Below are 72,089 nucleotides of genomic sequence, written 5' to 3'. Positions count from 1 at the left end.
AGAAAACTATGGTTAGAATTTAAAGGAACAAATCCAAATGGAAGTGTATCAAGTAACGTATTTATATAGGAAGTATAGCTTGTGATTTATTATTCGCTCCACTTGGTGGACCATTTTATACTAACTCTTTACAAGGTTGTAATATGCATTCTAATATTGAATTAGGAGGATACTTTACACTTGATTTACCATTTAAAACTAATCTAAAAATTGAATTAAACAATAAAACTGGAAATCCACATACATATTCGTTGCAACCTTTTATTACAATAAGTTCAACACAACAAGCAAATATTTCATTAATACCCCCAATTTATTTCAGATCTTAAACTAGACTCATCCACATTTAGATATTTGAATACACCTTATGGTAATGAATATATATTATTGAACACTGCAAGTAATAGAAATGGTGTTTATTTAAAATATATTAGAATGCATGTTATCGGTAAATCTGGAAACTGGAAGGAATCAAGAGTACGCATGTATGACGGAATAAATTCTCCTAAAAACAATGACTCAGTTATTCAACCTTGGACATTCTATAACTATAGTAATTTAATATTTCCTGGATACGAAAATAATAGCAGATGTATATACTGCTCATCTGGTTTAGTAGATTTTTATTTATCTTCATGGAATGGAATTAAAACTTCATTTGCTAATAGATCATCTGGACTATTGTATCAATCAAAACCAAAATTTGATTTTACAACTACTATCTCTTTTTACAGAAGTTTTGGTAAAAATGACTCCATGCCTAGCGTTACTAATGGTAGAAGATTAGTAGTAACAATAAACTCTGCTGATGAGTAAGTTGAGAAATCTGGAAGTTTTTCTGAGTTAAAAGGAGTAATTTACTATTATGCGTAGCTAAGTTTGAAGAACTACTTCTTATGGGTCTGAAAGACCTAATGCAAAGTAGATTTCATTTACGCTTAGGGTTAGATTTCACCTTATAATTATAATTATATAATTATAATGAATACCATGTCATTCTAGTTGAAGAGATCTCATAATATACATGTTGAAAAATGGTTGAAATGTATCATACTTTCTAGCTCACACAAAAAAATCAAAAAAAAGAGCCAGAACCCGCTTTTTATACTACTAACGTATGTGTGCTAGCTGGGACGTTGATCCAATGTTAATTTTATTGTATTTATGTTAATGAAAACTCTTATAAAAAACATGATTAAAAACAGTTAGCAAAATTACATTAGTCCAACGTATGCGGTATGTGGCATGCGTAATGCGGTAGTGGTGTAGTGGAAAAGCGCTCGCTTTATAAGCGAGAGGTTCCGAGTTCGATCCACACCACGTCCCTGGTAATACCGCGCTCAACTTGCTTCTCCGCGCAGCGGCCTTGTTCGTCAAGGTTCGTGTTTCGAAGTTATAGAGTTGAGAGAGAGAGTTATAACCACTATTAAGTAGCCTCCTCATCTGTAGTGGCCGTCTCGGCCATGAGGAGGTGAATAATAAAAAATGTAAAAACATCGCAAAAATTGAATAATGAATAAAGCCTCTTGAGTCTGATTTGAATATATATAAAATAATAAATATTACTAAGCCCTATCAACAATGTTGATTTATCATAATAGTTGTAATATGTATCTGTATGTACATATATATTATATGTATATATGTAGGTATATATATAATATATATTGTATATATACATAGACAAACTAAATCATAAAATATATAAACTTAATTTTGATAAAAGCTAAATATAACGTAGTGTAAACGTAAAATATAACATTGAATAACGTAAAATGCAACTTTGAATCAAAGTAAATTATTACGCTATGCCGACTTAAATTACAACTTTGGTCTAACGTTACTTTTTGGTTGTTGGCGACGTCGCATTTGTAACCAAAATGATATAAAAACAACGTTGGCGGTCAATGTTGGACCAACGCAACGCACAACATTGTTCGAACGTTTTATCAACGTATGTGTGCTAGCTGGGTATATATATATATATATATATATATATATATATATATATATATATATATATATATATATATATATATATATATATATACATATATATATATATATGTATATATATATATATGTATATATATATATATATATATATATATATATATATATATATATATATATATATATATATATATATATATACATTTGTAAATAAAAGAAAATATGATGTTGAACTATATTGTAATTATAATTTTCTTTTATATTTAAATAAAAATACTGAGAATCACACGGTACTTTCAGATATTGAGGTATCTATCAAACAATTTAACATATGAATATACTAAGCTATCATACTTGCAAGATAGTTATTGGTTTGCGTATCGAAAAAAAACTGTTTAAGACGTACACCTATTTAAGTTGTAGGGCACCGCTTAAATGACTAAGAGTTAACATATTTTCCCTTTTTAGCTTTCAGTGGTGCAAAATCACTGTCAACAATTTTATAAAAGTTAGTTTTGAAAAAGGTTTATTGTTTAAAAGATAAAATGGCCAAATTAGATATGCATTCTTGTATCATTGCTGAGCATAAATAGCTTTTTATCAATTTTAGCTTTAAGTAGCTCCTTTTACTTCTAGCTACTGATACAGCTATTATCTTTTGTATTCCATACACTCTTGTGTCTTATCATATATTGATTTTTGCCATTGCTTATAGTTAATTGAAAGATTTTTGCTACATTTTTTAAGTTCTGTTGTCCACCACAATTTAGAATACTTGCTGATTAAAAAAATCTGACGGCCACAAAAAGATTAGGTACATTTTCTTGCATGTGCCATTTAAGAATCCATGATAAGACTTCTAAAGCACTCCAATTCTTTAACTCTTGCGGATCTATCTTGGTGTTTGTTTGGAACACTGTCATATGACGTCGAAGACGATTTGCTTCTACTAACATTTCCCGATGGATTCAGCTCAATGCAAAATTTGAACATATCCAGCTTGCTCACTTACGTTGGGCCAACGTATGTAAAACCATTGCGAACGTTGGCTGTTTTTTCTAATGCAAAACCAACGTTGGTCCAATGTCATTTTTTTAATGATAAAATTAATAACGACGGAACTAAAAACAGCTGGCACATTTACATTGGTCCAACGTATGTAAAAACATCGCAAAAATTTGATTGTTTTTACGATGTAAACCCAACGTTGATCTGATGTTATTAACCCGACTTTGATTTAATGTGTACAAACCAACGCTGAATTAATGTATGTAAAAACATCGCAAAAAGTCGATTCTTTTTACGATCTAAACCCAAAGTTGATCCATTGTATATAACCCAACGTTCGTTCAATACATATAAATCAACGTTGATCCAATGTGTGTAAAGACATTGCAAAATTTTTATTTTTTAAATGAACTATACCCAACGTTGATCCAATTTTATTAACCCGTCGTTGATTCAATGTGTATAAACCAACGTTGATTTAATGTATATACATGCCTTGGAACAACGTTGGATTTTATACATTGGATCAACGTTGCGTTTGCATCGAGAAAAGGCAGATATACAAACATACATTTGTATAATTCATGAGAATTATTTCTCATTTAAATATTTCAGTTGATTATGGAAATAAATTTTGCTAATATATTTTTCTCTTTTTTATGTAATGAAATATCAAGCCACAATAAAAAAAAAACATGAATAATGTGTTTTTAATCAGATGCATTAATGTAAGTATAATTAAATGTCATAAGCAACGTCAATTCAACGTAAAAATGGCGGAAATATGTATAAATAAAAATACGCAATTAAATATGCGTATTAATATGTAACATTCTATATTTATACGTATATGCTTAACATAAAACAAATTAATTCAATTTCGATAAAAGGTAGACTATAAAGTTGAGCAAACGTAAAACATAACGTTGAATCAACTTAAAATACAATGTTGTGCCAACGTAAAGTATAACGTTGAATCAACGTAAAACATTACGCAATGCCGACTTAAAATACAACGTTGAACCAACGTTGTTTTTTAGTTGTTAGCGACGTCGCATTTGTAACCAAAAAGATATAAAAACAATGTTGGCGGTCAATGTTGGGCCAACGCAACCCACAAAAATGTTTTAACGTTTTATTAACTTATGTGTGCAAGCTGGGTATGCTCAATCTGGCGTTTAATGAATTGATTATTTTCCCCATTCAGCAATATTTCAGTTTTTAAAAAGGAAAACATTTTCTCAAGTTCTTGCAACTTAGATGAGCGGCTCACAACTTCTGACTGCAGCCTATCCACAGCTTTGTACTTTTCTTTGTACTTTGTTCTTTTCTAACTTCATCAACAAGACTTAAGCCTGCATCTTTGGTTTGTTCATCCGGCATTTTATTTCGTCGGCCAACTCTTTTTTTTATTGCGATATTGTATATTTGGCAAATCTTCAAAGCATAAATACTTGCCTCCTTTACAACTGTATCTCGTTCTTCAGCTGGGAACTTCGCTAACATTTCCATTTATATCGTATATTGATCTAACGAAATTCCTTGAATTTGCAGAAACTTTTGTGTATCATTATTTCAGCTAAGTGAGTGCTACAAAAGTAAAGAAAAGCTAAAAGGTTCCAGCATCACCTTTTTTTTAATAGTCTCATGATCACATCTCTGAGCTTTCAAGATCATCTATTATAAAGTTACCGACTGTGTACTACTACTACCTACTGTGTGCACACCCGCAAGATTAAGTGAATGGTTATTGCATGGTATAAAATAAGCTTTAGGATTGATTTCCAATATTCCTTTTTGGACTCTATTTGTATGTCCAGCCATTATAGCTGCATTTCATAACTTTGAGCATAACAGTTTCCTATTTCTAGTTTATCTGCTACTATCTTATTGAAAAGTTGATTCGTAATCGCTTCTGTTGTTTTTATCTTTAACATTTGTTTGTCACTTTGTTAAAGATAAGCATAACATTGTACAAGATACATCTAAGGATTGTTCAAAAGAAGTCGAAATAAGGTGATATTTAACGTTAACTTATTTAACGTTCTTCTGATCCTTTTAAATTAGCTCTTAGATATTGCAAACATCAAAATGAATAAACTCAAATTAATTCATGAGCAAAAAATATGCTTAATACAGATCAAGAAAGTTTTAAATAGTGCGCGTAAGATCAGTAACAATAAAGCAGTGTTGGAGGTGCTACGTAGCACCTCCAACACTGCTTTATTGTATAAGTATTAGCCGTACGGTTAATACTTATATCAATAAAATATAAAAGGAACATTTTCGATAGTTGTATAACTCATTTTATAATAAAATCTGGACTTCTCAAAAGAAATGGAATTTCCACATTAGAATATATTATTGTGAGTTTCATTGACATATCACAGCAATAAAAACTTAAAAACTAGGAAAAGCAGCTGGAACTTATAATATTTGTATGGAGTCTTTTATATACGGTGGGACTAAATTGCATCTAATTGCACTCTAATTATCACTTCTAATTAATTGTGCATCAAGTACAGTTATTTCCCTCTAAGTTTTGAAATAGCTAAATTACTTATTCCACGGTAATTATGTGGACATTTAAAAAATTTTTTTATATGACTTAACTAGTGGAATAAATGTTGAAGTTGATAAATCTTTTCGAACCTTCCCATTCGTTAGAATACTGTTATAAAATTTAGAGTTACAAAAAGAGATTATTATTATGTTTTTAAGGTGTTTAGCACGAATTCCAGAGCTATCTGGAGACTTATTACTATTTAGTAATAATAATAAGGTGCTATTTATAACATCAGCTGTTGTAATAACTAATGAATTAGGCTTGCTATTTAAAGGTGATGTTTGAATAGAGTTTTGGTCGTTATTTATAATAAGCGGCGTATTGAGTAGAGTTTGAAAAAGTTGTCTAAATTCCTTAACAATATCTTTTATGTTTTGCGATTTATTAATTGAAAATAACCGAGTGCTTGCTTTGGTTTTAAATTTCTGAATATTGTCCCAAAACTTCTGAGAACTTGGAGCTCGTAAATTTTCAATATTTAATGTTTTTTCATGGAATTTTTTGTTTTGGGCTACATTAACCGCTTTACGAAAGTTTTAACGTGCTGGGATCTTTTGTACTCCATGCATTCTTGTGCTGGGATCTTTTGTACTCCATGCATTCTTGTGCTGGGATCTTTTGTACTCCATGCATTCTTGTGCTGGGATCTTTTGTACTCTATGCATTCTTGTGTCTTATATTTTGATTTTTGCCATTCTTTATATTTAAATGAAAGATTTTTTCTGCGTTTTTTAAGTTCTGTTGTCCACCATGATTTAGAATACTTACTGATTAAGTTTTGTTTAAAGCACTGCTTAGCTGTTACCTAAGCAGCATTTTTAGTTTTTGCATTAACTCTTGTTCAATTTTTTCTTTAATAAAGATGTTATTATTTAAAGTTATTGATAGATTTTGATTATATATTTTTTTATATTTTAAATTTTTGTTATTCCATGCATATTTTGGAACTATATTTTTATGTTATACTATTTATTACGGTTGATAAGTGTGTAATGGATATACTCGTAGCTATTTGTAAGAGATCACTTGGCTTTTTTTTTTTTTTTTTTTTTTTTTTTTTAGTATTGTATTTGCCGATTGAAATAATTTACACTCGTAATTTATAAAAACAAATATTTACATGACTGGGGCTTGAAGAAGACAAAATTCATCTTATCATTAAGCCCCCCCCCCAAAAAAATGCATATTCATCAAATAAAATGTTTTAACAAAATGCAAAAAATAAAATATATAACGTTTAAAATATTTAGTAATTCAAAGAGTATTTATATTTAAGAACTGATTAGTAAAATAAGATGATATATAAGTATTAATATTACAAAAAGAATTTACAATAACTTTTTTTAATAAAAATTGAAATTATAAAATTTTACAATATTTTTAGTAATTAGTATTTCAAATAATAAAACTTAAAAAAATCGTTTGTAAATTCAAAACTTATAAGATAAGAAATACATTTACAATAGCAGACTATTGTTTAGAATATTAAATATAATATTAAAGAGTAATTAGTAGGTTAATTTTTGTTTTTGTTTGCTAGTTTAAAAAGCTTTTTAGAAGAACTTTAATTCATTTTCATGTATCATCAGTAATTGCTTAAGTTTTGTTTTAAACTGGTTTAAAGAATAATTAGATTTCAGCTCATTATTTAGTATTGTATTCCACAGCTTAGGACCTCAGTTAGCAATTGAGAATTTGGTTGCTGAATAATGTGTTTTGGATTGAATGTAATTGTTTTTTGAAAATCTGGTAGGGTATATGTGGTTTATTTTTTCAAAAAGTGAATTAAATAACATTGGTGATATTTTTTTATCAAGTTTAAACATGAAGATAAGAATATGGTAAAGGTTTAGTTTATATACATTTAGAATATTAAGTTTATTAAATAATGTTTGAGTGTGAGAGAAACGGTCTACGTTTGTAATTATCCTTATAGCCTGTTTTTGTTTACTAAACAGTTTTTTTACTTTTGTTGCGTTTGTGCTGCACCAAGCAACGTTTGCATAATTTAAGTAGCAATGAATTAAAGAAAAATATAAGTTTTTTAAACAAGATAGATTTGAAAACTGCTTGGCTTTATACAAAACACCTATATTTTTTGATATTTTATTTTCAATTAGACCTATGTGATCCCTCCAGGTTAAATTTTCATCCAGAACCACACCTAAAAATTTTATTGATTGCTCTCTTTTTAATAATGCGTTATCAATAAAAAGATCAGGAAGTTTTAATGGAATATCTTGTTTTTTATGAAGACGATGGAACAAAGTGTATTTGGATTTATTGATGTTCAAAGATAGTTTGTTTGATTTGAACCATTGGGTTAATTTTTCAAGTTCTTTGTTTACTGTTTGAAATAATTTACTGATATCTTTACTAGAATAAAACAAGTTTGTATCATCTGCAAACAAAATTAAGTTTAAAATGTTAGAAAATTTATATAAGTCGTTAATATAAACGAGAAATAAAAGTGGTCCTAAAATTGATCCTTGAGGAACACCACAGGTGATTGACTTATATTCCGTTTTTCCGCTATCATATGAAATAAACTGCTTTCTATTAGACAAGTAACTATCAAACCAGGACAAATTAGTATTTATTATACCATAACTTTTCAGTTTGGATAGAAGGATTTGATGATTGACAGTGTCAAAAGCTTTACTTAAATCGATAAATACACCTAGGGTATACTTGTCTTCATCAAACCCTTTAAATATATCATGAACAAGGTGAGTGATTGCATGATCAGTTGAATGACCAGATTTAAATCCAAACTGTTTATGAAAAAGAATATTATTAATATTTAAAAAGGAATATAGTCTAATATACATAACCCGCTCTAATATTTTAGAAAAACAAGAAAGAATTGAGATTGGTCTATAATTCGTAACATCGGAAGGATCACCTGATTTTAACACTGGAATGACTTTTGCAATTTTTAGGTTATCTGGAAAAACGCCTTGTTTTAGAGATAAATTAAAAATATGTAGTAATGGAATTGTAATTTGTTTTATTGATTTGATAATGACATTACTACTTATATCATCAAATCCTAAACTTTTATTGAGTTTTAATAAAGAGACTGCGTCTAGTAATTCTTTTTCTGTAAGTTTATAATTAGACATAACATTAAGGTTGGTTGAGGTTAAGTACGAACTAAAGTGTGATTGAGTAGTTGCTATATTAGATGATAAAGTAAGACCTATATTTACAAAAAACTGGTTAAGTGTTTCAGCGACTAAGGATTTATTTACAATTTGTTTGTTATTAAATTTAAGATTTAGAGGAAGTAAATTTCTGTATAAGCTTTTTTTTCCAATTACCTCCTTAATAATATGCCAAGTTTTTTTAGAATCATTTTTGTGCTTTATTAATTGTTCAGAATAGTAACGTTTCTTTGAGCGTTTTAAAATTGACTCAAATAGCCGTTTATAGTTTTTATAGGTAGTTTCATTTTTAGGAGTTCTTTTTTTAAGAAACTTGTTATATAAGCGTTGTTTTTTTTTTGAAGATTTAAGAATGCCCTTCGTGATCCAAGGGTTTAAAAGTGTTTTTGTTTTGATTACTTAATTAACTTCTGGGAATGCCTTGTTATAAAGATTAAGAAACTCTGTTAGAAAAATATCATACGCTTTATTGGCGTTTAGATTTAGTTTTAGGGTGTCCCAGTTAACACAGGATAGAAGCTTATAAAAATGACTAATAGAAGTGTCGGTTTATAAACGTGTTTTAATTATTTTTTCCCGTTCATTTTGGGCATTATATATGCATTTTTGCGATAGGATAAAAATCGGAAAGTGATCAGACACGTCAGTTGTAAATATTCCTGTTCTTATATTTTCATTTATAAATTCATTTGTTATAATTTGATCTAGGGATGTTGAACTTTCCTTAGTTATTCGCGTTGGTTTATTGATTAGTGGAATATAGCTATTTTGAAAAATGGTGTTAAAAAAGTTTTTAATATATATATTATTTTCATAATCTAATATATTGAGATTGATATCACCAATAAAATATACAGCTTTATTCATAGACGATTTATTTTTAATTATTTTTTTAATGTGGTTTTCAAATACCTTAATGCTTCCTGAAGGCGGTCTGTATAAACCATGAATGACGATATTTTTTGAGGTTTTGTTAATAATTTCAATACATAACGATTCGTAATTGTGAGTAGTTGAACTTAAATTTGGTTTAACTTTGAATAATATTGAGTTTTTTATGTATATACACAAACCCCCACCTTCCTTATTAGATGCTCTAACTTGATGAATTACTTTATAATTAGGTAATTGAAAATTAGAATTGTTTTCAATGTTTTTATCTTTACACCATGTCTCACTTAGACAAATTATTTGAAATTTAATGCCAATTTTATATAAAAGTTGTTTTAATGACTCAAAATTTTTTTGAATACTTCTAATATTAATATGAAGCATTGAAAAATAGTTATCCTCCATTCCATTAGCAATTTTTTTAGAATTTGGGTCATAATATAAAGGGTTAATATTTTTAATTATTTCATCATTATTATAAAAATTAATATCAGGATCCGAATAGTTGTTTAATAGTATTGACTTTTTTGATACAAATGAATTAAAATTTATGTTTGTTAAAACAGTTTTATCAGCCATTTTAAATCAGAAATAACTTAAAGCAATATTAAAATTCAAAAAGTAATATAAAAACGTAAGAAAATCATTTATCATTATTTTTTTTTTTTATAAATTCTCTAACAATAAGCTTATCGTATATAACAACGGAATACTTACCATTTATCCTGTGCAATTTGCTTTCTTCAAGAAGTTTCTTTCTTATTGTGGAAGTTTCCAGCGAAAAATCCTCGTTGGTATAAATTCCGGATCCTTTCAGTTTATTGGCATTTTTTAGGATTTTTACTTTGCCTTTATGGTTAAGTAACTTAATTACAATTGTTCTTGGATTTTTTTTTTCAATAATGCCAGTTCTATGCGCTCTTTCTATGATTACCCCATTTACGTTGAGATTATTTTCAAAAATGTTTATTATTATTTTTTCCGTATCATCCCAACTTTCGTTGTCATTTTCTTTAACTCCTTCAATTCGAAGATTATTTCGCCTTTGTTGATCTTCCAGCTGTCTAAATTTATTTTTTTCATTCTCACCTATATTTGCATTCGATGACTTTTTTTTTTCCAACTCGTTCATTTTTTTGTCATTGCAATCTTGATAAAACGTTAGACTTTCCTCAATGTCTTTTTGTGTTTTTTCAAACTTTATCAACTGCTTGTTAGTTTTATTTAGATCAGCATTTCGGTTTACGTTATCTTTTTTTAACATTTCACAAGTTTCCTTTAATGTACTAATTTCTTTCAGCAATCCATCGATTCGATCATTAGTCAGTTTTAGAAATGCTTAGAGAATTTATTGCGTGTTTTGTTATTACGATACTCAGAATCTTTTTGAGACATGACTGAAAATCTCCAGTAATAATACATTTAATTACTTATTTATGTTCCAGCAGTGTAGAGGTTAAGCTGACAAAATCGTATTGTATTTGTTTATACGATTTTCCTACATCACAGAATTCGCTGAAATTTGGCACAAATGTGTATAGATAGAAGTTAGGAAAAACTGAACTTTTTCAAAAAATTTTTATCTCTTGAAGAATTACATCAACTTAAAGTTTGTTAGATTCCGACTGAAAAATGAGGAGGGAAAAGTGCCGGAAACGTATCCGTTTACTATTTCCCTTACAAGGCTAAAATTTGTTACCAAAGGAATTTGAATCCTGTTTAATCCAAAAATTAACAAAGTATAGTTTATTTTAAGATCTACAAAACACACTAACTAATGATAATAAAAAAGAACATTTAAACTTTTGATTTTAATTTTCTTTAAAATTAGACATATATCTACTTTACGAACCAATTTTGTTTTGGCCTTATGTTTTGCTGAGGAGTTATTGATGTTTTGGTTTTTCAGTTTTTCTGAAGAAATTAAAAAAAAAATAAGTGAGTAAATTCATTTTGATATTGAACTAAATACAATTATATTTGTTTTTAATCTAATTTTGAGTCAGTTAATTAAAAAAAAAAAAAGTATGTGTTTTATGCGATTTAAATTTTTACAAAGTTACTACAAAATATTGTTAAATATTTTGTGAACTTATAAATTTGTTATTTTCATTACATAGCAGTTATGTCATTTGCATTATTTTTTTCATTACATAATAGTTATGTCATTAAATTAAACAACATTATATAATCTTTTTTTTTTATTGATTGTTTTATTGTAAAATAGTGATTCTCTCATCAATAAAATAAGTAATAAAATGATATATAATGATAATAAATAAAATAATAAAGTGTACATAAAAATATCAAATTAATATTATCTTGTTAAATTATATAACTAAATATAATTATATTTAGTTATAATCTACTTTCACCCTAATTTTTGGTTTAAGTGTTTAGATTATAATTTCTCATTATAGTTTTATATGGATAACAAAATCAATTGTTCGTTTGTAAATGATAATGGAGCTTGCTATAAACAATCCTATACCCAAGTAAAAAATTGACAAGAAATGGTCATAAATTACTTGTAAAGCGAACAAACTTGAAAGAAGAACAAATTACTAGTATATGCGCACATCATCGTGATATGTTAATAGTGAGATATAAGAGTAATCAGAAAAGTTGCTGTAATCCATTTATGACTCACAAAAAAGTGTGTAGAGGTTAAGGTTTATATATTCATGTTTTAATGGGTAATACCATTCCTAATAAGTTGTTTATAAGTTTTTTGTTATAGGATTTGTTTATTGTTTTATATTAATAGTATAATTAATGTTATAGTATTTGAGTAATATAGTTACATTTTCTTTTCAGCATCTCTACATGTGATTATAATGCACACTGTATTACAAGCAGAAACCGTAGGTTTAAATCTTATACCTCGAAAAAAGTTGTGTCCAACCTGTCGAAGTAAAGTTATGAAACATTATTATGATATATTATTATGAAACAAAAAGTATGAGTGAAAATAATGATAAAGATTTTGATATTGTTAGTGAAACATCCATTCAAAATAAAAAAGAGGGTGTAAATACACTTTTTACAGCTACTGGATTATCTCCTATTAAGGTCAAAGGATTGCATAAATCAGGTAAAATCAGAGAAAGTAAACGAAAATTGACAGCATTTTTGATTGAATTGAATTTTTGGTTGAATTTTGAAAATTGACAGAAAATTGGAGCCACTTCTTTCAATATATATTAGAAGAAAGTTTTGAAGAACAAGTTTCGGTAATGAGTATATGGAAAAGGTAAACTTGTTTGATAACATGATGGTATTGTTAACTAATAAAATTGCAAAGTCTACAGCAAGATCTAAAAAAAATGTAACAAACTATGTAGCTCGAACTGCACATAAGTTATGATTAGAAAAAGGTGTTTTAGCTTTGCCTAATCCTAAATTAGGAAAAGCTCTTCCTGATGTAACAGTTTAACTGGTCAAATCTTTTTATGAAGATGATGAATAAAGCGGTATAATGCCTGGTAAAAAGGACTATGCTAGCATAAAGAAATATGTTCACATGCAAAAATATTTGCTCTTATGTAATTTAAAGTTATGATTAGAACTGTTTGTTGCTTTCGAAACCATGAATCCAGAAATAAAAATTAGGTTTTCAAGGTTTTGCACATTGCGACCAAAATGGTGTATTACTGCTGGTGGTTCTGAACGCATTCAGCATGCGTCTGTGCTATTCATCAGAATTTAAAACTGCTTTTACATCCTCTTGGTATGTGACATGACTAATAAAGACTGTATGGTGCGTAAATCTGAAAGATGCCTAGCAATTTTGAATGCATTGGTTGAAAAAGTTTATAATTTTATTGGAGAGTTTGAAGATGACAGATAGGTCAAACTTAACACATAAGAGTCAATGTCTGAATACACTGAACTATCATGCAAAAAACTGACAAAACTTACACGACACTCATATTTAACTAAGAGTCAAGCATCATCATAGCTGAGATCATGAAAAGAAGATATAAATGAGTTAACAGCATTATTTTTGGGTGATTTTTTAGAAAACTATAAATTTGTAGTTCAGGATGAAGTACAAAGCTTTCATTGGACAAATTTACAATATGCACTTGGGCATTTCCAAAAATTCACGCACGGAACATAGCATCTGTAACACTAATTATTTTGAAAATAATGCAATTTGTAATCACCGACTTACTTTAATTTAAATGACATCTATCTATATATTAACTATACAATGTATGGTAGCTATGGATTGCTTCGTTATAGAATAAATCAATTTTTTAACAGAGTCACGCACGGAACAGAAAAATGCAAAAAATAAAAATTTTTTAAATGAATCCTATTTTCTCTGAAAATGTATTAGTGACGAGTGTTTTGTTTTTTATAGGTGATTATACAAGCATTTTTAAAGATTATTACAAATTTACAGCATTCTACAATGTATCTTTGCTGCACAATAGTAGTTAAAACCAAAATCACGCACAGACAAAAAAAAGTAACAAACGGAAAATGAAAACATTAGTCATTTTTGAATTGTATTTTTGGAAATAAATCGATTGCAACAATCATAAATAACATATATATCAATACTAATTATTTAAATACACGTTTAATTAAAAATCAATACTTTAATGCATTATATTAAAGATGAATAATGTATTATATAGTTAATATATTATATTAAAGATGAAAAAGATATAATATCACATTTTTAACAATAAGTTTAGTTGTAACACTTTCGCTCGAGAATAATGTGCCCATTGTTATCAATGTTTGGTTGCGGTACTAACGGTTTTAACTCACACAAGTCATGCCAGGAGAGGTCGTCTACAGATGGGCATATAAAAATGAGTTCAAGCTCTACCAACAGAACGTAATTCTACAAAGACAAATACATGGGGATGTAGTATTAAATTTGTACCTTTTTAGATAGAGATGATTTTGAGCAGCCGTGGCGCAGTGGTTACAGTTCTGGTTCAGAACCCAGAAGTCCCGGGTTCGATCCCGGCTCTAGCCCAATAAGCGACATTGGTAAGGAAGGAGGCGTGAACTTCTAGTTAAATGCTCTCCCGCGGTGCTCCGTGATAAGACCGTAAGGACTTCTGGGAGCACCTAAAAAATTAAAAAAAAAAAAAAAAAAAAAAAAAAGATGATACCGCGTTTTTCAATCATGAAGATGATGAGTTATTAACAATTTTTACTAATTCTGATTGGTTACAAATTGCCATAAAAGCACTATCAATATTAAAAAGAAAAGAGTGGTGGCGACGAATACCCTTTACTTTAAACTTATCTTTGAGAAGGGTCTCATCGATCTCATTTTGGTTTGCGGTAATACAATCATTTGTAATCGAGATGATCTGAAAAAATGAAAATTTAATAATCAAAAGTTTCATATCTACAACTTTCATTTTGAGATTTTTTTCTAAATAATGACTGGCAATGCTCACAAAATCATCTAAACTGCGACAAAATCGTTTTCCAGATTTTAATGTTGTCCAAACCATTCTTTTTATTTCTCCACCTATGCCATCAAATGTTCCCTTTCCGTGTGATGTTGCAAAAAATGAGCAACAAATCTCAACAAGATCAGATGATAATTTGTACAAGTTATTCATGGCTGTCACGACATAAGAGTTTTTTAATTGTGATGAAGGACCATCAGTGAAAAAGTGTAATTTACAAATATTATGATAACGACTTAATAATTCTTTAATAATGAACAAAGACGGCATGTTTATCATGAAGTAAACAATCGGATACAATGACATAGGAATGTGTATTGTTCTTACTCCAAATTGCAGCAGTGAATGCTGTTAGTTGCTGATGAACCCAGTAAGCAGATTGAATTTCACTTCGCTCCATTATTGTGTAATTTTCACTGAAATCTGATTTTAGAAGAATTAAAGAAATAGATGAATAGTTAGTTTATAAATATAACAAAAATTTTAATACAAAATTATTAAATTTTGTTATCGTACTACAAATAAAATTATGATTTTACTTACTTGTATAATTAATTCATTTTCTGACATAAACGAAAATATGCACTCTGTTGTCGCTTTATATACACATGACGTATATAATCTGAAAATTGCTGAAGCAGTAATACGCACCCCTCTAACAAAGATGTTAGTGGTTGTTCAATTTTATGCGCATTTTCTGAGGATCATTGGTCAAAATCAAAGAGCGGTTTGTTGGAATCGTCGTCAAGTTAGTCTATTACATTAAAACATATTCATTAAACTTTAACAACCCACAGTTCGCTTTACATTCCATAAACATGCAGGATTGGTTGTTTTGATTACACACAGATTTGTATACTATGTCTGAAATAATATTAAATTTTTTTTGAAGGCCACTCTTTTACAACTTGAAATTTTCATGGTATATGCAAAGGCAAATATCGTGGGGAAGATCGTTTACTAGCTTGACATAGAATGGCCGCAGATCGCAAAACTCAGATTTCCCCACTTTTAAATTAATATGGTCATTTTTAAAAAGTGAATATACTTCTCCTATGGTAATGAACATGTGACGAATTTGTTTCTGAAAGAAAACAAAAACCGTTTACAAAAACTGAAAACCTTATTAAATAAAATGTGATTCCAATATATAAACGATGTTTCATACCTTCTCTTTTTTTTCTTATTAATAGCAACATCTTTACGCCCTGAAGTCTTTCTACTGATATCTTCTCGCAAATAAAAATAAAGAACTTTGCAAATACCATCGTCCAAACCGGCGTAGTCAGGGCCTGATTCTGAAATATCAGAAAGTAGTATGTTTTCACCTTTACAAACTTCTTTTAAAAGGTACATTCCTTTGTTTGAATCGGCAGGTAATGCTTAATTAACTTTTTTAAGTGCCTTTCCAAAACTATGCGGAGATAAAAAAAGTTGTTCAACATCAGATGTAGATTAGTTCATCTCTCGCTTTCGCTTCTTTCTTTCGCAATTTTTTCGGTGCTCTTCCTTCTTTTCCTTTTCGCTCATGTTAGCTCTTTTATTTTTCATTCGATTAGTTTCTGCAATCTGATATTCTGAATTTTTCTTTCTAAAATTTTTCTGAACTATTGAATGCTTAACTTTGTTCAAATTTTTTTAAGCCACTGTTTTCAATGCTTAACTTTGTTAAAATTCTTTTAAGCCACTGTTTTCAATCTAACTAAATTATACTCAAGCTAATTAATTAACAAATATGCAATTTAAACGTTATATGAATATTTTTCTAAATAACTTGATTTTTTAAATCACACGCGGAAATTCAAAAACCGTTCACTTTGGCATAAAATTTAAGATAACTCAAAGATACTTAATTGCAATTTATGATAATAAAATATTAAAATACATCATTATCTTTAAGAATCAAAACAATCTGAGCCATGAAATCTACTTTAAATATTATAATCACATGTAATAACATTTTTTTGTTTTTTGTCTTTAAAAATTTATTTATTTATTGCAAAGTTTGAATAATTAAAACATGAAGAAACACTTGTCTTCTATAATTTTTCTTTTTAGATAATCAAAATATTACCTATCTTTTTTTGAAATCCATCTTCCAAATTAAAAAAATATTCGTTTTGAAATTTTATATTTTTTGACTCACTGGAATGGAAATGCCCACTTCATCCTGTGATTATTTATTTCAAAAAAGAAGATTTTCTCAATCACAAATCTTATTGTATTGTTTCAATTACCTGCACTTTTTTTTAAAAATAGAGGATATTTCAACTATTCTAATTCGAAATAAAGCTAATCTATTTATTAGGGTGATGAAAAATCAAATTTGTTACTCACAGATAATTAATCAATTACAGTCAACACAAAATAAAAAATCATTTACAAATGAAGTGATTTCTATATGTAAAACTCTTGGTTTAAACTTCTTTCAATACATGATAGAAGGCAAAAAAATTAAATTTACACTATCACAGGAAGAACTGCAAGCTGAGATTATTGCAATATTAAAAGAATCGTTCCAGCTATGGACTTTAAAAGAACAGAGAGAAACATTTAAAACTTTGATGGAGGTGAATATTTCTAAAATAGAACTAACCGTCTAGTTATTAGCATTAAAAAGGCTAATGATTGACGTAATTTAACTATAAACTGTAATACTTACTTTACCTGTAATTTTATTACTGGATGTTTTAAAGAAAATATATATATTTGTAAAAAAAAAAAAAAAGATGATATGATGCATGATGTGAACATGGTGTATAAAGTTATCGATGTTATCAGCAATGATATTAAAACAAATCTATAAAAAATATTGAATACTATTCTGATGGGTGTGAAGGTCAATATAAGAATTATAAAAATATTTTGAATCTTTGTTTCCATCTTGAAGATTTTGGTCTTTCTGTTAAATGAAACTTTTTGCAACTAGTTACGGTAAGCAGCCTTATGATGGGATAGGTGGTACAGTCAAACATTTAGCAACACTAGCAAGCTTGCAAAGTGATATAGGTAATCATATTTTATCTCCACAAGCAATGTACAAATATTGTAATGAAAACATTGAAGGTGTATATTTTATTTATATATCTTCAGAAAATTTAACTTTGGTGAGAAACACTCTTAAGGAATGATTGGATACTGCAAATGCCATACCTGGAACACGTAGTTACTTTCAGTTCGTACCACTTGGCCATCAAAAGGTAAAAAAATATATTAATATACCTTTTATTCTTTAAAAAGCATGCATAATTTTTATTGATAAATTCAAATGGATTTTTTATTTGTGTGAAACCATCGTCAAAAGTATTTTTGTTTTATTTTGGGCTTACAATTTTCTTTTAACGCCTTTAACAAAACATGTTTAACAAAATAAGTAAAATAGAATAAATGCATATGTTGCTTTTTTTTTCTAGATAGGCGCAAAGCTATGCAGTGTTGATGAAGATTTTGCTTTTATTCATGACTTTGGAAACATCCATATAACAACTATAAACTTAGTACCAGGTGCTTGTGTTTCCTATGAGTATAAAAAGTAGTGGATAGGAATCGATGAAGACATTTTTCGAGAAGAAAAAGATATGCTTGTCAAAATTTATGTGTCCAAATAGTCCTGCACGGTCGTTTAAATGGTCACCAGTAGATAGCCAATGCTGAATTCCAGATGTCCACATCATTTTCAAAGTTGAAGTACCGACTACAAAAACAGGGCTTTACTACTATTTAACCAAAGACGACTTGAAAAAAATTGTTTTCCTTAAGAAATAGAGATTTTTATATTTAAACTTATTTCAGTCTGATATGTCTTATTCATACATTTTTTTAATCTTTTATTTTTTGAACAATTTATAAATAATGTGAATAAAAAGCATATATAAAATCACTTAAATTTATTTTTCAAAAGTTTTTTTTATACCTTATAATTTTGTTGTAAAAAAATAATAAAAACAATTAAGTTACTAAACTGTTAGTTTCTAATTTGATTAATTTGTAAAAAGTTAGGATAGATTGCCTGATTTTTAAAATATCACAAAATTTTGTGTTCATATCAAACCTCAATAACTCCTCAAGTAAACGTAAGGCCAAAATAAATTGTTTCGTTAAGTTGATATACATCTTATCTTTAAGAAAATAAAAATAAAATATTTTTTATATAAGTCAGATTTATTTTATAGCTATTATTGTCAATGCCCTTTTTTATTTTTATTATCATTTACATTTACGAATGCTAGAATAAACTAAATTGCCTTGCTTCGAGAGATAAAAACCTAAAGTTTTCGGACTTAGCAGGTTTTAAGCTCTTTTGGTACCAAGTTTCAGATTCGCAGCAATACTAAAAGCACCATACAAGGGTAATAATAAACGGAAACATTTTTGGCACTTTTCCCCCTCATTTTTCAGTCAAAATCAAACAAACTTCAAGTAGCTGTAAACCCTAAACGGATAAAAAATTTTTATAAAAAAAAAAATTTACAGTCTTTCCTAAGTTAAGAAATTTGGTACTAATGTCTTTAAACATTTGTACCAAATTTCAGAAAATTTTGTGTTTTTTTGTGTTTTTTGAAAAAATTTTACCCTATAGCGGTTCATAAGAGTTTAGCTCATCGGTTACTTAGTGGACCATTAGTGACTTCCGGTAAAAGTGGACAGCAGATAACTTCCCAGTAACTTCGAAATTTAATTAGTGGTTGCTTGCAGCCCTGTTGGAAGCGAAGATGTTTAAAAAAAAACAAAAAAACAATTCTTCCCATCATGTGATATAGTGACATCGGTTAGCCGTTTTTGACAGCTGTCCATTTAATAACTGATTAGCAAAACTACAGTGGACCACTCAAAATGTCTATTGAAATTCCGCTATAAAATGTTTGCTGGGGAAATTACCGTCTTTTAATATAATTACGCTTAACTACAAATGCTTTTCTTAGCCAATTGATGGCGTACTTGTGAATATTTCAATGTGAATATTTCAATGGAAGAAATAAATCAAATTTTGAAATAAAATAACAGAAAGAAAAAAAAGATTTTACTTGTATCTGCTTATTGGTTGAAATATGATAACAATAATAATAATGATAATAACAACCATAATAATATTTAATTAAAATGTTTTTTTTTCTCTACCCTATTAATGGGGAGCCTTTAACAAAATATTTTACAAGGCTGAAAATTGACTTTGGTTCGGACGTTATTAGTTTTGTTTATTTTCTTAAGTAGTGGTAGACATGTTTGGTTTCACCCGTTTGTGGATTTGGTTTCGAATATTTGGTATATTAATCAAGAGAAGAAGACAAACTTTAAGTTGGTATGTTTTCTTATATTGTAATTTTTTCTTTTGAAAAGGTTCGATTTCTAGATCCATATAAGCAAACTATCTTGAATTTAAAAAAATCTTAGACGCTTATCAAATGATGAAAGTATCTTAAAATATATCAAATGGGGCAAATATCTTAGACACTAATTATCTTAGACGTAAAAAGCATTGTATTGATTAATGAACTTTGTGAAAAGTAAGAAAATGGTAAAAATATCAACTTTAAAAAATGTTAACTCAAGGTGAAATAATTTATTTCAAAGTAATTATTGTTCAAAACTTCAAAGTTAAAACTTCAATGATCAGTTCAGCAAAATTGGCAAATTAATCAATAAAGTGTTGCACTTTATTGATTAACTTGAATCTAATCAAATCAAAGCTAATATTAATAGCTTTTTAAAAATACCTTATTTATTAGTAATAAAGATATTATACACCATACCTTGGCAAAATATACAGCATAATATATAAAGGTAGAAATAAACAGTTTCCCAAATTTTAAATTTATTTTTTTAAAAGTAGAACTTGTTTTCAATAAATTTAAAATTTTTCTAAATAACATTTTTATAAAAATGTCTTTCAATATTTCATCACTACTTCTACTACTACAAATAATTCCTTTTTGGGGTTGATGAAAATTATTTATCATAGATTACTATTTTTACTTTGTCAAAAAGAAATTGTTTTTTTTTTCACTGCACACCATATTCTAAGTGGATTGTATAACAAGGTCTATTAAATGAAATAGTAAATTTAAAGCAGTGGTTGTAAGAATGCACCCAAATGCAAAAAAAGTTGGTAGAAACTATAGCTTAGTGCAAAAGTAATGTTGTAAGTGGACATAAATTATTTTCTAAATCTTTAATCAGATTTAGAGACAATAAATTGTCCATACCATATAATTACCGAACACATAAAAAGTAAGGCCATTGAAAAAAGATCCAGCAGTTGTCTCAAATCAAAAATAATAATGCTGCTTTTAAATAACTTATATAGCTTTCAAGTTATGTACTTGTTTTTGAGTTTCTTTAACCTATCCCTTTCCCTAAAATAAAATAAATGGCTGACCACAATAAATGTTCTTTTACTAATGTTCCATATTATTATTTTTTTACTTTCACAAAGTTAACATGAGCTTAGTTATGAGCTTATATAAAAGATTATAAATTATTATGAAATTCAAAATTTTATTTTAAAATTTTAAAATTTAAAAAGTCTAACTAATTTTTTTTTTTTCAAATAACTGAACAAGTATTACTATGAGTTATCAAAAACCATGGTTTTGTGCAACATTGATATCTTCTAAGATAACATTTCATATTACGAATAAAACTATGCCTACAATTTCTGGTTTGTGTTGCATAGCAATAAAAAAAGGGAAAGTTTTTGATTAGTATTTTAAAATATTTTTTAACTATCTGAAAGCAAGTCATGATCAACAAGAGACATTTCAATATTAACACTATTCAATCACCATGTTCCATCACACTGTTAAACTCTGGTAGATACCAGAGATGTAGGTCTGAAGACCAAAGTCTTGGTCTTAAGATGCCTCAAGACTCATATTTAAGTGTCTTGGTCTTGGTCTTGAAAGCCTAAAGTATTGGTCTTGGACCTCTACTGTCTTTTACATTCTTGATTCTTATGAAAAAAATCTACTCAATGAATGGATTAGTTATTAATAACAAACTGTAGATTGCCGCAACTTCCTGCTCTCAATGAGAATTTTGATCCCGGTCTTATAAAAACTTTGAAAGTCTTGGTCTTGGGTTGATTTTTTGATGTCTTGGTGTTGGTCTTGATCTTTTGAACCATTCAGTTTTGGTCTTGTTCTTAGTCTTGAGCTTAAATGTCATGGTCTTGGCTTTAACTGTCATGGTCTTGGCCTTAACTGTCTTGACTACATCTCTGAAAGATACTAATGATTGTTTGTTCATTATGTTGTAATCTAGACAGAATAAAGGTTATGAAAAACTTTGACTTGACAGCCAAACCCTTTTATTTTTTGTATGTGGCTATATCTTTTTTTAAAAACTCATTTAATTGGTAATCTAAAATAACTACAAAGTTACGATTTTTTGCTATCGAATAGATACAAACTTATCATTATCTTATAGCTGGCTATAATAATATAACAATAATAGTAATATCGCTAGCTAAAACACTGTGGTGTGTACACTGAAGGGAGGGGGCTGGGGCATTTCCCCCACTTTTTTGTAGCGGAATCTGGCAATGAATTTTTCACTACCTTCCAGACAAACTGGATCCCTGAAACGTTCGGCATTTATATAGTCCTAATGAACGTGTGTTAAAAATTGTTTCCAAGACAGACGACCAGTGGGTCCATTGGGCTGGGGCACTGGGGGCCTTATCAGCTTATTATCTCATAAAAAAGTTTTTTTTTTCTTTTTAACAAAGTAAAGATAAATATAAAATAAAAATATTGTCTTCAATTTTTTTAATTCAAATTTTTTGGTTTATACTTACTCCATTAGGTTTTTAATCATTATATATGACCTTACTTGAAATGTCTTAAGAAAGTTCATATGTTTATAAGAAATTTGATTTGTAAGTATATGGATTAAAAGCAGTCATCCATAAAATAATGATTTTAACAGAATTTTAATATATAATATAATTTAAACCTTTTTGAATTAAAAAAAGTTGATATTTTTTAATGCTAAAATGTTTACAGCAAGTTGTTTAGTCAACTAAAATCCAACAGTAAAAAAAACAAAAAACATTCTGTCAAAAAAAAGTTTATCACCTTTTAAAATCATTCTTTTAATTAATATTTGCTAATTCTAAATGTTAATTGAACACCAGTTAACTTGAACTTTTGTTATCTCTAACTGTTTTCTATAGTCCCTTAAAATCAAAAACAGTTGTTTTACTTTGCTTAAATCAAACATTTGTTTAGTTGAACTGTTTTCCTTGGTGTCTTGGAGGTTTGAGTTAACGGGAATTTATTATACTCTCTTAAAACATTTTAAGAAAGATCATTGAATTTAGAATGATCAAAAACCGAATGGAACAAGTATAAACCAAAAAACTTTTTGAAGACAATATTTTCAAAGTTAACTTTACTTTGTTAAAAATGAAAAAAAAATGTTAATGAGAAAATAAGTGGAGCATGGCCCCCAGTGCCCCAGTCCCATGGACCCTGTGGTCATGTTTAAAAGATCAATAAATATAGAATGATGTGCTATATATATATTTTCTATATCATCCAGGCTACATGGTTTCTTAAGCATTGAAAACAGGTACAAATAATTGCCTAAATTTATTTAAATTGATAATTACAGGTACTTAATAATAATTTTTTAAAGTTATGCGACTTGAAATCTCTAAATAAATGTCACGATTCTGCAGGGACAAGAGGGGCCTGGCCAATATTTGCTAAAAGTAAAATGGTCAAGTTTGTTTCAGGTTCTTCTTGGAGCTAGAGGCTAAAATTTTCAAGGAATTCCTATTTTACTATGTAGTCTCAACTGTATAAAAATCTGAGATGTATGGTGACACAGCCTGGGTCAATTGAAATGTTAATTTATAGACATAACAGCTCTTTATAGTGTAATATCGACTATCTATAGATTTGTAGTTATTTTTTAGGAAGCTACAGCAGGCCTTGTTAAGAATCGTTACGCAGCTCGCATTTTGCTTGCGAAAAGGCGATTTGCCTACGCGCTCAGCAGTTTTGCGCTACGCAAAAACTTACATCTTTTAGAATATTTAAATTATCTTTTGATTGTCGTTAACGTGACGTTTATTCTGAAGAAATAAAGTCGTAAGTAAAAACCGCAATTGTAAACTAATAGATTTTTTGTTAAAGAAAGTTTGTTAAATAATTTTTTTGTTTGTAAAAATTAGTTAAAAAAAATTAAGTGTTTTAAGTTTTATCTTAAGAAATTAAATATATAAATTTCTTTTAAATATAAAATTTATTTTTAGTCATAATAGTTTAAAAAATGCACGATTTATTTTGATGAAATACTTTATTAATAAGATATTTTGTTTATTGTTAATTCATTAACGTAAAGTTTTAATGACGTTCGTTTAATTTATGAAAATAAATTATGATCACGAATATGTTATCGGTAACTGATAAACAACAACAAAAAAACTCTTTCTTGTTTAAAAACATTAAAATGAGTTCACATATTAAATAAGCAAAAATTTATTAACAGTTAATAAAATAACCAAAAATCAACTGTAAAATCATAAGAAAATAAACAAACATTATTTTACGTTTCATGAAAAAAATATTTTTTTCAAAATAAAATTTAGTTCATATTTGAAAAAAATAATAAAAATGATTTTTTAAATAAGCTAGATTTTATTTGTAACTTTTGTTATAGTGAGAAAAAAACAAACTGTTTGTATGACTTTTAACGCGTTAATAAAATAACTTTAATTACAAAGCGGTACTTGAAAAGACGCGAGTGACGCAATATAACTTCTAAACGATGCAAAATATATTTGAAGAGTTGAGTTACTTAGAAATGCGTTACGCGTTTTTGCTACGCAGCGAAATCTCGTAACAAGACCTGCTACAGTATAAGTATATTGTTTTAAAATTGCTAACAAAAACCCTTCAATATGTATGTGCATAATTATAGCGGTAAGTGGCTATAGCTACCTTATAGCTATAGAGTTGTTGTTATGTAGTAGCTAGCAACAAAGTTAAGAAGTATAGCTATAGATTTATTGTAACTAAAAAGCTAAGATATGTAGCCATCAAGTAACTTTAAATTAGTTGTTATGTTGGAGCTACTTACCTACGATCTGTAGCTATTGATATACTGTAATAATATCATTAGCTATAAAGCTGCTATGTAGCGATTGACTAGCTTTGATCATTGTGTTGTAGCTAGCTAAATACTATGATATGTAGCTAACGATATTTTGTAGAGATATCAATAGCAGCAAAGTTTGAATAGCTACAAAGTTTCCATATGTAGAAAGCAACATGCCATATTAAAATTGCTGTGTTACAAGTTCAATTATTAACATAAATATTATAGATCTAATACTAAAGATCAAATTTTTTATAATGTAAAAGACAAAATGAAACAATAATATAAGAAAAAGAAATCGCTTCAAAATGGGTCAAGTATATAAACTTGTATCCGTTTCATTTCAAAGTATATAGCTTTTTCTTTATACAAAATTTATAATGTTTGATAAAAGGTTTAGCTAAAGGTTGGCTATAAATTTTCCAATAAATGACTTTTAATAATGAGTTGAGTTTTCATGAATTTTTAAATTTTATAATGTTTGATGGCTGACTTGGTTAACTTTTTATGAATTTTTACATAAAAGTTGTTTTTAAGTTACTTATTTTCTTTCAGAACTAAAAATATGAAATAGCGAAATGAAATTCAAAAGAAAGCTGTGCAATGGTTTAAAAAATAAAGAAAATTTATCACAAATAAATGTATGTAAAAACTAAAGATATCAACTAAGTTTCAAATTCCCATTGATGTAGATAAAGATTTGATATTTAGTCATTCTGGATATGAAAAAGACGAAAACCACAAATATATTTACTTAAAGCATCACTATATAATCCCTAGAACTTGCTGTGACTTATTTAATTCATATATCAGGAAAAAAAGGTATTGTTAATTAAGCATGAAATTTTTATTAACTCTATAGTATTAATAGGTAGAAAGATTCTTTTGCAAAACAATCGCTCATATGTATGAATATGCTTGATGTTTGAAGTTTTGATTATTATTTATATTCTTCCATGAGGGTGTAAAAAGAAATCAATATTCAGTTGTTGAGTTGAAAAATACTTGTACTTCTATTATTTATGAAAAATTTCATGTAAGATTAAATAATGTCATTTTAAGATGATGGGTTAGCTAGCAGCTGAATTTATCAAGGTAAAAATTATAAACTCACTACAAACACTACTTTTTGAAAGAAAACTTCTTGAACATATGTTGCCTATGTGACGTTTTTGCCTATTTAAAATGCATGCTGCGACTATTTTGCTCTTGGTAAACAGCAAAATTTTAAAGATAGATTGTATTCTGTCTAAATATTTATATTTCTTAATCACCCACTGTATATAATACAAGGTAAATTATTATAAAGTTACATTTTTGAAAAGAAATAAGTTTGTCTTGAAATATTTACTTCAAGAATATCTTTAAAGATTTTCCTATGCTCCAATGAGTTCCAGAACTCAATTGCATTGCTTAACCTTTGAAGATTTTTTTTAAGAATTATATTTTTTCACACAATAATTTTTACTTTTTTTATTTTTTGCATTAAGTTCTCTATATTTTGTTCATTTCAATTGCATAAACCTATGACATCATCTAGAAAAGAGTGCTTAGCGGTTTGGTTTTTAAACTGCAAATTTACAATACCAAAGGTTGATTTATTGCTCAATATGCGAATAAATAAGTTTAACTTGTTTTGCTGTACGATTGTTGATACATCTTGGATGTAAAACAAAGAACAAATATAATTTTTGCTGTGTTTGGAAACATTGAAATGTGAGTTAAGTGCATTCCTTCCTATTATATCAAGCTTTTGCATTAATATGTCTTTATAATCGCAAAGTTCAAGACCATACATAAGTACCAGAACCACCAATGTTTTATATAGCTGCACAATAGAGCTTGGAAGAGTATGGCGGATTCCAAATTGAGTAAGAGTTTAAATTATTGCCCTGATTTTTGATATTCTATTATCAATATTTGAACAACTAAGTGAGGCAAAAGAAGAGCTTTTAGTATCCCGTATAAAACCTAGATGATTAAGTTTATCATCTAGTTTTAATTGTTGGTGGTCGACTGTTATCGTGCAGTTTGCAATTTGTTTTTTTCCAGCGAACAAGTACTCAGTCTTATTAATGATGTTGAAATAAATATAGTAAGTATAAATGATGTTATATTAAAATTTAATCATAAAAAAAAGTTGTCAGTAGAAAAAAAGTTATTAAAAAAAATGTTTTAACTACAAATAATTACAAGGGTTGAATTAAGCGATCACAATTTGCTAAATCTGGAAAAATATCTGCTCTTCAAAATTTTAGTTTATGCAAAGCCGCGTTTTCTCAAAGGAGCAAATTATTATAAGTTTGTTAGCGAAGAAGTTATAAAAAATAAAATAAAACAATAAACTTACAACTACTAAAGTAATAACACTCTAGTCACTAACTAGCGAAGAGTTATTTTTGTATGTGCCTAAATGAATTATGATATTAGTTAACAATGCCATCATTTTGTGCTGCTATAAACTGTGGAAATAAGAGTGGAAAAAATGAACGAAAAAGGGCAAGCTAATTCATATATTATTTATAAAAAGTTTTTTTTTCTTAAAAAGTTTATAAAATCATTATTGTAGTATTTTAAAACATATTCTTTTATTGTTTAATTTTTTTAAAGATGTAAACAGTGGGTTATCAGCTGTCGTAGGAAAAATTTAGACAAAAGATTTTGCATTTTTAAACTAAAACTTTTATTTGTGCAGTAATCATTTTGAAAATACAATGTATTATTCTACAAATAATGATGGAAAACGTTTGTTACAATCAGCAATTCCTACTATTTTTTAACATCCCAAATCCTCCACTTGTTGGTTGCAAAAGGAAATCACCAGTTTAATGTCATTCATTTCCAGCAAAAAAGCAAGTTGTTTGTTTACCTGTTAATTCAGATAGTAATTTAGAGAACAAAATGTCTACTAATGAAATAAATTTCAACAAACTTCAAAGGTTACTATTAACATTGCAAGTCAAAACTAGACTACGTAAACAAAAAAAATCCAAACAAAAAACCCAAAAAAACTGTGACGGGTCTATAAAACGTATTTTAAATTTATCGAGGAAATACTTATCTCCTATACAAGTTAATTTTTTTAGAAGTCAATTAGAAATGAGTAAACGAGTCAATAAAGGAAAATGCTGGGCAGTTTTTGACAAAGTTTTGGCTTTGGGAATTCTGTTTCATAGTCCTCAAACTTTTAATGTCTTGCAAAAAATATTCTGTTTACCTAGTCAAACCTGTTTATTATTGTTTTTTTCCAGTGTATTTTCAGATCTTCAAAAAGGTTTTTCTACTCGATTGTTTTCTTTATTAAAGTTATGTGCTGATGCAATGAATCTGTTTGATCGATATGTCAGTCTTGTTATGGATGAAATGTCATTAAAGCAGCATTTAGAGTATGATAGAAATTCTGACAGGTTTTATGGTATGAAAAATGGACAACTTTTAAATCAGGCTCTTGTAATTATGGTTAGAGGTTTGGTAAATAAATGAAAACAAACAATAGCTTATTATTATAATAATTCAACAGTCTCAATAGCTGACTTTTTTTATTTTTTTTTATTTTTTTATTTTGTTATAAAAAAATAAAAAAATCCCCACCACGTCCCTGGTAGTACCGCGCTCAACTTGTTTCTCCGCTGCGCGGAGAAACAAGTTGAGCGCGGTACTACCAGGGACGTGGTGGGGATCAAACTCCAAACCTCTCGCTTTTGAAGCGAGCGCTCTACCACTACACCACTACCACATGACTTGGCTTCTTTACTACATGAAATCATTTCTAAGGTTCAAGAAACTGCTTTACACATTAGATGTGTAGTTTGTGATCAAGGATCTACTAAAATAACTGTCTTTTGTTTTCTTGGGTTTTCCAAAAATTTACCATACTTTCCTAATCCTTCCAATGATAAAAATATTCATGTTATTTTCGATCCTCCACATTTAGTAAAAAGTATCAAAAACAATTTACGAAGGCAAAACATTGACATTAGTAGTGAAATTGTTACTTGGCAACACATCCAGTCTTTGTACAATTTAGACAAAATAAGCTATGTGAGTCTAGCGCCAAAACTAACAGATAGACAATTATACTCTGGTCCCCTTTTATCTATGAAGGTCAAACTTGCGACTCAAGTTTTTAGTTATCAGGTTGCTTCTGCATTATATTGCTGCTCTAATACAAATTTACTTCTTTTAAGTTTATTACCAACAGCAAGAATTGTTTAACCCATGGATACTTTATTCGATATAATGGAAATTTATTTAAATTCATATAAATTATATGCAGATAAACCAACTTGTTGTGCTCTAACTTTAAAAGGAGTCAGTATTTCTCAGTTGGAAGAGTTAAAGCATTGGATTGAGAAATGGAAATTTTGTAATGTTAGAAGTCAAGTAAGTATATCATGTCATTGAGGTTTAAGTGTCACAACTAATAGTGTTCTAACCTTAAGGTGAGAGCTATTTTCTGAAGGTTTTCGGTTTGTTTGTACTTCTCGTTTCAATCAGGACTGCATTGAGAATTTCTTTTCCTTTATTTGAAGCAAAGGTGGTTTGAATGACCGTCCAAATGTTAGACAATTTTGAGCTGCCTATAGAAACGCTTTATTACTTTTATCCTCAGAAAATCCAATAGCAACTGTATAAAAAAATTCAAATTTTGAAACAGCTTTCAATCTCAATGATTTTATGAAGTGTTGTAATCAAACAATCACTAATTGTAGAATTTATGAAACCGAAATTATTCAAAAGGTTAAGTTATGTCATAGGTGTGCAGATGTACTCTTTCTTAATTCAGCTGACAATCCATCAGCTTTTATGTCACTAATTTGTGAAATGAAAACAACTTTTAAGAGAATGGCCATGATTCTCATCAATAAAATTAAAAATTTTATTGATCATGAGAATCATGAGAATCATTTTCAGTTTTTGAACAATCAACATGAAGAACATGCGCTTTATTTGGAAAAAAACATTGTTCTGTTTTTAGTTATTACAAGAATTTTTTGTATCATAAAATTTTAAAACAGAGACAACCCGCGCAATAAGTCAAATCCAAAAAAAACTGCACTTATTCATAATTATGATACTATTTTTCAATTTTTTTTTTTTTTTTTGTAGTAAGATGTGCTAATAACTCTAAAAAAAATTATGTTTTTTGTTATTATAAGAATTTTTTATTTCATAAAATTTTTAAACAGAACATAAACCCATCGAATAAGTCTAATTGCAATTTCAAAAGTTTTTATTTTTTATTTTTATTTTTTTATAATTCACCTACCCAAGGCCGAGAAGGCCACTACAGATGAAGAGGCTACTTGTGGTTATAACCCACTCTCAACTTACTAACTCCGAAACACGAACCTTAACAAAGTTAATGTCTTAATGTTACAGAATTGATATATCTTGAATCAAAATTATTTAAATATTTAGCAACAAAATTTATTAATTAAAAAAAACTATTAGTTTTTTTTTAAATTAATAAACAACTATTGTTAGTTGCGGAAGAGGTCCGGCAGGACATCCCAGAATGCAATTTTGATCAATTAACAGGAGTTTGGCAAAGTGAATAGGCTTTGATTAGTAATTCCAAACTTTAATTAAAGTAGAAAAGGATCTAGAAAAAATAAAGTGGATATTCAAATATTATTAAAAACTTTAGGAACTTTTACAAATCACTTAAACAACTTTATAAAAACGTACTGTATAAAAAGTTTAGCATTACTCTTGAGTCCTTAATAAACGTCCCCACCTGTTTATTAATTTTTGGATATCTTTCCCACCCACCCTTAGCTTATTAAGACCCCCCGTCCCCCCCCCCTTCCTTTAATAATTTTTACTTGTTACCATTAAAAAATTTATATCTCAAAACCCCTCAAAAAACACAACCAAGAAACTTGAAAGATCTCCAGGGGCTAATTACACCTCCAATAGGAGTGAAACGAAAGCAAGATACAAAACTTGTGAAACAGAGCTGTTAGATAAGGGAGATGAATTATTTGATTGTGAAGGTGAAAAATTATGTATAAATCAACACGATGAGAATCATTAGACAGACAAGGAAAACGATTCAAGTGTGGAAACAGGTGCTATAGAAAATCAAGATAAAAACAATTGAGTTAATTTAAATGCCGTTAGCTCATCCAACATTTTAATAGGTGATTTATGTTGAGGCAATAATGATTTAAGAAAAGATGCTGTTTTCATTGATGAATTAGGAAAACTCTTAAGTAATGCAGAAACATCTACCCAATTTATTCCACATCTTACAAGATTTAAATGGAGCTACATAACATCTCGCCATGCCATTAAAAGCCATATTGAAAACAACAACCTTGAAGCCGTTGACAACTAACAGTTGGATAATGAAGTGGAACACCGCAATAAAAATAATTCAATCAGGAACGCTTTTGAAGATCTGTTTAAATAAAAAGATTATTTTTATATTTTATAGCAGCACAAACATTTTTTCCACCATAGGTGTATGCACAGTTTTTTAGTGTTTGAGACTTTATATGTATATATCATTTTATATAAACATATTTATAAAGATTAATTTTTATATCCTCCTACTATTAATTCAAACCCCCTCCCCCTCCCCCCATTACGTTTTTATAAATTTGTTTAAGTTCCTTAAGTTTTAAATATTATTTGAATATCCACTCTATTTTTCTAGATGCTTTTCAACTTCAATTAAAATTTGTGATTACTTATGTTGTTTAAACAAAGAATGAATTATAAAAGTTATAAGTGCGTTATAAAAGTAATAACACTATTATAGTGTTATAATGCAGTTAGTTACTAGAGTGTTATTACTTTTGCAGTCGTAAGTTTATTGTTTTATTTTTTATAACTTTTTCGCTGACAAATTTAAGTTGATTCGTCCCTTAAAAACAAAGAACACGGTTTTGCATAAACTAAAATTTTGAAGATTAGATATTTTTCCAGATTTTGCATTTTGCAATCGCTTAATTTAACTATTGAATTAAAATATTCATTTATACTATATATATTCATTTTTTAATGTGTTTTTGTAAGGCTTGTATGTATTATTACAAATTTTTGTGCTATATATTTTTTAAGAACTATTTTTTTAAATTATTATTTTTTTTGACTAAACACTTGTTTTAGTGTTCAGTTTAAAAAAAAATAATTTATATGCTATTCTATGGCAAAATAGCATAAAAATAATGTCAGGAGGTAAATAAAAATAATCAGGAGGTATATAATAAAATGTTTATGTATGCATATTTTTGTGTGTGGAAGTGTTTAAAATATGTTGCATGTTTCTAAATTATATCAATTAAGAAATATTTAAAATTATAAACATCAGTTTTTTAACATTTGAGAAATGCTACTAATAAATATTTTTATTATCAAAAATTGAAATTCATAAAGGGCGATTTAGATTAATAATTACTGTGGTATTAAGGTGTATTACAGTAATTAAGATTATTAATTACAGTCGTATTATGGTAAATTAGATTATTAATTACAGGGGAATTGCTGTGATTTAGATTAATAATTACAGTGTATTACGGTGATTAAAATAATTACCGTGGTATTAACTAATTGAATGATGCATAAAATTAATACATTTGTATTGCTTTCTAATGAGTGATGATTTTTTATTATGTATAAAATATATCTTACAAAAACTTAGTGTTTATTCTTCATCACAAAAAAATTTTCTTCTTTCTCACTTTTTTCATTATTTTTTTAAGCCCTGTATAGCAGATCTGCTACAAAGTTTTTACTAGCCTTGCATTTAAGTATTGTTTTTTTTTTTTTTTAATTTATTTTGTCATTTTCATAATAAGTTATTTACAAAATATTTTGAGTTAAGATATGACCGGAGCAGGCAGAAGACAAAAGTCTTTATTTCAACTTACTTACATTATGTATGTAATTTGAATATTATTTGCGGTAGTGGCGTAGTGGTAGAGCGTTCGCTTCATAAGTGAGAGGTTCCGATTTGCGATTCCCACCATAGCGGCCTTGTTCATCAAGGTTCGTGTTTCAGAGTTATAGAGTTGAGAGATGGTTATAACCACCAGTAGCCTCCTCATCTGTAGTGGCCTTCTCAGCCTTGGGGAGGTGAATTATACATATTAAAAAAAAAATTTAATTTATGTTATCAAGGCAAACAACAACACTCCATCCTTACTTTTAACAAATTGCGGCATTGTCTGTAATGTGCTCCAAATTAATTTTATATAAAAAAGTTATTTGTATAATAGTTAAGATATGAAATGAATTTTGTTAATATAAAAAAGGTTAAAGAGGTTTTTGGAAGTGTTTGTTTTGGTTTTTTAAGTTTTAGATATATAAAATAGGTTGCTTTGGCTGTATGTAGCAGATACGCTACAATCAGTTATTTTATGCCAATTAACCTTTTTTTGAACTTATAATTATTTTCAGATGTATGATAACAAAAATTAGGACATATAAGTCTCTTGCTTAAATTCTTGATGGGCAGAGTGACTTTAAAGACTTTAATGACTCTGATTCAAATTATGAGCCTAAAAATCAATAAGGCTGTAGATAATGTTGATTTTTGTGATGCAGGACCTGTCCAGCAACATTATGTTAATTGTGAAGGGGAGAATATTGTTTATGATAATGATAGTAGTGATGATGACCAACCTTTGTCTAATATTGTAAATAAGAACAAAACAGTAAAATGACTTCAGAAAAAAGTTGACATGTTGGTTATACTACTCTTTACCAGTACTTCAAAATGTTTGTCACGGATTAGCCTCTTAAAATAGTTACAGAGCAAAGCAACTTATACAGTACTCAATCTACTGGTTCAAGTACTAATCTAACACCAAAAGAGAATAAAAGTTCATTGGTATTTATTTAAGGATGGAGCTTGTTAAGATGCCATCAATTAGATCATATTGAAAACATGCATAAGCTATGGTGGCTTTTAAAAAAAGGTCTTAATTTAAACAATATATACCAAAAAATCAAGTGGGGATTCACACATAGAGGTAGAAGTGGATCTAGTGGATTTCTTTATGATTTTAATGTTTACTAGTATAAAGAAACTGAATTGAGTAGGCATCAACATATGGAGTCAGTGCATCTGTAATCCTCAAAATGTCATCCAGCTTACTATCCGGTCATAACTTTAAAGTATTATCAGATATATTATATTTTTCACATCGTTAACTCTATTGGATGTACTCAAAGAGTGAGCAATTTGGTTTGTAGGCACCATTCATGCAAACTGTTTGAACAATTGTCTATTACTATGTGAAACACATTTACGTAGAGATATGTTGAAATTGAACTGGTGCAAACTGTTAAACACTATGACCGAAAGTATAAAAAGTATATATATGTTAATTAACCCTATATGGGTGGAATTGTGGAATAAGCTTGATATGATAAGCTTGTTTTACATAGCTAATCTTAAGTGTACTCATTGGTATATATACATTTGGGTGCATACAATAGTGATCATACTAGTAATGCATGGCTTTTAATTGTAGAGATTTGAAATTAATAAACCCATAGGTAAAGCGTATGTCCCCGAAAAAGTTTCAAGCAGAGGTGGCAACAAGTCTAATAAAGACAAAGAAATGTAAGGTTGGCAGTCCGTCTCTTGAAACTAAAATATCACCAAAGGCTAATAGATCTGTAATCCAAACCAACTCAACTCAAGACGTAAGTCAAGCCAGAGTAAACTATCAGCATAAACTGAGAAAAGACAGTGATGCAAAAAATGCCCTGCAGGGTTTTCATACATTCAATGCCAAAATTGTAATGTATGGCTTTGTAGGCAAAGAGAATAAAGCTATTTCAAGGATAGTGTAATGGATTAATTAATAAATGGGTTGGTGAGAATTTTTTTTACCGAACAAGTATTAAAAGATTGAATTCTTGTGCAGCTTGTGGTCAAATGCGCATTTTTTAACAGCTGTTAAAAAGCTGTATATGGGCAGGATTGAAAAGGAATGACCTTAATAAACTAAATTGGAAATTAAAAAAAAAATAAAAGCGTTTAGAAGGGGGCAATAATATCTTATGTACTATCTATAAATATCTTATATATAGATTGATTCCTTCTGTGACAGGTTCCTTCTGTGGAAGGTTTCAATGGTTATAACAGAAAATTTAATAATCCTTGTACAATATCTTTACCTGAAACTAAATAGATGTTTATTGGTAGCATCTAAGATATTAATGGGTCATCTGAACGTTTTTAGTTTTTCTTTAGTTTTAAATTTAGTTCACAAAGGTTTTAAGTAAAACAGACTTCAATCCCATGTTGAGTAATAAAGCAAAAGCTAAAATAAATTAAATTTTTGTATCTAGATTTTAAATTTTTGACAAATCTAGATTTAAACTGATTTTTTTTTAACTTTATTAATATATTTTTTTTGTCGATAACAAGTAAAAATTAATAAACAGGAAAGGAGGGAGAATTTTCCAATAAATAATAAACGCCCCTTCCAGTGTACTAAGCACGCAAGAGTACATTCAACAATATTTTATTACAAAGTAGTTAATGTTTCCAGATGCGATTCTGTATGTTTTATCTGTAATGACTTACTAAATGGAGTAGATATGGTGTAGATATCATGTGATGAAGTTAATGCTAGAGTATGTTAAAATCAATATTTTTCAGCAATATTTTCATAAAATCTGATTAATTTGCATTGAAAACAACAAAATCCAAAAATATTTATAAGATGTGCTCTTAAATGCCAATAATATGATCGTGAGGAATACATGTATGCATGAATCTTATTAAGAATTCTTTATTTTCAACATTACCTCGTTCAACAAAGCATGTACATTTCATAACAAAATCTAGTTTATGGTGGCATACTTATGAGGTTTTTTTGAATTTTATAATGACTATTTATATCATATACTTGCTGAAAAATATTGATTTTAACATACTCTAGCATTAACTTCATCACATGATATCTACACCATTTAGTAAGTCATTACAGATAAAACATACAGAATCGCATCTGGAAACATTAACTACTTTGTAATAAAATATTGTTGAATGTACTCTCTCGCGTGCTTATTACACTCGAAGGGGCGTTGTTGTTTTTTTGTCTTGTTTGTTACATATCATGGTAATTATGGTAAAAAAAGATTTCAAAATCATTATTTGCGCATCTCAACATCAACAACTTTTTTTTTGTGCGGAACATCTGAAAATGTTCCATATTTAACTTTACAGTCAATACAGTTTACAGTATTGTAATTGACTTTACAGTACATTACAAGCAGAGCAAAACTATTTCTCTCCTGAGTCTTTCTCATCTTTTTTTTCCGTACTTCGGCATTTAAGCATACGCAGTTTTTCTACTTTTTACTCCGTAATTCGGCACCAAAGCTAAGCTACAAAGTTTAAGAGTAACTTCCAACTCTAATAGCAGTTGCTTGCAGCCTTGTTAGAAGTGAAGATGTCGAAAAAAAAAAAGCGTACGAGTATGAAAGCAACATTTTTGAATATTTAAAGAATTTGTAAATAAACTTGTAAATCAATTTTCTACTTCGTTCTTATTTAGTTTGATAAATATCGTTTCAAAGTTTTATTGATATTGGATTTTGGTAGTTTTAAATTTTAATGTAATGAATGTTTTTATTTATATTGTATTTTGTATTTATTTTGAATATTTTATTTTTACTATAAATTTTTTAAAAATTAGTTTTAACTTTTCTTTAGATTTATTGCTACAGACTGTCTATTTAGTTTTTTTTTAAGTTTTTTTTTTAATAATTTATATTATCTTTTTAGGTGGGTTTCTGGTAAATCTGCAAATGGAAAAATCAAACATTATAAGATCCATTTGTAATGAAGACGATCGATAATAATTAAGTTGTAAAATTTGGTAATTTACATACTGGAAGTTTACTGATGTTGTAAAAAACGTTTTTGGTGGTAATAAGAAACAATTATATAAACTGGATAACTAGTTGAACATCCAAAATTAGGTTAAACAAATTTTCATGCAGTTGTACAGTAATGGCTGTTAAAATGCTTTTAAAGTTTTTTAGTTTTGTAGAAAATAAAAATTTCCTCCATTTTTTAAAATTTAATCTTTCATACCCTACGTCTTACTTATCCATTCCACGTTTTACTTATTCATTCCATCTTTTAGACCCCTTTATCATTTAGACTCCATTATATTGGGTTTCCACTTCCTTGTTTTTCTATCTTGCTTTTTTTTTCGACATCCCTTTAACTATTATGGCCTGTTATAAGTTTTTTTCCCGTTTTTCATGCTTCTTCATTAATTACAACCCGTATTTCATACCTGGCATATCCCCTGACTTAACATGATGATAAAGGAGTTTTTATTACCAAATTTTCAAAGATTATTGTTTTTATATTAAGATAATAAAGAAATAATTATGCTTTTATTTAAGAAAATAAGCCAGTAAAATTTTTATGTGGGTATTAGACGTCCATAGAACATTAGACGTCCGTCGAACGTTTAAGACGTTCAATGCCCACTGGAATATATGCATGTACCTCAATTAGGGGGTACTGGCGCTGTATCCCAATCAGGATCTGAATGGGGTACAGCGACAGGCCCTTATAGAGTTGAGAGAGGGTTATAACCACTATTAAGTAGCCTCCTTATCTGTAGTGGCCTTCTCAGCCATGAGGACGTGAATAAGAAAAAATATATATCTAAAATTTTAGTAATAAATTTTAGATAAAAAATATTATGCATTTTGTTTTTCCATTTTGGTTAAAATTGAAATATTTCTTGTATTAGGCATCATACACTTTTAAATTATTTAAAATTTAAGTAACATTTAAAATGAGATTATTCTCAGAAGTGGGTAACATGTTTGATGAAAAAAGAGCAAGTTTGTTGCCCAACACTGAATAGCAACTCTTTTTGCTCCACAATATTGCTAAACTTCTAGAAATCCTTACATAATTGATTACTGCGAATAAAGTTACGTTGTGTTTGAATAAGAATTTTGTATTTTTTACCTAGGTTTACCTAAAGTTCTTCATTGTCCTTAAAGGTAATGATTTTTTAATTTAATATACACAGTCTGTGTCTTGTGTCTTAAAAAAAAGGTAAAAAATTAATTCCGGCATTCTGGCCGAAATTTGTGACTTTTGGGTTATTTCGGCCGGAACCAGAATGACCTAAAAGTCACAAAATCCGCCGGAACAAAATTCCGGTACATCCCTAAAAATAAAAAAAAAGCTATTGCTAGAAAATAATCAAATTATATTGAAACTAAATACCACTAAAAGAGAATAATTAATTTTTTTGTAGTTATTTTTCGAGAATTCACGAATTCGTTCGCCTTTTTCCGACTTATTGGAAAAAATCGTTTAGGGATCGTCCATAAATTACGTAACACAAATTTTTACAATAAGTGAAACAAAAAAGATCAAAAGTTTTCCCTCGCAGAGTCTTATTTTAAATAAAATATCTTGATAGCCCATTAAGTTTAATGAAAATCGCCGCGTTAAAAAGCTTAAAACCTACTTCTGTTTTTAAAATATATTTTGCGTTGCATAATTTATGCACTATCCCTCAGCCTATTCTCGCTTTAGTTCCTTTCTTTTAAGATTAATACGAGTAAACCCATTTCAAAACTTGGTTTGAAGCCATGTTTAAGATTTTAACAATATTTTTGACAATAAATTATAATTTTAGATTTTTATTTTAGAATCTTAAAAAAGTGTTCTTTTAAGTGATTTTTGTTAATAGTTTTTTTTTTTTGTAATTTTTCTTTAGTAATTTTAATTATGAGTTTAGTACAAACAAGTTGTAATTAAAATAATTAGAATTCTAACATTTTCCCATTGATAGTCGTATATGAAAGCAGAAAAAGAAAAAATCTTTTTGCCCCAATTTAATATAAGATCTTTTAAATATATTTTTTTCCTTTTTGTAATTAAAACTTGTGCACTATGTAAGGAACAATAGTTCATTGCTTAAATTTATCATAAAAATAACACGATAGAAACTAAATAGTTTCTAACATGGCGATACTTACTACAGGCCTTCCCGTCGCGAATTCGTTTTTTTGATCTACGATTTTTTTTAAAACGTTTAAATCCAGCTATGACAAAAGCTTCACTATTCATGAAATAATCCTTAACGCCAAGGACATATCATGTCGTTGGATAACTAAAGAACTTGAAAAATCTTCGAAAGTGAAACAAAAACGGTATATTAAATATCTAAAATATAAATCAGTCAATCATAAAAGTAACTACTTAACTTATAAAAATAACTTCGATAAACTCCACAAAAATCCGAAAAGAAAGCACTACTCCGTCAAGTTTGCAAAGCACAAACATAGTTCAAAACGTATTTGGCAACTAATGAAAAAGATCGCGAAAAAAAAATAAGAAAAGTACAATATCAATACCAAATGCAATAAAAATTAAAAATAAATTGTTTAATGACCCTAATAAAATTACTTTTGAATTTAACACATTTTTTTCTTCAATCAGAACAAGCTTATCAAATAAAATTCCTGATCTTAATGGCAAATCAATCGATGAGTTTATAACATCACCTAATTCAACTTTAAATTTTTCAAACCTAACATACGACGATTGAAGCAGCATTTAAATCATTAAAACGAAATAAGAAAATTGGGGCTGATTGCATTGATGGAAATGTTGTAATAGACTCCTTAGACGTTTTGAAAGATATGCTCGTTAAAATTTGTAAAGTTTGATATGCTCGTTAAAATTTGCTCAAGGATCTTTTCCAGACTCTCTATAAGTAACAAAAATAACTCCTATTTTTAAATCAGGTGACCATTGCTACATTACAAATTATTGTCCTATTTCAGTTCTTCTAGTTTTCTCTAAAATACTAGAAAGAGTAATGTATAACAGAGTCTACGATTATTTTGTTGATACTAAACTTTTATATAATAATCAATATGACTTCCAGAGAAACAATTCTACTGAACACGCCGTACTCCAACTAACACGTAGCATTTCTGATTCTTTTAAAATTCTCATTATACCCTAGGAGTATTCATCGATTTGTCTAAAAAAATCTATAAAATAAATTAGAACTCTATGGCATTAAAGATAAATTCCTAAGCTGGTTCGAAAGCTATCTTCGTAATCGTAAGCAGTTCGCTAATATCCAAGACTCTCCTTTGCCTTTATTAATGAATGTAACTTGTGATGTCCCACAGGGATCCATAGAAAACTTTTTTAACCAATATCCAGAAAAAAATGTTTACCAAATACGATGCCCAACCTCTTTATTGATAATGCAATACTAAAAAGGGAAAAAGTTACAAAACTTCTCGGATTTCTTGTAGACGAAAACTTATCCAGGAAACAACAAATCGGTAACATCTCCATGAAAGTTGTTAAAAGTATTGGAATTATATATAAAGTTCAACATATGTTAAATAAACAACAGTTAAGACAACTATATTATTCATTTATCCACTGCCATTTAAATGATGCAAATATTGTATGTGGAAGCGTCCACAAAACTAAACTTATATCTTTTTATCAGCATCAGAAACACGCAGCTCGCTTAATTAATTTTGTAAATCGTTTTTCAAATTCAAAACCACTTCTGAGAGAAATGAAAGCCTTAAATGCGTACGAACAAAATGTTTATAATATTTTATGTTTCATATTTAAATGTAAAATTCATTTATCTCCTGATGTATTTATAAACCTATATAATGTAAAACTCATAAACAAATACAATCTTCCCAATGGAAAAAATCTACAAGAACCTTTCTGCCAAACTTAATTTGAACAACTATTTATTTCTTATCGCGTTCCTTATTTATGGAATAAAACAGTTTTGCCAAACTTTGATTTGTATTTGAAATGTGAAACTTTAACTTCTTTCAAACAAAATTAAAAGAAGGTATCTTTGCGGCAGAAAATATTTTTTCTTGTTTTTAATGTTTTTGTTTCATATATTTTATCCAGTTTATTTATATTTTAAATCCACACTTATATATGGTTTATGTTGATTTATTTTTATTGGTTAATTTGATTTTATTGTTATTACTATTATATTTTATATTGTAAAGGACTTCGTGATAAGATCGTTTGATCTTCTGGTCCTGCCGATTATATTTGTTATAAAGCTATTCTGTGGTTGTAATTTTTTTTTTATTGAAGGCAAATAAATATACAAAAAAAAAAAAAAAAAATACACATTGTCTATTTCAGTGTTTATCAAATATCAAATTTATATAGAACATTTTGAAAAAACAATATTTTTTCAAAATAATAAATGAGTTGTAATTATTTAAAATCTAAACCACAAAAGAATGAACAAACTTTAAAATAATGCAAAGGAGAAAAAGAAAGCAATGTTAAAATTATCTGGAAATTATTATAAATAAAGTACATAATTATTTTTTCAATTCTATTCAGATAACTTCAAAACCTTCTTCTTCCTTTGCATGTTCCTTATTGGGCTTTAGTGAAAAAAGCAAACAATTTTTAAAAAATAAGTTTCATAAGATAGTACCATTTTCTTTAACATGTTAAAGTTACAAATAGATATCATCATCATAAAAGATATCATCATAAAAGTATTACACAATCAATTTCTGCATATTTTATTTTGCTCAATTTCAAAGAAAATAGCCTCTGCACACAACAATCGTGAGGTATATTCAATGCACCACGGTCCATAGTTTTTGTAAAGTCTCCATATAACTGAAAATAAAATGCAGTATCATTAAAAAAATTATTTTCACTAAATACTCTTAAATAATATGATACTTTTTGTTTTTCAATAGGTTTCGGATGTATAGCTACGAAATTTAGTGTCAATAATTAATCAAAGGTACATTCACGGTCACTCCACTTAGCAGTCATAATTTGATCCTTTTAAAATTGTAATTCCTGCATTTTTTCAGTACTCCTATCATTCTTTTTTTAACTCTCTCAAATGATTTTAAAAAAGCTTAATTTGTTTGATTGCCCTCGCTAATATTGAATTAACTTTTCCATTGGTAGACTTAATAATCGAATAATGATAGTCAGGCAAAATACAGCAACAAAAAAGAAATCCTAGAAATTTCAAATGACAGATAGGTATCATTTTGCATAAAAAAAGATAGTCCACCTTTTAAAAATTTAACCATAACACCCAAAACAATATTTGCTAACAACTCTGGATTATATTCTGCTTTCCTAAGAAAAAAGAGAACCACCTCGATAAAGAAGAAGAGACTTTACTCAAACTTCATCCACCAAGACAATTTCTCTAATTCTTCTCTAAACTTGAAAATATGGTGCTGACAAAATCAGTATCTGAAACATTCTTTGTCATGGATATAATTTTTGTTAGTGTTTTTACACTTGGCAGTTTAAAATCTTTTCCAAACTAATTGTATAATTGATACTACAAGATCTTATTAAATAAGATCTTGTAGTATCAACCTTTGGTAATCAATTTCAATGTTGTTCAGGTAACGAATTGTTTTCTCAACTCTTGGGTATGAGAACTTTCCTTCAAATGCTCCGCTGCGCTGCTCTGTGATAAAACCTTAGGGACTTCTTGGGGCACCTAAAATTAAAAAAAAAAACTCTCGACCAGTGATCAATATATGTAATATAATTTTTAGATAGTGAAAAAATAAAACCACGAACACGAGCATGAAAACTTTTAAATTTAATATTGCTTGAGATCTGAACAGTAAACATAGGTATACAATATAAACGGATTTTGATTGGATGTACAAAACATTTATAATCTAAAGTTGTTACAGGACAAAAAAGTTCACATAAAAAAAAAATGAACGTAAACAAATTGTTATTTAAATTTTGCGACAACTCATCGCACTTTTCATTTCTGATAGAAGACAATATTTAAGTTGTGGACCTTTAAGTTTTAAAGGTTGAGTTGGTATCACAATTTAAACAAGAACTTTTTTAGAAAATGACTTTCTCAGACAACAGTATCTGGTTTACTTGGAAAATTACTTGCTGTAATTGAATTTATCCAAAAATATTTTTCTTTTTGATTGGAGGGAAGCCTGAAAACTGGTACTGTATTTTTAGCGTTATAGTCTCTGCGAACTTTTTGAACTTTTAAAAGACTGAACTAAAATACACCTTTCCGTAAGATTGTCCACCCCCAGTCAAAAAAACGGGAAGACTTGTGTTAAATATTGTTATGGTTTCTATTAGTAAAAAACTCGTGCTCATACAGACTGTGCTAATTATCAAACCTCAAAAACAAAATATGGAAGATTTGACGGCATAATGTTTGTCTTAAAAATTTATGATTAAAACATGTGTGTAAAGTAACTATAGTTTATTGCTTACATTCATTATGAAAAGAATACGTTTAGTTCCTATCATTCAAGAGCTAGAAATTGATCATTATTTGGCTGAACATCCTGCTGAAGCATTAGCATTAGCTTCAATAAAAAAAAGATACTGAGATCCTTGCAAAAATAAAAATTGAAGATACCTTGAGCTACAGTGTGATTTTTCTGATAAACAGCATCAAATTATTAGAAATTTATTCAACCTACCTCTGCAGGGTATGTTTAATCATACTCTGAAAAAGATAGTAAATTTAGCTGAATGCCAAGACTCTATGAGAATTTTTTCTGAAAGTAGTAGATATAAAATGGAAATTTGATGCCATCCCAGACCACCTTTAGAGTCCTTTTTCGACGTCTCCCCAAGGTCTACCTTAAATAGTCAAAACCCTCACGAAAAACTTTTAAGCACTTACAGAGAGTTTTTTTACCCCCAATTAAGACCTTATAAAAACTTTTTTACATAAAACTTACGGAAAACCTTTTACCACCCACTCACAGTTCCCATGATGAAAACAGATATAGAAAAGTTTTGATTACCCCAAATCCTTCCATTGTCATGTAGTTTCAAGCAACCATACCATGGAGGGATGGTTACCGATTATAGGTAAGAAATTTTTTTAATAAGAGGAAGAAAAAATCTATAATACTAAAATGATTTTTAATTTGAAGGAAGTTGTTAGCCATTTATCTGCTCTAAAAAATAGTAATACAGCAGACTGGTGGACTCCAGCTTTAAAATTTAAATGGAATTATGCTAAAATGGTAATAAATGATATTATTTGGGGATGTGTTACATATGCAAACCCTTAAAATATTTCTGGAAACCTTATATTAATGTATGACGAGACTCATATAGGACAAGTTATTTATAAAAATGGCATAGAAAAAAAAGAGATCAACGATCTAAATTCGTAAAAGTAATATTGATAAAATGAGCAACTATTAGGCAACTATTTTTCTTTTGAATGATGTCTTTATAAATGAGACAAATCGACGTTTTAAACGTGGCGAGGAGTATTTAGAAAGAATAAGAAAAAATAAAAAAGCAGACGATGTATTTTTTCCTCAAAGATGGCAGAGGACATAAAGAAATATTTTCCATCAGAAAAAAATTACAACTTTTTAATAAAAAGAGTAATAATCGTTTCTAATCCTAAGTTTGTCAGCATGGTTAGAGAGTATCCAAATCAAGGATCATCGAATGCAATAACAAGGATTTTACTAGGCAAGGAAAAAACTAAATTTTATTATAAAAAAGACGTTTACACAGTTCAAGCTATATCATTTTGGTAGTGTCTATATAAGCTTCTTAAGAATTTAATTTCCATTATATGCAAAACCAGTCATTGTGGAATAAATAGCGATGAAGAGTATTTATTCTCAGACTTTGAATAGGCAATAACGTAGAATTAAAAAAAAATATAAAGAATATTTTTGTTGTTGTTGTTGTTGTTGTTGTTGTTGTTGTTGTTGTTGTTGTTGTTGTTGTTGTTGTTGTTATTGTTATTGTTCTTGTCTTGTTTAAGATAGCAATTTAATGCTAATGTTTATTTCTTCTTACTTTTTAAAAATTACACATATTTATTCACTAATCATGACACTATAACCTTGATAACTTTACACTAATCTGTCCATTTATTTTTGATAAATTTTATCCAATTGATTTGAAACTTTTATTTCTTATATTTTTTGTTTCTTCAGGTATTGAATGAAATAGCTTAAGTCCATTACAGGAAATTTATTTCTGCCCACTTATATTGTTTTGCGTTTCCATATGAAAATTATTTGCATTTCTGGTACTGTATTTATGTAAGTCACTGTTTTGTCTGAACATATTCACACCTATTTTATTACTTCGATTAGTTACTATCTCATAAACAAAATTCAAAACTTCAAGTATAATTTTCTGCTTGACTTCTAACCATCCAATTTTCTCCAACATTTCTTTACTATGTGAATATCAATCACATTTTAGAATAAGTCTCTTAGATTTATTCAGCAACTTCTTAAGTACTTTAATATCACCTTCATTTGCATTTAAAAAGACTTAGGCAAAATATTTATAGTGGGGAGCCACTATTATATAAGAAGTTACTTTTTTAGTCCACTGGGTTAGATTTCTACTTATTCTTGATAAGTAACCTAATTTTTTAGATACTAAGCACTTACTTACTAAACATATCAAGTATTCTTAGCAGAATACTTGATATGTTCAGTAAATTTAAAATTTTCATCAAATTGAATGCCCAAATACTTGACACATTCAAAGAAGTTTATTTTCTCGTTATCTAAATTAACTAATTCATTTGACATACTCAATAACGTATTTCTTTTTTTAATAATCAAACTTGTTACTTAGATCACCATGGATTTCTTTGTGGTCAGTTTTAGTTGTTATTTAACTATAATGTACTAGCTTTGAGATCTTCATTTAGTTTCATAATTGCATCATCAAAGTTAGCACTTTCAATATAGATTAATGTATCATCAGCAAATAAGTTGATTTTTACATATTTGATTACATTGGTTGTATCGTTCATGTATATAATAAAGAGTAAGGGGTCTAAAACCGACCCCTAAGCACTCCAATGCCACACACCAAGATATCAAATTCTTTGTCATTAATCTTTACCACTAGAGCTCTCAGACAAATAGTTTTTATTCCATTGAAAAACTTTACCTCTAACTTTGTAGCAACTTAATTTCTTTATTAGAAGATCACTGTTAATAGTTTCGAAACTACGTTATAAGTCCATTATTACTGTGATTACAAATTTATTATTGTTTAATGCCAAAAATCTCGAAATTGAGAGAATTACTTGTGAAGCATCTTCAGTTGATCTTTTATTCCTAAAATTAAATTGATTTTTATACAATAAATTATTTGATTGAAAAAAGTCCTATACTTGTTTATGAACCCATATTTCAATAATTTTTTTATACACAGGCAACATATTAATAGGTTTTAAATGTTTCGGCGAGTTTGTTTTAGGGATTGGTAATATTGTGGACTTTTTCAATGATTTTGGTAGAATACCAGTCTTCAATGGCAAATTAATTAATTCTAATAACTTCACTGCTACACTTGGATAAATATTTTTAAGCATTTTTACACTCATATTTTCACATATTGAATTTTTATATCTTCATATTTTTAACTATATTATCAAGATCATTTCTGTTCATTGGTTTGAAATCATTGAAAGCATTTATGTCTTTTGATTAAAAATTTATTATATTTATTACTTGCAGTGTCTTTTCCATTTTTTTCAAATATAATATCTTCTAATACATTCTTTTTACTTTTTTGAGATAAGTCAGTAAGATTTTTTTTGGTTTTTCCACATAAGCTAAGCATCATGTTTAACTTCGTCATTTTTTTCTTTAAAAAACCTTGACTTTAAGCATTTTAATAAATAACTCTTATAGTTTCTAAAATGTTGAACAATTTTACATTGATCATAACATTTCTTATAATTAATTCCATTTTTTCATACACATAAGTTTATTCCACTCTTTTATTAACTGATTACATGCTTTTATCAATGATTAATCCTTCCATCATTTTAGATTTCTATTACCGTTACTCTTCACTTCTTTCGTTTTTACTTTTTTATTGATACATGTTTGAATATTTATTTTATAAGTACTTTATTTACATCTTTTGTATTAGATTGAAGCTCTTTACTATTCACATTAATATCCATAATCAATTCACTTAATTTTTCATAATCTATCTCATTATAACATTTTTATAACTTTGGTTCGATTTGTACCGTTAGTACTGAATTTTGAATTTGAATTTAAATATGTCTTCTTTTCAAAATGAATTTTTTGATAGCAGAAAAAAACTCATGATCAGACAGTTGTATTTTATAGTTTTGATCTATGAGTTTTGATAGCAGCAAAAAACTCATAGATCAGATAGTTGTAATGTCTTCTGAGTTTACATTACTAATAAATAAATCAGTACACGTACTAGATGTATCCGTTATTCCAGTGAGGCTATTATTGAAAACCTTTAAATTTAATTTTGATTTGTATTTGTGAACTTTTCATTTATACTTGATTTATTTAAGATATTAAGATTAAAGCCATACAGACAATATTCTCCCATACAGACAATATTCTTATACTTGGCACTATTTATATTCTTATACTTGGCACATATTTACCCATTTGTCCCAAAAATCCAAAAAGATGCTGCAGAAAATTGAATTGATTTTTATAAACAGAAATATTAAATTTTTGTTTAAAATTTAAACTTTATTGTTAACTATAACAATTCATTAGAGAAGAAATATACATATGATACTATATATACATATGATACTATATATACATATATATATATATATATATATATATATATATATATATATATATATATATATATATATATATATATATATATATATATATATATGTATATATAGAATATAGTATGTACATATACATAATACTATATTCTATATATACATATATATATAGAATATAGTATTATGAATATAGTAATATTCTATATATATATATATATATATATATATATATTATATATATATGATATATATATATATCATATATATAATATATATATTATATATATGATATATATATATATATATTATATATATATATATCATATGTTCATAGTATTATTCTATAATACTATGTACATACGATACACACATATATATGATACTACCTTATAGTAGAAAAAATCATATCTAACTTTTTTATAAAATGGATCTTATACTAAGAAAAGCCAATAGGGAGGAATCAATAGAAACTGCAAATTCAAACAGGGAAGCTTTTGATAGTTATGAAAAAGTTATTAACAATGAAAACCGATATATACTTTCAAAAAATTTAAACTTTATTGTTAACTATAACAATTCATTAGAGAAGAAATATGCATATGATACTATATATACATATGATACTATATATACATATGATACTATATATACATATATATATATATATATATATATATATATATATATATATATATATATATATATATATATATATATATATATATATATATATATGTATATATAGAATATACTAAAAAGCTGTATTTAATATTGAAAACGTATATAATGAGGGTGAGTCACCTAAAACTATAAAATAAACTATTTAACTTGGCTCAGATGTGCCCGCTACCCTGATTAGAAATAATATTAAAGATATGCTTGAAGCAGCTCAACCAAAAATAAATAAACTTCTTGAAAAATTTGTCAACAAGGGTTCTGGTTGGCGGAATAATGGTTGCAAATCATTACACATCGGGTTTGAAAAATATAATCCTTTCAAAAGAAACAGTTATATTAAAACACCAGGATACATCCCAAAACGATGTTTTATAAATGTAAAAAATATAGATGAACAATGTTTTGAGTGGGGTAATCTTAGCGCGCACGACAAAGAATATCTCGGAGAGGTAAACTTTAAAGATTTCCAGTTAAAATTACTAATATTAAAAAGTTAGAGAGTCAAAATCAAACTCTTTTAATTAACGTCTTTGCATGGGATAAAGGATTATATCCCCTTTACATAAGTACTCAAAAAGGAACCGGTATCAACCTACTACTCATTTAAAATTGTCCAGAAAAATAGCATTATGTCAGGATTAAAAAACTTGTTGGAATAATTCGTTATAACAGCAAACATCACGGTTTGAAGCACCCATATATTTAGTAGCACTCCATTTTTTAGTAGTGCTAACTTGTTGGAAGCTCATTGTAAGGATTATCTCGGAATTGGGGTAAGTCTCAGCGCACTGTGATGGCTAAATAAGAAAAAAATGAAATGTATAAATTTACAAACTATCACAAGCAAATGCGAGAGAGTTATTATGTAAAAGTTTGAAGAATAGATACGTTTTCATCGCTTTCTTCTTAAATCAAGCATAATGATACTGTTAAAGAAGCATTTTTCATCTGTTTAAAATTTTATAATTTCAAGACCTTTGACTTACACAGCTCTTTGAAAAGCCTCAACTTTCAATCTAGTATCAAATTTTTGATTAAAAGGACATGCTATATTTAATATTTAACAGTATTCGTTCCTTATACCTTATTGCCTCTTGTAAAAAACTTACATTCTACATGAGAAGGTAATCTTCAAGCATCATTTTAACGGTGTCGAGCTCTCCTTTTCAACATGCAAACCTGCATATGTCTTTGTTGCAACCAATATTTAATACGTTATTTTCTCTTGCCAAAGTAATTCCTGTTTATCATTACAAATGTTACAAACTTTCGATTAAAGATCTGAAGATGATATACATATCAAAATGGCTCAAGCAGTAAAAAATTTACAAACACATTTTCTTAATTTAGTCAAAGCTGAATTTAACACAAAAGATTGCCTTAAGCATGCATTTGATCAAGCCCATCAGTCATGGCAGACAAAAGTAAACACTCGCCTAGAACAAATGAATACAGCCCTTATAGCTGTAAAATAGCCCAGCAACCAATCTTGCTGATGCTATTGTCTTTTATAGAAATGCAATAGGTATGAATGCTGATGCTCCTCTAAATATTGCTTTAACCAGAAACTATGCTTTGATAAGTAGCTCTCTTGGTATATGTGGACTCGCAGCAACAATGCTTTATTTAAAAAGTTTGGAACCATTCTTAATAAAAAAAAAAATAAATTTAAAAAATACAAAAAAATAGATCTCCATTTTTTAGATCTTTTATTTTTGGCTTTATAGGTTAACTTTTTTTGTCTATTTATTTATTTATTTTTTAATATATTTTTATCACCGCTAAAGATTTACTATCCAAAGAGATCTACAATGATTGCATCAAGAGCAACAAAAAGATACTCATTAGTTTTTTGCTTTTCAACTGTTTTGCTTTTATCTCCTGAGAGAGTTTGGGCTAATATCCCACTTCCTGTAAATGAAACAGCATTGTATAGTTTAAGCAAAACCTTTGGACCTCGTCAAAGTTATTTTTTTTAACCATTTTGGCAAACATCAAATGTCATGGGCAGGAGCTAGGGTTAGACGGTTTTGCATTTTGAATAATTGTATTTTATATATATACTTGTTCTTTAATATGCAGGGTCATTTATTAGTCATGGGAGCAACTAACTCGGACAAAATGGGGCTTGTGCTTTATCTTCTTGAAAGGAAGCCAACAGCCATTGTCTTTATTGTTTGTCCAACTATTGAAAACAATTAAACATATCTAAACAGTGAAACTATCCATAATAAGCGGTTTTATGTCGTGCATTTTGGATTGATCGGTGTGGTTTCCAATGTATTGTTAAACTTATAAGTAGGGTGATGGAAGACGAATGCATTTTTCTAATCAACAATTGCATCACTGAGTCTGACCTTGACAGCTGCAGATCACTTTTAGCGAAATTGGAAAATAACGGTCGTCATATAAAACTCAGTTGATAAACTTTGGATATTTAGAGACTGATTGTTAGAGACTATCCTTCCGTTAAAGAACCGGTCATCATTTAAACTTTGAAAAAAATGGAAGAAAACGGATAACTTGTTTTGGATATGCAAATTAACTTGATTAAAAATCACCTTAGATCTAGAGAATATGCAGCTGCTTTAATACATCTCACTAATCACGCTCAAGAAAAAGTCGAGCTGCTATGATTTTAACTTATATAAATTCGCTTTTGCTTGGAACAATTATTACAAGTCAATTATTATTACAAGGAATTATTATCATTTATTTGGAGGAAAAAGATACTACGCTATATAACAAAAAAACATTGAAGAATGTTTTTTAGGATTCAATGAGTGAAGCTGAAGTGGAGGAGTTATCTTCTGAAAAGGATAGTTCAATCAAAGTGATGATACTAGTTACTTAGTACTTAAGCTTAGTACTGATACTTCGGCCACTCCCAACTGTGCATTAAATAATTTAGATCTACAGCATGAGGTTATTGAAAAAGACCAAATCGCAAAAGAAATTTGCGTACGATAGCGTTTCACGTTTTGGTCTTTTCTTCAAGCAATTTGTTCATCATCGACAATTTCATTCCCTTTTAGAAGAACCTTACAAATGCCTTGCTGGTTTAGTTTCCAATGTTAGTACTAAACCATTATGTTAAGTAGCGAAGATGGTTTTTAAGCTGTGACACCTAATGGTTTTTTTTGGGTACCCAACAATTTCTGGCACTTGATTTCAGAAGTAGCTCTGATCAACACCTAAGCACCTGAGAAACACTCAAACATAATAATACAGGTAAAGGAATAAAGATTACTCGAACATCTGGTACCGGACAAGTGAATCCTGTTGTATTCCTTGTTACGGATACTGTTTCTTGATTTAATGGAGGTTGTTTTTCTCAAGTTTCTAATTATTCGATAACCATCTTTCCATGATATGAAGAAATGGTTATCGATCAATCTGCTTGATAGTTCATGATCATAGAGAGATTTGGGGTTACCAAAAGTTTTCTAAACCTGTTTTCATTAAGGGAATCCAAGATTGGGTCTGCAAGTGGGTGCAAAATAAGCTCTTTAATGGGTGCTTAAAAGTTTTCCGTGGGATGTTTTAACTATTTAAGGGAGACCTTAGGGAGACATCAAAAAGGTCTCTGATGTGGTCTGGGGTGGCGAACTGCCTATAGGTTACTATTCTGAGGAGTCATTAGAGGCTCCAAGTAAAGAAATTTGAAAAACTAGATTGAACCATTCAGCTATAATATTTAGAAAAAATATTAAGATGAATCAGTATCAATACCTCTCGATAATAATAGTAATAATGTTATTTGCCAGTTAGTAAAAAAATTTTACAATCGTAATTAATAAAAGAAAAATTTACATGACTGGGGCTAGAAGAAGACAAAATTAGTCTTATCATTAAGCCCCGAAAAATGCATCATTATAAAATAACATTTTCCAAGAGTGGAACTCTAAGATTAATAAACACAACAGAAAATAAAAAAATTACAATAGTTACAAATTACAATCTAAAGTTTGAAAAACTGGAATAACATTTAATTACAAGTTAATTAATTGTTAGTATTATTCGTAAATAATATAGTAAAAAAAAATATATAAATATAGTAAAATATAGTAAAAAATTAAAAACTTTAGAAGAAATTTGATTTATTTTCAATTGCCATCAGCAATTGCTTAAGTTTTGTTTTGAATTGGTTTAGAGAATAATTTGTTTTCAGTTTGTTATTTAATATAGTATTCCACAGTTTAGGACCTCGGTTTGCAATTGAGAATTTAGTAACTGAATAATATATTTTGGATTGAATATAATTGTTTTTTGAAAATCTGGTAGGGTATATGTGTCTTATTTTTTTAAAAATTGAATTAATAAAATTGGGGATATTTTTTTATCAAGTTTGAACATAAAGATAAGAACATGATAGAGGTTTAATTTATATACATTTAGAATATTGAGTTCATCAAATATTGCTCGAGTGTGAGTGAAACGATCTACGTTTGAGATTATCCTTATAGCATGTTTTTGTTTACTCAGCAAGTTTTTTACTTTCGCTGAGTTAGTGCTGCACCAAGCAATGTTTGCGTAATTTAAGTAGCAGTGAATTAAAGAAAAATATAGGTTTTTCAAACAAGATAGATTTAAAAACTGTTTGGCTTTGTACAATATGCACAAACTTTTTGATATTTAATTTTCAATTAGTCCTATGTGGTCTTTCCAGGTTACATTTTAATCTAATAACACGCCTAAAAACTTTATTGATTGTTCTCTTTTTATTAGTTTATTATCAATAAACAGATCCGGTAGTTTTAGGGGAATATATGCTTTTTTATGAAGACGATGGAACAAAGTGTATTTAGTTTTATTGATGTTTAAAGACAGTTAATTTTTCAAGTTCCTTATTTATAGTTTGAAACAATAAACTTATATCTTTACTGGAATAAAACAAGTTGGTATCATCAGCAAACAAAATGGAGCTTAAGATGTTATAGAATTTATTTAAATCGTTTATATAAACAAGAAATAAAAGTGGTCCTAAAATTGATCCTTGAGGGACACCACGGGTAATTGTTTGATAATCAGTTTTTCCTCCGTCATATAATATCTACTGCTTCCTATTAGTCAAATAACTCTCAAACCAGGACAAAAAACTATTTATAATGCCATAACTTTTGAGTTTTGATAAAAAGATTTGATGATTGACTGTATCAAAAGCTTTACTTAAATCAATGAACATCCCTAGGGTATACTTGTCTTCATTAAATGCTTTATATATATCATGAACAAGATGAGTGATTGCATGCTCTGTGGAATGACCAGATTTAAACCCAAACTGTTTATTATAAAGAATATTATTAACATTTAAAAAAGAATATAGTCTATTTTACATAACCCGCTCTAATATTTTAGAAAAACAAGAAAGTATTGAGATTGGTCTATAATTGGCAACATCAGAAGGATCACCTAATTTTAATATTGGAATGACTTTTGCAATTTTTAGGTTATCAGGAAAAACACCTTGCTGTAAAGATAAATTAAAAATGTGCAATAGTGGAATTGTGATATGTTTAATTGATTTGATAATGACATTACTACTTATATCATCAAATCCTAAACTTTTATTAGGCTTTAATAAAGAGACTGCGTCTAATAATTCTTTTTCTGTAAGTTTATAATTAGACATAGATCTAGTGTTGGTTAAAGTTAAGTATGAATCGAAACTTACTTGAGTAGTTTCTATATTTGATGATAAAGTAGGCCCTATATTTACAAAAAACTGATTAAGAGCTTCAGCTACTAAGGATTTATTTATAATACGATTATTATTTATTTTAAGATTTTCAGAAAGTAAATTTCTGTATAATTTTTTTTTCCGATTATCTCATAAATAATATTCCACGATTTTTTGGAATCATTTTTGTGTTTTAATAATTGATCAGAATAGTAATGTTTTTTTGAGCGCTTTAAAATTGATTCAAACAGCCGTTTATAATTTTTATAATTGTTTTCATTTTTAAGAGTTCTTTTTTTAAGAAACTTATTATATAAACGTTGTTTTTTTTAGAAGATTTAAGAATACCCCTCGTTATCCAGGAGTTTAGAAGTGTTTTAGTTTTGATTACTTTAGTAACAACTGGAAATGCCTTGTTATAAAAATTAAGAAATTCAGTAAGAAATATATTATACGCTTTATTAGTGTTTAGATTAAGTTGAAGGGTATCCCAGTAAACACAGGATAGAAGATTATGAAAATGACTAATGGAAGCTTCGTTTACTAAACGTGTTTTAATTATTTTTTTTCTTTCATTTTGATCATCATTTCTGCTTTTTTGGGATAAAATAAAAATCAGAAAGTGATCAGAAATCTCAGACTTATTCTATTCTATATATATTCCCGTCCTTATTTTTGTATTTATTAATTCAATTGTAATAATTTGATTTAAAGAAGTTGCACTTCCCCTAGTTATTCGTGTTGGTTTATTGATTAGTGGAATATAGTTATTTTGAAAAATGAAGTTAAAGAAATTTTTAATGTTTTTTTTTTTCGTAATCTAATATATTTAGATTGATATCACCAACAATATAAACCGCTTTATTTATAGATGATTTTTTTTTAATTATATTTTGATGTGATTTTCAAATACCTTGATGTTTCCTGAGGGCGGTCGGTATAAAGCATGGACGACAATGTTTTTTGAGGTTTTATTAATGATTTCAATGCATAACGATTCATAATCATTTGTGGTTAAACTTAAATCTGTTTTAACTTTGAATAATATTGAATTTTTTATGTATATACACAAACCCCCACCTTCCTTATTCGATGCTCTTATTTGATGAATCACTTTTTAATTAGGTAAATGAAAACTAGAATTGTTTTCAGTTTTTTTATCGTGACACCATGTCTCACTTATACAAATTATTTGAAATTTAATATCAATGTTATATAAAAACTGTTTAAACGACTCAAAATTTTTTTGAATACTTCTAATATTAATATGAAGTATTGAAAACAAATTTTTCTCCATACCGTTATCAATTTTTTTGAATTTGGGTTATAGTATAACGGGTTAATATTTTTAATTATTTCGTTATTGTTATAAAAATTAATATCGGGATCAAAATATTTATTTAAAAGTATTGACTTTTTAGATTTAAATGTATTGAAATTTATGTTTGATAAATCAATTTCATCAGCCATTTTAAAATCGAAAGTAAATCCTTATTAAAATATTAAAATTCAAAAATTAATATATAAAATGTTAGGTAATCATTTAACATGATTTTTTTTAATAAATTCATTTACAATTAGCTTATAATAGATACAGCAGAATATTTACCGTTTTTCCTATGCGTTCTGCTGTCCTCGAGAAGTTTTTTTCTTATTGAAGACGTTTCCAGCGAAAAATCCTCGTTAATATAAATTCTGGATCCTTTTAGTTTATTGGCATTTTTTAAAATTTTTACTTTGTCTTTAAAGTAATTTGATTACAATTGTTCTTGGCTTTACATTGCCAATTGAAACAGTTCTGTGAGCTCTTTCTATGATTACGTCTTTTACATTAAGATTGTTTTCAAATAGGTTTATTATTTTTATTTCTGTATCACATCAACTTTCATTTTCATTTTCTTTTGATTCGAAGATTGTTTCGTTTTTGAGGATCTTCTAGTTGTCTAATTTTATTTTTTTCGTTCTCTCCCATGTTTGTATTTGATCCTATGTTTGAATTCAGGCTCATTTTTTCTTTTATCTTTTTTTCTAACGCTCTTATCTTTTTGTCGTTGCAATCTTGGTAAAACGTTAGACTTTTCTCGATTTCTTTTTGAGTTTTATCATATTTTATTAATTGATTGTTAGTTATTTTAAGATCGGAATTTCGGTTTTTGTTTTCTTTTTTTAAATCTTCTCAAGTATCTTTTAATTTACTAATTTCTTTTAGCAATCCATCGATTCGATCATTAGATAGTTTTAAATTTGCACTTATTAACGCTAATATATATTTTTGTTGCTTACGGAACATTTCTTGAAATATTTCTCGAACTAATATAATCGAGACTTCGGTGTTTTCTTTTTCGATAGAAGTCATATTTGATAAAAATACAACGTATATATGATATTAAATTATAAGTAAACAAGAACTTGCAAATTTATCATTTGTATCTTTTTTGATAATTTAATTATTTTTCAAACAGCAAAAAAATACACGTCCGTTCACTTCCGCGTTTTTTGAAGTATTAGAATTAAAATTATTAGATTAAATAATTAAGATTATTAGATTATATTATGATATTATTATATTATTAGATAAAATTATTAAGAGATTAGAAGTAGTTCTGTAATATCAAACATTTGTTTTATAAAATACAAATTTGAAAATGAGAAACCACTTCCCCGAAGTTTTATTTTTGTTAATGCTGTAATAAAAACTTTTTTGTTAATAATAGGTTTTTCCTTTTTTGTTTTGTTAATTTTAGATAATACGGTATTTTGATTTTTTGAATCCAAATTTTTTTTTTAAGTAAATGTACATGTTTTGGTTAAATGTATCTAAATTATTTTACGCGTTATAGGTACAGGTAAAATTTATATTAAAAATATGCGGTAATCTATTTTATGGTATCTAGGATAAAGAAACCCAATTTTTTTATTCAAATCATATTTTGCGCGCGTAAATGACATTTACACGCGTAAGCGCGCATAACACGATTAAAATTTATTTTCAATAGCAAATCTAAATCTTTTGAGCCAAAATACAATGATGTATCACATGCTTATATATGATAGTTATATAACTTTTCTCGTTTTTCTACCTTTCTGAATCACTGTGCAAAGTTTGTTTTAATGTCAATTAGTGCTCAAAATGAGGTGGAAAATTGTCAATCATTAGCCGTATTCATATCTCTCTGTTAAGCCTAACAGAGCTTTTGTCTGAAATTTCATTACAATATTTATCTTATTACAATATATAAGTTTCATTACATTATTTCTATAAAGAAATGACTTGATTTAAATTTGATTTAAATTAAAAACTTGATTTAAATATGTTTAAATACAACTAAAATTATGTTTAAAAAATTATATTTTTGAAGAATTTTTTTATTAATGTAGTTTAAAAGAATTATTTAGACCAACGATCCGTTGAGAATATGGCCACAGTACTCAATATGGGGTGGGCAGTTGTTTTTAGAAAAAATTATATGTAAACCATTATACATAAATGTTTATTCATTACACACATTCAGAGCCGTACCAAGGGCGGGGCCGGCCAGGCCGCGGCCTGAGGCGCCAGAATTGGGAGGGCGCAAACTTTAATAAATTAAAAAAACTATAATCAGTTTATGAAACTAATTTTTACGGCGTCGCTGCTGTTGATAAGAAAATTAATTAAAATTCCGCCTCTTGACACAAACTTTTAAATATTAAAGCTCATATACTGAATAAAAAAGGGGCCCTATAACACTAATATACTTTTGATAACTTTTGAGCATTATAATTCTATTATGAGTCGAACCCAAAAGTTATCTGGTGCTGAATTTAAGAAGAAAATAAAACAGCGCCAAGAAAGTGACGAGAAACTACCAAACTGTTTCAAAAAGTGGTTGGTAACAAACTCAGTGGAGAAACAAATTATTTCAGAGGATATTTGTTTTGAAATTAATGACAATTCAACAGATTCTATAATTGAATTTAATTGAGTTCAGATCATCATTTGGAATTAATTGAAGAGGAGATTTTCATCAGCCAAAGTCAAGAAGAATTTTGCACAACTGATTCAGAACCAACCAGGGAAGATGAAAATGCCTAGCTTTTAGGCCCAGCTGAAATGGACGAGGATGAACTTCATTCAGAAATCTCAGAAATTCCAGTGGCCTCGGAAGAAAATTTTCAACATAGGGATCCAGCAACATGGCCTAAAATAACGGACAAAACAAGATGCTTTTTGATTGAGCATAGGCCAGAGCAAGACAGAAGAGAATTTTTCCCAAACACGCTGTGTGATTTTGACAACAGAATGTGACACTTCAGCTCCAAATGATATGAAAAAATTCATCCTAATGGTAAAAAATTTGTTCGCACTTGGCTGCAGTACAGCAATAAAAAAGATTCTTTATTTTGTTTTTGCTGTTTGTTATTTTTAACAACAAAAACCAACAATTTTTCAGAAATTTCTTAAGGGTTTTGTGACTGGAAAAAACTAAACCCAAGAATTCCTGAGCATGAAAACAACAATGAACACCAAAGATGCTATTCTGATCGGAAAACTCTTGAAAAAAACCTCAAGGAAGGAAAGACCCTGAATTCTGATCTGTAGAGAGTTATTAGTGGAGAGATAAAAAAGCGGAGAGATATCTTAAAAGTGATTGTTGATGCAATTTTTTTCTGTGCCAAGAACAATCTTGCCCTTCGGGGAACAACAGAAGACATCGGTCAACAAAACAGTGGCATTTTTCTGAGCTTAATTGAGTTGATTAGCCATTATTATCCTTTAGTGGCTGAACACATTGTGTCCGTTTAAGCAAAAAAAACCACAACATCCTACTTTTCTCCTTGAATTCAAAATGAGCTGATTGAGTTACTTTGGCAGAAAGTGAGGAAAGAAATTTTGTCAAACATCAAAGAAGCTAAATACTACTCTGTTCTGTTTGACTGCACTCCAGATACCTCCCACAAAGAGCAGATGACTCAGATCATCAGGTATGTCCGCATCAGTGATGAAACCTGCACAATTAAGGAAAGCTTTGTGGACTTCATTGAATCTCACCAAAAAGCCGGAAAAGGTCTTGCAACAGAGATAAGTGAAAAATTGGAGAAGGATGGTCTAAGCATTTCCGATTGCCGGGGCCAAGGCTATGACAATGGAGCCAATATGTTCGGAAAATACAATGGCGTCAAAGCTCACATCCATTCTCTTAATGAGTCAGCAAGATTTGTTCCATACGCAGCTCACACTTTAAATCTTGTTGGTGTTCATGCTGCTGAGGTTTCCCTACTCATGATTACGTTTTTTGGAAAAGTTCAAGACATCTTTAACTTTTTTTCAAGCTTCACGTCAAGATGGGAAAAACTGATGAAAACGTTGACCATCTCATTAAAGTGACACAAGATGGTCTACCAAAAAAGAAGCAATTACACCATTGCACAGACAAATCAAAGATGTTCTTCAAGTTTTGGAATCCATTATCCACAATCCCATGACAAATGCTGTCACAGTTAGCAGTGCAAAAGAACTTCTCATTCATATTGATTTCAGTTTTTTGTGTTTGTTGGATTTCTGGTGTCAAATTCTTTCTCTAATTGACCGGGAAAACAAACTGCTTCAGTCAAAAACCATTTCAACTGACATTGCCGTAAAAAAAATGAAATGGTTGAAGGCTTTCATTCAGAATTTTTCAGATGTTGGGTTGGGGTGGACAATATTATCAAAGATTCCACAGAAAAAGCTAACCAGAGCGGAATTGATGGTGGCTTTCCAATTAAGAGGAAGCGCAAAGTGAAGCGAAAAGCGACTCTCACCTTCTCTCAGCAGAAACAGAATTCGGATCTCAGTGCAACCTTGTGTTTGACAGCATTATTACACAAATAGAGTGGCGGTTTGAGGCTGATGTCTGCTGTACCCTCTGATTTTGGCTACCTCAGTGGGCATTCACTCTCTAAAAGTTCAGTGGATGAACTCAAGAAAAAAGCTGCAAATTTATCTCAAATTGACAAGGCAGATTTAGATTCTTCCGATTTCCAGTCAGAAATGGCAAGCTTTAAATATCAAGCTGCCGCAATGATGGACAACTTTGAAAAATCTAGCCCGATCGACATTTTGCGGCTCATTCATAAATATTCTTTGACCGATGTTTATCCCAACACAACAATTGCTATTCGCATCTTCCTCACCATACCAGTCACAGTTGCTACGTGTGAGAGAAGTTTCAGTAAACTTAAGCTCATAAAACACTATATGAGGTCAACAATTGGCCAAGAACGTTTGTCTAGTTTGGCTATAAATTCAATTGAAAATGAAGTGGCAAACAACATTGATTTTGATGATGTCATTAGTGAATTTGCCTCAAGAAAAGCCAGAAAAGTGGCATTGAACTAAAGTTTGTGCAACCTTAATGACAAATTTTACTTATAACTTGATGTGATAAATTTTGTGATCAATAAATCATTTTTTTCGTTTAATTTTCTTCTTTTTTTTTTTTAAAGAGGGGGAGGGGGAAGGGAGGGGAGGGGGGGGGGCGCAAATTTATTTTCTTGCCCGAAGCGCAAAATTGGCTCGGTACGGCCCTGCACACAATATATATATAAATATACATACATATATATATATATATATACATATATATATATATATATATATATATATATATATATATAAATATATATATATATATATATATATATATATATATGTATTTATATATATATATATGTATATATATATATATATATATATATATATATATATTTATATATATATATATATATATATATATTATATATAAACCAAAGTTAGCCTTAAAATAAACATTTGAATTTAATGGACATCAAAAAGTTTAATTACTTTATAGATCTATTACATATTACAGTTTTAGTAATACGATTTATTAGGAACCTGAAGAAGTAAACAAATTAAAAGTAAGAAGGTTTTAAGTTATCCTATTTAAGTTATCAACGTGGCGTCATAAATGAACCCACGTTGAAAACTTTGATTCAATATACACAACAAATCGTAACAAATTTAAAGAACTATCACCTATTTCAACGTAATTTAACTTTACAAAATGTTAATGGTACTATATGGACGTCGCTATATGGACGTCGCTATTGACGACTAAAAAACGCTCTAATCTTATTTGATATTTTATTTTATCTTTTTACCGCGAATACAGAACTTATAGACTTTTTTTTAAAGTAAAGCCCTCCCACAGAGGCGCCAAAAGCATTTTTAGGTCTTTGAGATAGCTAACTTCCAGACATAGAGCAAACTCTAAACACTTATATGTTTATACTTATGTCAAATAAGGATGCTTTGCAAAAAATTGCGATGATTGGAGCTTGGGAGCAAAAAAGTCCTAAAATTTTGTTCCCACTGCCCCAAACGTGAGAGCAATAAATTGATGAAATATTTTTTGTACTATTTTCAACTAGATTTACATTCATCAATAAATTTTAAATTTCATAGTAAAATATATTAGCTTTCAAAAATTATGACCATATAAAGTTTAAACCCTCCTTAATTTGAAGGGTTGCAGATTTGAAAGACAAATAAAGTGTTAACAAAAGTTTTAAACCACTGCATATTGCCAGGAGTAAGAAAATGACAAGCATGATAAAAGAAGCAACTTTAGCAGATGCTTTTTACTAATTAAAAATTTTATGGTTTCCATAAGAGTATTAAAGGTATTAATATAGAAATATCACCAACAATGAAATAATTATTGGCATTAAATAAGTTTTATTCGGGTTAAAATTGACCAGCCACTGCAAGCCCTAAACTGTCATAGAATATACATTTCGTTCAAGATGGTTGTCTTTTGTATGCAATCAAAAGGTTGAAAGTTTTTTTAAGACTGGGGATTTTCAAAATGCGCACTGAACCAAAGGTAAAACCTTGTGTTACTCTAGAGTTACTGAAAAAATAGAATAGTGTTGTTCATTTTCATAGATACGTACCATGAAGCAGGTTTATCAAGAAGGCCACTATTCCAGACTTTATCAAAAGAAAAATTAATGGCTCACAACTTCCATCTAACACATTATAGATAATTTTTCTGTAATAACGCTTTATAAGTCAACAGCAGAGCAACAGAATCGAAATACGAATTAATTGTCGATTATTAAGCATTAAATATTAGTTATTACGCATTAATTATTAGAGATTAGATTGTTATACTCAAAGAGGATATAAGTTTGTTTGTTAATAGTAAGAAAGCTGATTAGACGATAGTTAGAGGGGATTGAGCAATCTTCAGAGTTTTTAAAAATTGAAACCACAGACACCATTTTCTATCAGGTAGGAGAAAAAAAAAATTAAGTTAAGTACTTGTGAAATAGTTTAGAGAGTTATGAGTAATTTACTGCATCTGAATTAAGTTGCCTCTTTAACGTCTCTTTAACGTCTCTTTAACGTCTCTAGTTAAGCCTCTTTAACGTCTCTTTTTTCCTGTGTGCTTAAGCCAAGTATTTTAAAACTTGATTCATAAATTTGTTTTTTAATCTGGGGTATTCATTAAGTGGTATAACGTTGAGTCTTTTCAAAAGCTTTAATATCACTTTTAAGGTATGGGCACTATGCTTGTATTGAAAATTAAAGATGGGGTCTTAAAAATGTTACATATAGCATCTAAAACATTTTTTGTTGATGTAATGAAAAATTTTTTTCGACATTCCAAGCACTAAATAAGCTTTTGATGTACAACTGGTTATGTGAATTTTCCATTTGAGATTTGATGATCGTTGAGAAATCGTTGATATATATAATGAATAAGGTTGAAGAAATTACCGATCCTTGGGGAACACAGTTTGTTACTATTTCCCAGTTTGATGCTTCATCGCCTCGTATCACTCTTTGGTGTTGATTAGTTAAAAAAGTTGGTAATCCGGTTGCATATAACATTTGATATTCTATATGACTCAAGTTTGATTGTTAAGTGTTCATGAGTTACCGTGTCAAAGGCTTTAGTAAAATCAAAATAACAAATATCTATAGATACTTGTCTATAGCAGACTTCGCTATATTTGCTAGCGGAAAACATTCTTTTGAGTAAATCGTTAGCTTTCCGCTAACGATTTACTCAAAAGGTCCGTTATTTCAATAAAATTTATTAAACAAGATTTTCCTTTCACAAATCCTGGTTGATGTTTATTTAATAGACCATTATTTGACTTATGTTTATAAATTATGTTGGATATAATACTTTTGAGTAATTTAAAGACTTTTGAGGTCGATGAAACTGGTTTGTAGTTGCTAGCAATTAGCCTGATGTTTTTTTTGAATTTTTTTTTTTGTTCTTTACTACAATATTTATTCAAAAATATCAAGAAATGAAATTACAGGTAAAAAATTCGTTAAAAAGAGTAAAACTTTAACAATATTTAATAAAAAAAAAAAAGAACGCGGACACTCGAAGAAGACCATTAGGTCTTGTCACCAAGAACCGCTAAAAAAAAAAAATTACATTTGGTTGCCGTACAAAAACGAATACATTACGTTAGAGTACATGCAACTAAAATAAAGTCAACTTATAAATATGATCAAAAAACAGTAATATTCATATTGCATCATATTTTTATGTAAACATGTATTTACATAAAGTTTACGTAACTTATTACAAGCTTTTCGTAAAAAAATTAAAATATACATCCTACAACAAAAATTAAAATATACAATCCTACGACAAAAATTAAGATTCGTCTAAGTTTTAAAAGTATATAAGTATATTTTCAGTGAAAAAAATGAGTTTTAAAGATTTTTTCAAAAGAATCAAACTTAAGTTCTTGAGAAATATCTTTTGTAGTATTTAAAACTATATTATTCCATAAAAATGGTCCGCGAAATGAAATAAAAAAGCTTCCAAACTTAATTTGAGAAAATGGTTGTCGATTAAATTTTCTTTCCCTAAAATATTTTTATATCTCTTTGCAAATACAAGTCGCGGAAAGAAACGAGCGATAAATTGTTTTTACATTTATACATAAAACGAAGAATATTAAAAACATTAAGCTCGTATATATTAAGAACTTACATTCTATATAAAAGAGGCTTTGCATGAGCAAAACGGTCCTTGAAATTTATAAGGCGTGCAACATGCTTCTGTTGCCGATAGAGAGGCTCAAGTTTACCTTTATTTGCACCCCATGCAATATTTGCATAGTTAATATGACAATGAATTAAAGAGTTATATAATTGAATTTTGGTACGTTTGTTAAGAAAACATCTTGTTTTGTATAAAATACCTATACTCTTTGAAATTTTACCGCACAAGTTAGCAATGTGGTTTTTCAATATTAAATTTTCGTCGATATTTCGACACTTAAAAATTTTGTCGCTAAAACTCTTTTAATTATTATATTATCCGTATAAAGAAAAGAGTAGTTACAAAGCAGCAGGTGTTTTTTACCGCTTGGATAGAGAAGAATTCATTTTGTTTTATCAATATTTAATGACAATTTATTTAATTTAAATCATTCGGAAACTTTTACTAGTTCAATGTTCATGTCGCTAAAAAGTTATAATGAGAAAGAAATAAGTTGGAATCATCAGCTAACATAATTGTTGTTGGGTTAGAAGCTTCAGATAGATCATTAATATATAATAAAAATTGGAGAGATCATAAAATGGATCCTTGAGGAACTCCACACTCCACATTCAATAAACTAGATGATATATTCTTGTCCGCGTAAATAAATTGCTTTCTATTACTTAGGTAGCTTTTTAGTCAAATTAAAACATTTCCAGTAATTCCGTACCATTTTAATTTTTTAAAAGAATTTCGTGATCAATAGTATCAAAGCTTTAGCCAAATCACTAAAAATATCTAATGATTAAAAAATAAATAAAAATATTTAATGAAATTTTATCGAAATATTTTTAGTAAATTCTAGAATTGCATGTTCAGGAGAGTTGTTTTTTCAGAATCCATATTGATTACTGTATAATAAGTTGTTAACAGTAAGATGATTATAAATTTTGTTGTACAAAACTCTTTCGAAAACTTTAGAGAATAGTGAAAGTATTGAAATCGGACGATAGTTAATAATGCTTTCTATGTAAACACCTTTTAATATTGGTATTACTTTTGCTAATTTTAAAGCTTGTGGAAAAATTCCCTATTTAATAAAAATTGAAAAAATCTTTTATATATATAACGGGTGATGACTAAAAATCTGGACAAAATTGCTTACATTATATTTCTATATGCAACTAATACTTATTTTTTCAAACAATTTTTAAAATGTTGCAAATTTATTCTTCTTTTGAAATATATATTAACTTTTATATAAGTATTTTAAATTTAGTATTAAAAATAACGTATTTAAATTTTTAGTATTAAAAACAAACGAAGAGCTCCAGAGAAAACGTGTGTACCAGTTTTATCAAGAAAATTCAGATAAACCTAAATCATTCACTGTTTCTCATTTTGAAGCAGAAAACTTATCAAGATCGATATATATGGAATTATTAAACGTTTAGAAGAAGATAAACCATTTAAAAGGCAAACTGGTAGTGGTAGAAAGCCGAAAATAATGACTAAGCGCGCCATCAGTCAACTTGCCAAGCTTTTTGACCATAAATGTGGCATTTCTCAGCGTATAGCTTCAAAAAAGTTCAAATGCTCTCAGTCACTTATTTCTAAGACATTGAAAACCAAAACATCAATAAAAAAAAAGAAAACAAATGAAGATTCCAAGTCGAACTGAGAGCCAGAGAGAAAAAAACCGACGTTTGTGTGGTCAACTTTATAAAAATTATAAAGATTTTATTTGGGTTCTTGAAGACGAGTCTTATTATACTCTCTTGAACAGCCAAATTAATGGTAATGATAATTTCTATTTAAGAAACATTGAATTAACACCAAACAATGTTAAATTCAAAAAAAAAAAGAAATTTGAAGACGAATTTACGTGGTCATTTACGTGGTCATTTCGGTTTACGTGGTCATTTCGCCTTTTGGCCTATCAACTCCATACATTGTACATTCTGGAACAGCTATTAACCAGCATATTTATGTTGATGAATGTTTGACTAAAAAACTATTACCACACATCAAACAGCTTCCAAAAAATAACAAATACATATTCTGGCCTGATCTAGCAAGTGCCCATTACTCAAACAAAGCTGTTAAGTTTTTGAATGAAAATGGTATAAAGTTTGTAACAAAAAGTGAAAACCCTCCAAATATGCCTGAATGTCGTTGTATTGAAGATTTTTGGTCTTATATCAAAAGAGATGTTTACAAAAATGATTGGCAGGCAGAGAAATTGGATCAAATACGCTCTAGAATAATTTACTGTTCTAAGAAATTCGACAAAGAGCTGGTACAACGCTTGGCAGAGTCTACAAGCAGAAGACTCTACACAATAAGAAGACAAGGTCTTGTTGAATTAAGATAAACTTTTTTATTAAAATTAGAATAAATTTGCTATTTTATTCTTTTTAAAACAATAAAATAGGTCTTCTAGATTAAAAGTTACTTAATTTTTAGTTTTGTCCAGATTTTTAGTAATCACCCGTTATATATATATTAGGGTGGAGTGAATTTTAGTTTTTTTTACAATTCGTTTAGCCTGGGTGTGCAAAAGTTGTCTATTCATTTCAGAAATACTCTGGAAAAATATCAATGCTCTAGAAAATTATCTTGAGGTTCCTCAAGACCTTTAAAATTTTAATGGGTCCCTAATATTATGTAAAACAAAGTTTTTCAAAAGTATGTCATGTTGGGTCTCAAAAAAAGCAAAATTTTATAAAAATTTCAAAAATAACAATTATTTTATAAAAAAATTATTATTTAAGATTTTTTTAAAATTATAATTAAAAAAAATAAACTTTTTTCATTTTTAGTTTAAAAGGTCATTTTTTCTGCAATAAATTATGAAATAACAATTTTTTTTAAAAATAATTGTTATTTTTGAAATTTTTATAAAATTTTGCTTCTTTTGAGACCCAACATGACATACTTTTGAAAAACTTTGTTTTACATAATATTAGGGACCGATTAAAATTTTAAAGGTCTTGAGGAACCTCAAGATAATTTCCTAGAGCATTGATATTTTTCCAGAGTATTTCTGAAATGAATAGACAACTTTTGCACACCCAGGCTAAATGAATTGTAATAAAAACTAAAATTCACTCCACCCTAATATATATATATATATATATATATATATATATATATATATATATATATATATATATATATATATTTCGCCGTTTGACAAATAACTATATAAATAAATAAAAATTTAAATGACAGGAGCAAAAAGGAGACTATATTTGTCTTATCACCGTAATATATACCATACCTTGCATACATGGCCCGTAATATATACCATACAAGCCCCGTACAATATACCATACAAGCCCCGTAATATATACCATACATTGCATAGCTTTTTAAAAAACGTGTAAGATAATACAAAATCTTTTAAATATTAATTAAACTTTCTTAAAAATTATATTCTAAAGAAAGAAAGAAATTTATACAAAATTAAATTAACACTCATATATAAATACATGCCAAACAATTAGGGGTACTTTTTAAATAAGATATCAAGAATATATAGTATATAGTACAATATATTAATAACAATTAATATATTGTATTATATACTATAATAATAATAATAATAATAATAATTATTATTATTATTATAGTATATAATACAATATATTAATTAGCAAATGATAAATTTAAATTGTTTAAAAATTTACAATAGAAATTTTTTTTTTTTATATGTGTATATATAAAATAATAAATATATTCATAATTATATAAATCAAATCATAAGAGTACTCTTATTTAACGCCTTAGAAGAAATTTAATTCATTGTCGTTTCGTAGAAGAGTTTGCCTAAGTTTTGTTTTAAATTGGTTAAGCGAAGAGAGTGTTTTAAGATCATCATTTAAAAGTGTATTTCATAATTTAGGTCCTCGATTTATAATCGAGTATTTAGTGGCTGAATAATAGGTTTTGGATTGACTAAAGTTATTTTTTGAGAATCTTGTCCTGTATATATGATTTATTTTTTTTAATATTTATTTTGAAAACATTTAATATATTGAGTTTACTAAAAATTATTTTTGTATAGGAGAGTCGACTTTCATTTGAAATAATCCTAATAACATGTTTTTGTTTGCAGAGAAATTTATTTATTTTTGTAACGTTGGTGCTGCACCAAGCAATATTTGCATAGTTTAGGAAACAATGTATAAATGAAAAGTATATGTATTTCAAATAAGATTAGTTTAAAAACTGTTTAGCTTTATACAGTATACCAATATTTTTTGAAATTTTATTCTCAATTACATTTATATGTTCTCTCCAATTAATATAATCATCTAGAATTACGCCCAAGAATTTTAATGATTTTTCCCTTTTTATTAAATTAAGAATAAGAATAAAAATAAGAAGATTCGATTTTCGTGGAATAATTTTTTTTTTTTTAAAGCATGGAATGTGTATTTAGTTTTATTAATGTTTAGGGATAGTTTATTGGATTTAAACCATTGACTTAGTTTATCAAGTTCTTTGTTTACTGTTAAAAATAAAATATTAATATCTTCATTGGAATAAAACAAGTTAGGTAAATAACCGGCAAATATAAATTAAGTTAAAGATATTGGAAAAATTATTTAAATCATTAATATAGAATTAAACTAGAAATAAGAGGGGTCCTAGTATTGAACCCTTGGGAACACCGCATGTGATAGTCATATTATCCGTTTTTCCACCTTCGTATGAAAAATATTGCTTTCTGTTAAACAAGTAACTTTTAAACTAAGCCAAGTTTGAATTTCTTATACCGTAGATTTCGAGTTTGGATAGAAGAATTATATGATCAACTGTATCAAAGACTTTGCTTAGATCTATAAAAACACCTAAAGTATACTTTTTTTCATTAAACCCTTTAAATATATCATGTACCAGATGTAAGATTGCGCGATCAGTAGAATGACCAGATTTAAAACCAAATTGTTTATTGTACAAAATATTATTTAGTTATATTGAATTTATAATGATGCTACTACTTATATTGTCAATTCTTATACTTTTTTTGGGCTTGATTAAAGAAACCGCGACTAATAATTCTTCTTCAGTAAGCTTTTCATTAGGGCAAACTGCCCAATTAATGGCCACATCTTTTTTAAAAGGCACTATGCAGACAGTAATTTGTCAGATTTAATTTTTCTTTGCTATATTTAATAATGGACATTCTTTCGATTCATTTTGAGTAATTGTAACCAAAATATAAAACAAAACAGTATAAACAATTCATTTGAACTTAAATTTTGAATAAACACCAATAAATGGCCGGGTTGACTAATTAAGAGCCTTTTTTGGCTTTTTATTAGAAAATTAGATTCCACTAACTTTGCTACAGGTTAAAATGTTGTCAAAATAATTTAAATTTCATAAGATTTAAACTAAAAAAAAAGATTTTTTAACAAAATAATGAACTAGTTAAATATTGATTATAAACTGTTACACATCAAATTTTATAAATTTATTAAACGGTTTAATTACTCAATAAAAACTAGCTTAGACCTAAGTAACCCCCTCCAACAATGGGCAAAATAATTTAAAAAGAAAATAAATTATTTGTAAAACTGTATCTATAAAATTGTATATAAACTATCTATAAAATTGTATATTGATTCAAAGAAATTTTATCAATTAAAACTCAAGAAATAAAAAAGTATTAACAAAATTTGATAAAAAATATTAACTTGTTCACTTATTAATAACAAAATCAATATGCTTTGATTGCTTTTTTATTTCTTTATCCTGTTGCAGTCTTTTATTTCTTTATCCTGTTGCAGTCTATTTCCTGTTGCAGTCTTATCTCTTTTCCTTTGCCTCAAGTTGCTTCAGTTTTTTTAGTTTTGCAGCCTCAACCTTTTCCTCTTTCTTTTTTAGATCATTTAACTTGGCTTGCATAGCTTCAGGAGAAGTTAGAACAAAATACTTTTGTTTAGTATTTCTATTGTTTTTTGACTTATCGACAACAAAATTTGGGTAAGAGAAAACATCATGATCATTGTCAATGGTAATTTTCAATGAACTTGTTTTAATAGATATTGGACTAGAACAAGCAATACTAGTATTTGGTATAGAGTCAGAGTGAATATCAGTTTCTATTGATAAAGAAATTGTTTCAGCAGCTTCTTTTAATGAGAGATCAAAAGAAACATTACTGATTGCATTCTGGTTTTTACGAAAGTCTTTGTATGCTAATTACAAATTGTCAGAAATATCAAAACCATTTTGATAACAGAAATTAAAAGCATTCAAATGTTCTGGAATTAAACAACTATTCCATAACATTAATGCTGTATCATTATCCAGTTGATCTAAATCTACATTCAGAATTTCTGATCCAGACAAGATACCTATAGTTTTAGTTGTATCAACATCATCAATAAAAGTACAATTTGAATTGGGATCCACCTGTTTTTCAAAAGTTTTGATTAGTGATATTCCAGATTGATAATTTATGGTATCATTTTTAAAGGAATCAAACCTTGATTTAAGCAAATTCTCATTCCCTAATAACTGGTCAGAGTAAAGTGAATTGGGCAAGTAGGCCTCATATGGAATTGCAGAAGGATGATAGGGAAATATACCACATGATTGAAAACCAGAAATCATATTAGCAGCAGTTAATGCTTGATCCAAAGCTTTCTTGAACAATCCACAGAAGTTTGACTTATTGATTGTAACAGAGTATGTATTCATTAAATCACTACAACAAGTATTGTAATAAGTCTTCATGGGACCAAATAAAGTACAGTCTAATGGCTGCAACCAGTGAAAGCAATGTACTGGCATCTCAACAATTTAAATGTTGTTGCCAATAGCAACAGATAATAACTCAACTGAATTGTGAGAATCATGGCCATCAACTATTAATACTTGTGGTCTGTTATTTCCAATGTTTGGCAAAAATGTATTTGTAAACCAAAGATATGCTATTCCTTTTTTTTTTCCATCCAGTCTCACTAAAACTCCATTTTGAACCAACTGGTGCATCACTAATATTAAAAGCTTGAAGTGATTTTATTGTTTTTCCTTTGGTATTAGATGTGGTGAATATTTTTACTAGCTGAATTCACAGCAGCAATTACAGTGATGGTTTCTCTTTTTCCTGAAGTGCGAGACTGAAGATGTTTGGCACCCCGTGCTGCAACAATTTTGGGTGGTTTAAAGTCTATTTGAAGTCCAGTCTCATCCATATTCAAAATTAAAGTAGGCATAACATGAGAACCCAACTTATTAAAAACTTGTTGCAGTGCTAAAAAATATTTGAATACTTCATGAATTGACATGCATTGATGTCGAACAGATGATGTTCCTTCAGGTTTTCTTAAAACCATAGTTTTATGTCGTTGTTTAAATAACCGCCATTATTTTTCTGATGGGGTATCATGTTTAAACTTTATCTTGTATTTCTTACTAAGCTGTGAGACATATTTCATAAATTGTCTTTTTCAAAATCCAATACCGTAATTTGCTCTAGATGTGGCATAATCAACTAACTTTTTTTCTATATAATTTGGTAACTTTAGTGGAGGTCCAGGTCTAACTCCAATTACGGAGTCTCCTCTAAGATATTTTCCTAGTGTTGCTCTGGGAACATTATATCGAACAGCTGCTGATCTTTGTGATAATGAACTGCTTTTAACTGCATTAAAAGCATTTTGCATGTCAGTTTTTGACCATTGAAAACATTTAATTTTTTTCATAATTTTGTTATTGCTCAAGTAAAGAAAGACAAAAAAATATACCAAAACAAATTCGACTATTGCAGAATATGTATACATTATTCGAATTAAGTATAAGCATGTTAAATATATTAATATACATACGTACATACATACATATATATACACACACACACATATATTATATATATATATATATATATATATATATATATATATATATATATATATATATATATATATATATATATATATATATATTAGGTACGTGAGTAAAAAAT

The 72,089-nt window shown here is 28.1% G+C and overlaps 1 protein-coding gene and 1 long non-coding RNA gene across 2 annotated transcripts; both read left to right on the top strand.

The window, feature by feature from the left end:
* The first annotated feature begins 19,687 nt into the window (after window positions 1-19,687).
* On the top strand, window positions 19,688-37,191 carry LOC105843474 (uncharacterized). Its single transcript, XR_010637751.1, has 2 exons — window positions 19,688-20,331; window positions 36,895-37,191. It is a non-coding gene; the product is annotated as an uncharacterized LOC105843474 (long non-coding RNA).
* A 22,782-nt stretch (window positions 37,192-59,973) lies between these two features.
* LOC136078843 (zinc finger MYM-type protein 1-like) lies at window positions 59,974-60,462 on the top strand. Its single transcript, XM_065794658.1, has one exon. It carries the CDS (start codon window positions 59,974-59,976, stop codon window positions 60,460-60,462), a length of 489 nt encoding a protein of 162 aa, XP_065650730.1.
* The last annotated feature ends 11,627 nt before the right edge of the window (window positions 60,463-72,089 follow it).

The sequence above is a fragment of the Hydra vulgaris genome, chromosome 03 (assembly GCF_038396675.1).
Source record: "Hydra vulgaris chromosome 03, alternate assembly HydraT2T_AEP".
Lineage (NCBI taxonomy): Eukaryota > Metazoa > Cnidaria > Hydrozoa > Anthoathecata > Hydridae > Hydra > Hydra vulgaris.
Note: the sequence above shows the minus strand (reverse complement) of the source record. Positions and strands in the feature narration are given on the sequence as shown.

What these genes read in the sequence shown, in the direction of transcription:
- LOC136078843 (XM_065794658.1), top strand. Translation starts at nt 59,974, where the DNA reads ATGTCTGCTGTACCCTCTGATTTTGGCTACCTCAGTGGGCATTCACTC.